At 42.5% G+C, this 69503-nt stretch overlaps 5 protein-coding genes across 12 annotated transcripts in view; 3 read left to right on the forward strand and 2 right to left on the reverse strand.

Moving 5' to 3' along the window:
- Nucleotides 1-3720: 3720 nt before the first annotated feature.
- On the forward strand, nt 3721-13481 carry ZBTB8A (zinc finger and BTB domain containing 8A). The gene is made up of 4 exons (XM_067533892.1): nt 3721-3848; nt 4925-5894; nt 10136-10305; nt 12414-13481. Exons 2-4 carry the CDS (start codon nt 4955-4957, stop codon nt 12744-12746), a joined length of 1443 nt encoding a protein of 480 aa, XP_067389993.1. The 5' UTR covers nt 3721-3848; nt 4925-4954; the 3' UTR covers nt 12747-13481.
- On the forward strand, nt 3787-31751 carry LOC137143865 (zinc finger and BTB domain-containing protein 8A-like). 4 transcript variants are annotated; one of them, XM_067533889.1, is made up of 5 exons: nt 3787-3848; nt 25482-26456; nt 29182-29348; nt 30529-30615; nt 30714-31751. In XM_067533889.1, the coding sequence occupies exons 2-5, from the start codon at nt 25508-25510 to the stop codon at nt 30813-30815; spliced, it is 1305 nt and encodes a 434-aa protein (XP_067389990.1). In that variant the 5' UTR covers nt 3787-3848; nt 25482-25507; the 3' UTR covers nt 30816-31751. The 4 variants fall into 4 exon arrangements, with proteins under 4 accessions (XP_067389990.1, XP_067389989.1, XP_067389988.1 ...); XM_067533888.1 differs by lacking the exon at nt 3787-3848 and adding an exon at nt 23974-24488 and having other exon boundaries at nt 30529-30562; XM_067533887.1 differs by lacking the exon at nt 3787-3848 and adding an exon at nt 23976-24488.
- On the reverse strand, nt 25821-44798 carry ZBTB8OS (zinc finger and BTB domain containing 8 opposite strand). Of its 4 annotated transcripts, XM_067533894.1 has the most exons (9): nt 44707-44798; nt 42772-42796; nt 41936-42057; nt 41583-41665; nt 41150-41202; nt 39456-39492; nt 38691-38753; nt 33505-33541; nt 25822-26179 (listed from the first exon to the last, which is right to left on the reverse strand). In XM_067533894.1, the coding sequence occupies exons 1-8, from the start codon at nt 44792-44794 to the stop codon at nt 33533-33535; spliced, it is 480 nt and encodes a 159-aa protein (XP_067389995.1). In that variant the 5' UTR covers nt 44795-44798; the 3' UTR covers nt 25822-26179; nt 33505-33532. The 4 variants fall into 4 exon arrangements, 3 of the variants coding, with proteins under 3 accessions (XP_067389996.1, XP_067389995.1, XP_067389994.1); XR_010917288.1 differs by lacking the exon at nt 33505-33541 and having other exon boundaries at nt 25831-26179; nt 38420-38753; XM_067533895.1 differs by lacking the exons at nt 38691-38753; nt 39456-39492 and having other exon boundaries at nt 25821-26179.
- Nucleotides 44799-48497: 3699 nt separating this feature from the next.
- Nucleotides 48498-59313, forward strand: RBBP4 (RB binding protein 4, chromatin remodeling factor). 2 transcript variants are annotated; one of them, XM_067533758.1, is made up of 12 exons: nt 48498-48628; nt 50129-50276; nt 51018-51163; nt 53591-53764; nt 54730-54845; nt 54979-55139; nt 55244-55370; nt 55493-55570; nt 56858-56934; nt 57039-57096; nt 57208-57318; nt 58239-59313. In XM_067533758.1, exons 1-12 carry the CDS (start codon nt 48613-48615, stop codon nt 58302-58304), a joined length of 1278 nt encoding a protein of 425 aa, XP_067389859.1. In that variant the 5' UTR covers nt 48498-48612; the 3' UTR covers nt 58305-59313. The 2 variants fall into 2 exon arrangements, with proteins under 2 accessions (XP_067389859.1, XP_067389861.1); XM_067533760.1 differs by having other exon boundaries at nt 48536-48628; nt 50132-50276.
- A 1065-nt stretch (nt 59314-60378) lies between these two features.
- The window catches only part of SYNC (syncoilin, intermediate filament protein), a 10582-nt gene continuing 1457 nt past the window's right edge, over nt 60379-69503 (reverse strand). The window contains 3 exon segments of the mRNA XM_067533721.1: nt 60379-60988; nt 62766-62890; nt 66578-67580. Coding sequence (XP_067389822.1) covers nt 60928-60988; nt 62766-62890; nt 66578-67580 — 1189 coding nt within the window. The 3' untranslated portion in view covers nt 60379-60927.

Here is a 69503-nt window from a genome sequence, read left to right on the forward strand (position 1 = left end):
TTCACAGGGAAGTTATCCCCAGATGATGATTATTTTTAGCATAGTTCTAAAAAAAATCAAGATATAATTTAGAAAGATGAGTAATGCTTACCTAAATTTACAGTCAAAATTAAACTGTAGAAAAATGAACTCACATTCTGCAAAAATATGATGCAGCAAATAAAAATGGTTTAAAATTTTGAATGGATAGGAATGATTCTAAAGTATTACACTACATTTAACATGTTGAGTAACCTACCTTTAACACTATCACAAAGTACCCCAGTTTATGTAGAATGAGAGAGCTTATTCTTCTTGTTATATGACATTACTTAGTTTGTGCTGCACAATACAATGGTTCTTTTGTTGCAGGTACAGTTGAGACTTATGGTCCAAGGCCCCCAATACTGCAAGCTGCTCTAAGCAATAGATCTCTAGGCCTGCACAGAGCCCCACAAAAATTAGGGGGGCTCCATGTGGGTGCAGGGGATCCACATGCACAGAACTTGCAGGATACAGGCGCAACTATGGAGAACAAGAATATAAAGGAAATGTTAGGAAAAAAACTTGTATGCCAGCTCACTAATATCTTAAAAATTAAGCGATCAATTGAACAAATATCTTATTCAAAGATATTTTCCTTAAAGGAAAATTATTTGGATTGACAGTCTCTAAATGTAACCTACCCTAACAATCAACTTTTAAGAAATTTTCTTCTTGATCTTGAAAAGTCTATCAGCTCTTTAAAACAAAGATTACAATACTGTTAAATCCTAACTTCTATACTAGAAAACCCACCCACAAGAAATCAAGGGTGTGGGCTTTTTGTGATTGCAGGCACAAGCTGTGCTATCTCCTATGTCTTCTTCTTTATCAGTAGGGTATTCGAATTTCCTCGGATCTTCTGATACCAGGTTTCATGTACCTACCATCATGCCTGTTTCACTTCTGTGGGCAGGTAAGACTGGGATGATGCTCAAAACATACCCATGTCGTGCACCAACTAAAACTAAGATAGTAAGTTTAATTTTAATAATATTTGCACATATTTATATTCCTTTTAATATTAAAGTGCTTTTAAAAGGTGGATATTATAAGCATTGATTGTTTCCATTTATACTTTATATTTTTCAATGTGAAGTATAAATAAGAATAGTCAACACTCATAATAAAGTATAAATACATAATTTTTAGTGTATGGGTAACGTCTTTAATAGGACACTATCCATTACTTTTTAGGCTTTCTATTGTTTCTATTTATTTTAGAGTTATAAAATAAGCTTTCCTTTCAATGTTAATCTTTTTTATTTGGCAAAAACAATTTTTTAACCTTTTTGGTAAAGGACTTGAAAGCTAATAAGTCTTAAATTAATTACTTTTTTTATTAAGCAATAATTGATGATACTGTCAGCACTCTTAATAGAGCTCTAGGAATACTCTAACTTTGCAGGTTTGGGTTTTTATTGGTCCTGTAATGCCTTAAAAACATTCTAACAAAGTAGTAGTGATTTATAATTTTGTCTTTCTGATATCAAAATTCATTACATATTCTCTAGCTATCTTTACTATCTAAATTTAGGATTAAACCACTTGATCATATGGGTGTAATCTTGGCCCCATTGAAATCAATGGGAGTTTTGCCATTGACTTTAGTGCAGGATTTCAGCCAATATTTTTAAGTAAAAAATAAATATACAGAAATCTTTAATTTAAAAAACAATAATTGCCAAATATGTCTATAGTCATACACTGAAGTATTGTATTTTCTAATAGCAATAAAAGCATTATTTTTAATACCATTTCTTGTCAGTGCTGTCATGGATCAAGAAATAAAAATGTCATTTTTTGTAGGGACTAAAGAGGTGAAATTGTGACCCTATTGAAGTCAATGGAAATTTTGCCCTCAACTTAAATGGTACTGGGCTTTCCACCATGGACTTTAGTACATATTTTTTCACTTGCATGTTCTATGTTAAACATAATGCAATAACTATACATATCCCAATAAATCTCTTACTATAATACAAGTGGGTCCTCCCATTCACACATGTAGGGTAACACTCCTGTAATTTTATCCAAAGTAAAATGATGGGATATTATCTTCCAGAACACTGATTATGTCCTTGCCTCACAGGAATGTCTGACTAGGACAAACATGGGCCTTGATTCTGCAAAAACGTATGCATATGCTTAATTTCAAGCACATCAGTAGACCCGTTTAACTCATATTAAGCATATGCTCAAGTCTTTGTAGAATCAGGTCTACAGTTAGAAAATAAAACAATAATTATTAATTTTGTATTAAAATTTTACAGTAAATTCATCAGATTATTGCTTAATAAAATAGATTCCTTGTTAATGTATGTTGCATTTAAGAATGCAAAATGTTGCAAGTAATGCAAAATTAAAACATGAGAAAATATTATCTATTATAAATCAGTCACATACCCATGCCATTGCCATCTGTGAACCCAAGTTCCTAGATAAAACGTGTCCCCCATGTTATTTCCACTCATTATTATATGACAGATGCCACTTCTTATTTTAGACCTAAATTTAACCATGTCCCACACTAATCTGGTATTCTTTCATTTATATTATTAAAATATTTACAGTTGCACACTACAGAATCAGGGAATTGAATTTATAGAGAACAGTACTTCTGTTAAAGCTCAGTAAACCTCCCCCCCCCCTTGAGTAAATGAGAGTTGTTTTGACTAAGGATTGTAGGATTTGACTCATAGTATGTAGTTAGCCAGTAATTCAGTTTGCAGCAGTGAAAAAACACAAAGCTTGTGAAGATGATATTAAATACTTGGTGTTAATGTACTTATTACAAAGAAAGAATTATTTCTCCTTTTGTCACCAGCTGCCCATCATTTACACATCCATATAGGGACTCACAAAGCAGTACCCCAAGGGTGGAGTCAGCAATTGCAAGTTGTGTTCTGTTAAACAGATACAGAAAGAATGTGCTCTATAGAATTAGGTATACAATTTTGTATACAGGGATTACAGGGTATGTCCAGTAAATTTAACGTATGTACAGTCTCTGTGTCTTTGCTCTGCCAAACAAACGGATATAAAATCTGGCCTTTCTGCCGGCAGCTAGTGATTTCATCTCATGTACAAAATTGTATTAAATTTGTATTGTGTTCTGTTTCTTGCGGGAGGCGAGGAACTGGGTCATCCCACCAACTCTGGGGGCTCAGCCGGAGCACCATGGAGTGTCGGGTATGGGAATGATGCAAAGTAGTGCATAGAGGGGATGGGAAAGGACGGAGCATTAAAACTCTATTGAGGAGCATGTCAAGAAGACAGAGAAATGGAACATCAGGGCCTAAATCATAAAGCTTGAGGGGGTTAAGAAATATTTGAGGCATTATGGTGCGTTGAGGGGGAACTGAGTGTGAGAAAGGTCGGGGCATTACATTCCCTCAGGGGAACCTGTGCCTGTGTGACAGATGGAGCTGGGGCATCAAAACCCCTCTGATACACAAAGGTGTGAGAAGGAAGCATCTAGGGCATCACGTTCCCTGCTGGGGAGCATGTGGGACTGTGGGTGTGAGCACAGGAAAGCGCCGCACCGCCAGGGAAGCTCAGGCAGCGGAAGCTGCTGGGTTGTGCCTGCTGCAGTCGGTGCGTTGCCCCTTTAATTGTGTCCCCAGCCCTCGGGCGTCTCTGCCCAGCGCCCACGTCAGCAAATACCTTTTGTTTCTCTCCCATTCGGGCTTCCCTGGTTTCGGGCTGCGGGCCCCGCCAGCTGCGTTCAGGCGGCGCGGAGCAGAGCCCAGCCCCGGGGCTCGGGGATCCCACACCCGCCTCCTGCTCTCCCCGGCTCGGCAGCTGCAGCCCGCGGAACCCAGCCGGTAAGTGGCGGCTCCGCAGCGGGCCGGACCGGGCGTCGGGCGCTGAAGCGGCCCCAGAGCGCACCGACCGCCAAGGACTGCGAGGAGCTGCCGCCGCCTCTGCAGAGCCGAAGGGGGGCTGGGGCCCTTCTGTGGACGCTCCCGACCCCAGCTGTTCTCCGGAGCCGAGCTCCAGCCCCGGGGAGAGCCGCGCTTTGCAGAGAGACCCCGGCGGGCGCCATTTGCAGCCCCGGGCGCGGCTGGAAGGGGGCCGGGAATGGCAACAAAGGGCTGGCCGGAGCCGGGAGCTGGGCGGCGAGTGCGGGGCTGGCGCAGGCGGAAGGCGAGGCGGGTTTAAAAGGCAGCCCCTAGGAGGCCAGCGGGGCAGGGGCTCCGCGGGCCACGCCGGGCGGCAGCTGCCGGGCGGGGGGGCCCTGCCGGAGCCGCACAAAGGGAGAGAGGCTCGTGCGCCTTGTTCTGACACAACGCGGCGGGACCGGAGCGAGCTGGGGGCGTGCAGGGGCTCGGGCGGCCCGCGCTGCTTGCTGCCGGGCTTCTGTCCGGAGAAGGCGCCCGGCGCGGTGGCCCCCTGCCGGCGGCCCCGGGCTTCGATCGGGCGCCGGCGCTCGGTCGGCTGTGGACGCCGGCACCGCCTAGCCTGGATCGAGGCGGGCTACGCGCTCGCCAGGCGCTGCTCCCGCCGCTCTTCGCTTGGCGGGCGTGTCTCTAGCGCCGCCGGGCGTCCCTGGCTCCCGAGAGGGGAAGGACCCGTTCGGACTGGACGCGCGGCTGAGTGGCGGCCTCCTCCGCCAATGGCCTGGCGTGGCAGCCTGGCCCGGCCGCCTTCGTGTCCACTGCGAGTTTTTGTGCGGCTGCCTCGCTGGTCCCCGCCGTGGGGCGGTGACCGAAGCGTTGTTCATTTTTGCTCCGCTCTTCCCTGCGCTGATGGGGGCTGTTTCTTTGGGGGAAGGGAGGAACGGTTTCAGTGTATGCTGCATTCTTTTATTTAAGGGAAAAGAGACATCTGGTTTTAAATTGGGTCCAGCCGCTCTCGTTTACACGTAGCCCGTCAAGATTGTAATTGTTCTTTATTTTAGAGCGACGCTTCCTCTTACCCTTTTTTGGGAATGGAGATTTCGTCTCATCAGTTTCATCTCCTGCAGCAACTCAATGAGCAGCGCAAGCAAGACTTATTCTGTGACTGCTGCATCCTGGTTGAGGGGAAGGTTTTCAAAGCACATCGCAATGTGCTGTTTGCCAGTAGTGGTTATTTCAAAATGCTCCTTTCCCAGAGCTCAAAGGAGACTAGTCAGCCAACGACAGCTACCTTCCAGGCATTTTCTCCTGACACATTTACAGTTATTCTGGATTTTGTGTATTCAGGCAAACTCTCTCTCACTGGCCAGAATGTCATTGAGGTCATGTCAGCTGCTAGCTATCTTCAGATGACTGATGTTATTAGTGTTTGTAAGACCTTCATTAAGTCATCACTGGACATCAGTGAGAAGGAGAAGGATAGATACTTTAGCCTATCAGACAAAGATGTAAATTCCAATGGTGTGGACCGCTCATGCTTGTATGGTGCTGATTGGAGAACAGAAAACAGTCCCCCTCATTCTCACTTAAATCCTGATCAAGGGACTTGTGTGATGAGTGGAAATGCTTGGAGCAATTTCAGCTACTATCCGGCTTCTCAGAGAAATGCACAACAGCAACTGGCAAAGCATGACCAAAGGCAGGATTCCATTAAAAAAACCAGACATCTAGGATTGCAACAATCCTCTGACATTCCACATTATAAATCAAGCAAGCTTGAAGATCGATCTTCAGAGCCTACTAGCCACATTTCTCAATCTGAGGAGCAAGTCCAGATTGACACAGAAATAGACTCTGCCCATGCTGGGTACCAGTACGGTCAAGGGTCTGATGTGATGCCAAGGAGCTTGGCTGTGTCACAGCAAGAGCATGAATCATCCCATTCTTCTAGCAAGTCAAAGTCCTCAAAAGCAGATGAGCAATATGCCAGTATGCCCTCAATTTTAGGTGTAATGGGGAGCTGGGCTGAAGGTAAGAGTTGGTCATTTGTACCTCTCCGTTTCTTTCAAAAATGTCGTTGAATCTTTACTGTATGATAGTTACATGAAAACTTTATATAACGATCTATTATATCACCGGTTCTATCAATGCGGAAATATATATGACTGTACTCAAAAGGCAGGGTGGAGGGAGTTCATTCTACTGCATTGCCTAGAAATGCAAGTTTGGAAAGTACATAGCTATGACAGGGAATGTTACAGTACCTTTCTACTTTAAATCACTAACTTTTGAATTGGTTTCTCAAGTTTTGGAAGGATTCTGAAATGGGGTGAGTTTCATAGAATTAGAGCTCTCACTTCTAGTCTTCTCCCACTTTAATTCTCCCACTTTAACCCCTGCACCCTTAGATAGACACAGAAACAAAAGTAATGCATCAAAGGTATGCAGCAAACTATTAGGAACCTTGGGACAGGTTCTTAGCTAGGCTAAATCCATAGCTCCGTTGACTTGGGCCTGGTCTACACTGGTGGCTTAATTTGAATTAAAGTCCCTTTAATTCGAATTAATTACTCCCACGTCTACACTTGCACATTGTTAATTCGAATTAAGGAGCCTTTAAAATCGAATTAATAAAACCACCTTTGCAAGTGGATTAGCGCCTGAAGCGCATCAGTTAATTCACATTAGTATGAGTGTGGATGCAATGGGACTTACTTCAAATTAATTGGCCTCCAGATTGTATTCCATGTTGCCCCATTTCAGTACCCTCCTCCAAAGCAGCCCCGGGAAGATTTAAATCTTCATTTCCTACGGTGAATAGGTTTAAAATCCAAGCTGTGATCACCCCGCGCGCACACACACAAGCTCTTTGCAGTTTGTCTCTTTAAGGGTTTGAAAGATTTCACCACCCCCCTCCCTGCCTGGTGAATGCGTTTTAACTGCCCAGCAAGCCCTTTGAAAGTTTAGCCCTTTCAAGTTTGTCCCTTTGAAAGATTTCACCACCCACCCCTTCCTGGCGTGGTGAATGCCTTGTAAATGCCGGCAGTGAGAGGAAATTCTTTGTTACATTGTTTCAATGGCCAATCATGGAAATTGATACTTTCTTAAGAGTTTATTCACTGTGCTACATGTGGATACATTATATCATGCTTTCCATCAGTGAAATGGAAACATTTGTATCCCTGTATTAATATACTAACTGAATCCTTTGTTATTTATCTTACATTCTACAGACACCTGTAGAATCAAAATCAAAGGCAAGCAATATACAGGGAGTGGTGGTGGGGAGAGCATAAAAGGCAAACAGCATACAGGTGGAGGGGTTTGTTTGGTGAAGGGAAAAATCAAAGGCAAGCAATATACAGGGGGTGGGGAGGGGGAGCTTAAAAGGCAAACAGCATGCAGTTCTAAAGTAATCCAAGATAAGGTGCGATGTATTTGTCATGGTCAAAATGAGAGCATAGTTCAGCTGGCTCCACGTGTCTGCAGCAATGGCGATTGGGGGAGTAAAAATACAGCATGAAAATCCTTTTCCTGTTTGTTTGGGGGTGGGGAAAGAGAATGGGGGAAGCAGCACTGCATCCTGGGATGATGACACTTGTCACAACAGCCTCTATGGTTAGTTGCACTGTGGGATAGCTTCCCACATTGCACTGCTTTCTAATTCGAATTAAGGCTGGCCAGTGTGGATGCAAGAAACCAGCACAAACACTGTAGTGTGGACAGTCTGCATCGCTTTCTGTAATTCAAATTAAGCTAATTCAAATTAGTGCTGCAGTGTAGACATAGCCTTGTACTCCATTTATTTCTGCTATATCTTTTTTGAGATGTGACCAGAACTGAACACAATATTCCAAGTGAGGGTGTACCACCTGATAGTATTATCTTTTTATATTGGTTTTCAATCCATTCCTTTTACTTTCTAATACTTTTGTTGTTTTACCATTGCCGCATACTGAGAAGTCATCACTGAGCTGTCCACAATGATACCCAGGTCTCTCTTTCCTGAAGTGTTACAGTTAATGTGAAGCACCATAAGGAGTATACATAGTTCCAACTCATGAACTATAAGCTATGTATGAAAGCACACGCTCAGTAGTTGTTGTTTTTAGCCAAAGTTCTCTTTTTTTTTTTTTTTTTTTTTTTTTAGTAGAAAGAATATCAGAGACTGTTTCAAGCTGGAACCAAAATGGATTTGTTTTTTTTCCTAGGAAAGGTATATAGAGTCTTAAGTTCTTATAGAAGCATTAGAAGTTTGGCAGAGACTGGCAGCTAAATCAGGCCAGCCTTTTCAGGTCTCAAACTTTTGCAATTTTTTTTTTGTAATTTATTTCTGTTGATTACAATTTCTCATACATACGTGGTGTTTCCCAAATCATCTTTTGAAATTATACTCACTTGTTTGAGTTTTTGACTTATCACCTCTTTCTTTGGTCATAGTTATTGTGCATTACTAACTGTAATGTAATGTTCTGCCAACTACTGGGCAACACAGGCAAGGTCTTCCAGAGAATACATATCTTGACAACATTCATGTTTTAGGTTGCAGACAACTGAACACTAGAGATAGTTTACCAACCAAAGATTCATGTGGAAGTGAAGGGTGTCAGAATAAAGTTTATTTTCTCCTGTTTCACATTCTGGAGAGGCACTGGTTTCTTTGCTCCTAAGATTTGTGCAACAGAGCAGAAGTAGGTTTTGGGATTCCCTCCAAGATCTTTCCCACTTGGCTTATCCAGATTAACTCATCCAGTTCTAGAAGAACACTTCATCCAGTTGTCTGGGATCCAGAAACTCAGTCGGACTTCAGCTTGTCATTCAGATTACTTTATTAGTATGTAACAGCTCTATGCCCATGCTGGCCAGGCCCAGATACAGGGGGTTTAGGTACAGGGTGAGACCAAAATTCTAAAAGTCATATCACACAGTACACAGTTTATAAACCTCCTTCCTAACTGCTAGCATCTATACTTCTTGAATCTATTTGTTTTGGGGATTGTGCAGATCATATAAGGACCAATCATATTGCAGATTGTGTAAAGACCAATTGCTTATGTTCTCACCTGATCTTTATTTCAAGCTTATCAGTTCAGGATTTTCACATTTACTAACCCAAAAACACCACCTCCAGCAAATAGCTAGTCACACCCCTTGTTTACAGTTTAACCTTGCACTCAAATCAAGCTATATGCAAGTTTACTCATGCTCAACAAGATCTGTGCCAATAATGGGGAATCTTGTTCCTCAGAATTTTTTACTGTTAATTGCACATCACCAGTCAAGGAAGGACCTCTTCCTCCAGTCCCTTAAAAAAAGTGGCAGGGAAAGTGGGGGAGGTCATGGTAATAACAATTTTATAATATGGTGGAAAGGCATAGCAATAGGAGAAAAGATACCTGTGTTCTATTTCCAGCTCTACTGCTGACTTGCTGTATGATCTTGGGCAAACCATTTAGGTCCAAATCCTGTAAATGCAGTCAATAGGACTATGCACATACTTACAGTTAAGTATATTTTTAAAAAGCCTTTTTGAAGGATTGGGGCCAAAAGCTGTTTATCTGTAAAATGGGGATGATAATGCTTATTCACTGGTGAAAACCGTTAAGCAAGTTGCTATGTAGTTTGCCATTGTTAACCTAAATATTGATAAGAAAATTAACTCCCTGATGTTTTTTGTTAATGTCACTGCTTTGGCATTCCAACTTTTTATTTTTAAGGTATCAAACAACTTTGTATATTTACGCCTTAGTTCTTCTGCCTTAATCTGCTGGCAGTGAAGCTGTACAGTATAACAAGTAGAAACATTGATCTTTCAGACACTAACACGACAAAGGTAGTAATTCTGGAAGGCTGAAATAGCTATCGTATCAAACTCCATTGTTATTATAATCAACGTGTTTGTCCACTCTGGCTTATAAACACTAACCCTTCAAAATAAACTTCAGTGACTCCCTAGTTTCTTTTTGCAAATTAGGTCAATATCCTTTATTTTTATTCTGATCCATTTTAATACAGCCAGTTGTCAAGTCCTTTTCTTTTATTCCACTGTTATGTATTTAACATGAAAAAATGATGACATCCTGTGGAACTGAAGGGTTGACTTTAAAAGATTTGTGATGTTAATTTACTCTTTCAGAATGAAAATAACATGCAATTCTGCTGCTTTTCAGTCAACGTAATTTATACATTTGAAGAAGTATCTTCTAGAATTTGTCACATTATTGGACCTGTTATGACTTTTTCAGATTTTTAATAGAATTGTTTTGTAACAGATGATCTGCCCAGGATGAGATTCAAGTGCCCATTCTGCACCCATGTGGTGAAGCGAAAAGCAGACCTAAAGCGCCACCTTCGTTGTCATACAGGAGAACGACCTTATCCATGTGAGGCATGTGGAAAAAGATTTAGCAGGCTAGACCACCTAAGTAGCCATTTTCGAACAGTATGTATTTTAGACAAAGACTGCATGGTTTCATTTAATGTGTGTACAAGTATATGTCTTGGAGTATAATATATTATGGGTGCATGTTATTTTAAGTTATTCAGTCTGCTTGGCATGAATATGCCAGTTTTCTTAAAGCAAGGTTAATATAAAACAGCACTCTAGTGATTTAAAAATAAGTATACTTGAAATTTAATCCTTTTGAAAAGAGGTGAATTTCATCCTTGTTTAGAGAGCCTGCAAAAGGGCTATGTACAATTTAAGACTTCTGAACAGGGTATAGACCTTGTGTGAGCCCTTTCGAGATGGGTGAATGTCACTCAAAAGGAGTTGAAAGTAGTTTTTGACACTACTCCTTCCCCTACCTATTTCTTTGTCTTAAGAATAATTTCTCCCTCTTCCCTGTTGCACTGTGAAAGTTCCAGACAAATGAGGAAACAATCTGAATAACCAATTTGACTATACATAAAGTAAAACTGAAAATACAGAATTTTTCTTAAGTGTTAGTACAGTAGTAGGTAGACACAAGTGCAGCTCTTAAGTTTTGGTTTTGTTCCTTTAATACCTATTTAATAGGTTCTTTTTAAAAAAAAAAAAAAAAAAAAAAAAAAAAAGTTCAGGAAGAAGGTATAAATGATGGTAGTGGGGAGATAAGCTGTAATATTTGCTGAAGGGATGCATGTCAACAGAGAAGTAGGGGAGAAATCTGGCAGGGTGGATGGAGGACCTAGAACAGCTGTAGCTGTGCCATTGGCTGAGAGGAGGAGTTGCAGCTGCATATGGTAATGGAAGGGCAAAGTAAGAATGAAGACCCAGGATCATGGGAATAGCTTAAAAAACTATCCCAGAAGAGCAAGGTCTTCAGAGAGGGATATACCATGTTGTATGTTATCCTTTGCACTATAATCCTTTGAACATTTTAAGCTATTCCTGAGCTATCATTTTAGTATTGTGTTATAATGAAAGTTCAAATCATGTACATGGTTCCTTTTCACAGTTGTCCTGTAAGCTTTTACCATGGATTAAAAAACGTATTACAGTATAAGGTGTTATTTTAATATATACACACCAAACAGTTTTTTCATTTAAAGACTGCAGCAGCTGTGTATTAGACTTTTTTTTTTTTTTTTTTTTTTTTTTACATAGTTATCCATGCTTTATATGCATATAGGTACAATGAGTACTGGCAAATCACATAAAGGTAGCACTGAGAACTAGACACCCTGATCTTCTTTCTATTCCACACCTCCTCTCCCCCCCAAAAAAGAGACTACCACTCAAACTAGAGAACTTCATTAACTATCAGTTTACCTCATTTCAGGCCCAAAGCTAACTATTTTCCTCTCACATTTGACATCTCATTTATATTGTTGAAAAGTTACATCAGAAAAAGAATAATGAAATAATAAATGAATAATTATTTTGCGTCACACATTAGGTTCATGTTTTTGGACCCTGGCAGGTTGAAAAATATGGCTGTCAGTAACATATAGATGTGTATGGTAGTAACAGAAAGATGGAATTAGATGATCTATGATAGAAAACTCTGGTATACATATGCACCAGTTTACATGCTCTCCCTCTTAATATTTTTATCTGGTAAATTTTGTATTTGAAAGTGAAATATCAAATTGCTGAATGAGCACAGTTTTGTCATACTACTTAATTAACAAATCACAATCTTCTGTTGCAGATATTTAAAATTCCCAGTTACAAAATAATAAAGCCAGAACTCAGTTTGTTGAGGTGGTTAGAATTTTTTTTTGCTACCTTGATTCTTAACATTAAAAGTTTAATTTCCCAGGCCTGTCATCAAAGACAGAATTACAAACTTTAAACTGAGAGAGAACTTTTCAAAAAAGGCAAGTGTTTTGTAGTGTTGAAATCACAACATAGGTTTTCAGCTGTCCTGTGAAATTTCCTTTTGGGCTACACAGTATGCTTATTTAAATCAGCCTAAATTAATTTTTTGCTTTATAAACCTCTAAAGCACAAAGTTGTGAAATTATATTTGACTGCATCTTAATAAAACAAAAACAAAGAACTTGTTTGGCTACCCTACTCTTATGAAGGAAAATTTCAGCTTTTATCCATTTCAATTTTCACAGATTCACCAGGCCTGTAAGCCAATCTGCAGAAAGTGTAAGCGCCATGTGACTGAACTGACAGGACAAGTGGTCCAAGAGGGGACAAGACGTTACAGACTCTGTAATGAGTGTCTGGCTGAAGCTGGCATAGACAGCATCCGCATTGACTTGGAGGCTGAACCACCACTTGAATTCCCACAAGAAGGGGATAAGGATTCCAGGTGGCACTACAGTGAAGACAACAGATCTGATGTGGAGATTGTAGAGGATGGGTCCACTGACTTGGTCATCCAACAGGTTGATGATAGTGACGATGAAGCAGAAGAACAGGAAGTAAAGCCAAATATTAGGTAGTTGTGAGTGAACTGATAATTAGTAAATCTCCCCTCTTACATTGACTTCCTGTGTCTTGACCATTAGCCCCCAACCAGGCTGTTGTTAATATACAGATCTACTATATTGGCTTCTTATGAACTTGTCTAAACTTGCATGCATTTATGGACATGCCATTGAGTCCATTTTGAATTTTTTGTTACTCAAACTACCAATTTTTTGCTTCATTAGAAATAATCCATCCTGAGATGGATGGAACAATGAAACTGAACTATTACAATAACTTTTTATAGCAGAAAATGGGTCCCTTCTCAACCTTTTTCATTGTGTAGAGGGGTAAAAAACCAACAACTTTAAAATAAATTTCACACTTCATTGTAAATTACCCTATTTTAAAACTTTTAGAGGTGTGGGAGGGAGGGGTGTATTATATCCAGTATCACCTGGTGACAGCAAAGTATAACAAGGTAGTTCAGTGTAGAACATAAACAAAACCTTCTTTAAAATCCAGAAATGAGGATACCCTTCCATGGAATTTAATAATGTCTTTATATCAAGTTTAGCGAAACCAGGCTGAGCTTTCAGAAATATTGTATATGCAATGTTTTAGATGTGATAGCATATATATATATATGCTATGGAGAAGCACTTTTTTGTAAAATTTCTTCTAATAAGAAGACCATTCATTCAGGAAAACTTTCTTTACCAGAAAATAAATAAATGGATCTAATTTCTAGCCCATGCATTACAGATCAAGTGATGGCTAAGAGAGATCATTCATTGATACTGCTAAATGTTTATTCACTCTGAAAAGTGGGAATACTCATTCTTCCCATCAAAATTCACTTAATTTTCTGGTAACCACTGAAGGAAAGCAATTTTTTTTTTTTTAAATAATGAATTTTTGTACTTCTCAAAAGTGCCAAACTGACAAGACTGATAATTGTATGCAGTGTAGTTGAAGCTGTGTCAGTCCCAGGATATTAGCGAGACAAGGTGGGTGAAGTAATATCTTTTATTAGACCAATTTCTGTTGGTGAGAGAGACAAGCTTTTGAGCCACACAGAGCTCTTCTTTAGGTCAGAGCTCTGTGTAGCTTGAAAACTTGTCTCTCTCACCAAGATAAACTGGTTCAATAAAAGATATTACCTCACCCACCATGCCTGAGAATTGTTAGTTATAAGAACAGGTCCAGGACTACCAATGGCAGTTCAAGCTTCCCAAAACTACTGTACAGGAAACACCTTTGGGGTGAAAGGGTTGTTGTATCCTTTGTGCTAGTTCCTTCCTTGTCCCCTCATGAAATTATCAACAATGTGTCACAGCCAACTAACCTATACATCTGGTAATTAGAAATTGAACTAATACTGAATATTTTGGCCCATATTGATCTGTACTCAATTTGAACTGGTGGAAGGGTCCGCCTACTTTAATATTCCCAAAACCATTCAGTCAAAAAGAGGTTAGAAAAAGATTAAAAGGTTCTTTCTCAGTTTATACCATGCGCCAATGAACAATAAGCGCTGAAAACCATACATAAAATTTATGACTTTGCCTGCAATTAGAATACAAGAAGTGATTAGTGCCAACCAGAGAATGCTGCTGAGACAAAATAAGCAACTTTTACTTTCTGATATAATGAATGAGTTAACCAGCAAACATGAAACAAACACAGGCAGCATGTGTGCTTTTCTACCATCTCATCTTGGACAGAAATAATTTGGAGTTGGATAATTTAAAGATAATTGGACATAATTATTAAAGGCTTCATCCTGCACTCATGGAAATTACTGGTGTTATCATTTACTTCAAGGGATGCAGGATTATGCCTTAAATTTCTGTTTTCCATAAGTCTTGCTTGTCTGAATTTTTCTGATAGTAAATTGGACGTTTTTTTCTTTGCATCATATCAATAAGCATGCTTGTCTGAGGTCTGGATTTAATTACAGCAACATTACAAAAGTGTACTATTGTAACCTCTCTACCCATTTACATCTTTTAAAAAAAGCACTACGTGAAATCCATTTATGTAAAGGTACATAATTTGAATTTAAGATTTGCATTACCTGAGATAGCAGCATTTTCTTTTTGAGACACTAGTGGCTAGCGGGAATGTTAAATGAAAACCTGGGCATTGTGTTCTTGGCCATCATAGTATGGGTTCTAAACTTCTCACACAGCAGAGGCTGAAAGCAGTTCAGAAGTAGCACACTTATCTTCTAGGGAGCAGATACCCTTTTTTACCTTTGTCTGCCTCAGAAGCAGTGTTAACTGCCTCTAGAGAAAGTCTTGTCCATTCGTTTTCTGATGGCAGAATGGGGTGGCCAGAGGTGGGCTTTGAGAAGAGGGAAGTGAAAGGAGATTGCTTGGGGGCTTCAACAACCAAATCTGAAATCTGCTATTCCAGATTTTCCCTTGCTATCACCTCTCTAAATTTGTTTTATGTTGCTTTTCATGCAGAAATCTACACAATAGGTTTGCACTGAAACTGCACAGAAAACTCTTGAAGTTTTCCACCTTGACAAAATTCCTTTAGTGGCTGGCAGAGGCAAGAAATCCAAGCAGAGTTCTTCCATTGCTGCCAAAACATATAATACACTATGCTCAAAAACTTGCAAAATATTCCATGACCAACCTGAACTAACTTTCAGACCTAACAAAGGAATGTGTTTAAAGAGATTAAATGGATCAGACTGCAAATTACTAAATGAACTGTTAACAGAAACCTGATTTATAGGTAAAAGGGGAAAACTCCTGTTCAAGCAGTAGTCTGCCGCAATAAACTCCAAGTAGCAGTGCCCACTGCTCCAGAATATTGAGTGATCAGAGTAAATGAGACGGAGAGGGCTTTAGGACCACTCACATAACCTGCTAGATCTGCTGAGAATGACATCTAGTTTGTAGCCCACTGCATAGATGGGGTTTTTCTTTATGGAGCATAGAAATGCTGGTCTGAGTCAGGATATTTGATTAGGTGGACATTTGTCTATCTCCAAGAGTGGTCAGTACCAGATGCTTCAGAAGCACGTACAAAACCCCTGTAATAGACAGTTCTAGAACAACCTGCCCACAACAGGGAAATTTCTTCCTAACTCTAGGCAGTTAGTAGCTGGCTATGTCCTGACGCACCAGGGTTTCTACGGTTTTATACATTTATCCTAGCTAATGTAACCAGATGTTTTTATTAGTGATGTCTAATCCATTTAAAAAAATTCCTTAAGCTATGAGACCATCTTGAGGCAGTGATTTCACAGGTGAATCATGTTTTGTATTTTAAAGAAGTTTTGGTTTTATACTTGTTGCCTTTTTAATTTGATTTATTGTTTACATATTTTTGTACTGCAAAACAGGGTAAACAGAAGTGCCTGACGCTCTATCATTCATCACTTTACATACCTTTATCATGTTCCATCTGTTCCTTTTCTAAGTGTAAATGGTCCGAATTTTTTTAAATCTCTCCTCTCATGAAAGCCTTATGCTTCTAATCACTTTCTTTGCATATTAGGTGGTAATGTCACACAACTCTTCCTCAAAAGCCCCTTTTCTTTCTGCCCAGAAAAAAACCCATTGTTCTGGTTAAGTGAATTTTAATGGAAATGGGGCTGATATTGTGCTGGTTTCATAGAACTGTTCAATACAAAAAGTAACCCACCTGGCAAAAGCTAATTGTAACTCTCTTCTTGGGACTCTGCCAGACCACAGATAAGTCATCTGACTTCCTGCACTTCTAACCACCTTGAGAAGGCTGCTTACAATTGTTGCATTGACTTTCCACTCCTAACAGTCAAGGACATCACTGGGATGTGGGCAGTCTGTCCTAATGGTCGGAGCCATAAGGGTAGCCATGCCTAGAGGTTAGAGCAGAGCCGAGCTGGAGTCAAGAATTAGGGCCACAGGACATGCAGGGGCAGAGGCGAGAGCAGAGCTCAGGCTCAGAACCAGGGATCAGAAGCCAAATACTAGAGCCTATGGGTGAGCGGGAGACTTGGTCAGGAAGTGAAGCCAGAGATGTCAAGGATGGAAAAGGGCAGGAGCAGGCACAGCTGCAAGCAGGGAATGCGCTGAGTGGTCAGTAAGCTCTAGCTGTTGCTGGGTTAAATAGTTAGCTCTATCCACCCATCAGTCAGGAAGTGCAGGCAGGCAGGCAGCCCCTGTTAGGATCAGCTATGTCCAGTGTCCTTAGGGCCCGGTCTTTCTGGGTGCTTCTGGTGAAAGGTGAGTATGAGCTTCAGAGCAGGGGCATTCCCTTCTGGTTCCCAAAATTGTTCTAGGCCATAACCCTCCCAGTCCACCAGGTAGTAAAGTTGACTCAGATTCACTTAAAATCCAGGATTTCTCAGACTGTAACCAGCCTGACCCTGAACCTCCATGGGAGGGGATGGTGGAGTGGAGTGGCCAGGAAAGGGATTTTCTGTGTAAGGCTTCAGGGGGCACATGTGAAAAACTGGGTGGGCTTTCAGGGATTTGGGCAGCTGGAGTTGTTGCTACCAGGTTGACTTGTTCAGTAATCTTGAATGGATCCAGTTCTTGATTGTCTAATTTGGCATATGGGCACTAGGATTTGAGATTTTTAGCAGACAGCCAGATTTTATCCCCCACATTGTTGGTGCAATTTGGTGGTTTTGGTCAGCATGATGCTTATGTGTTTGTTTGGCAGCTTCCAGATGCTCTGTAAGTTCCTGGTGAACTTGGTGAAAGTGGATAATGAGATCTGTTGCAGTGGGAACTTGAGTCTGCAGGAGTGACTAGATGGAGATAAGGGTGAAAATTGTAATTGGCATAAAATAGACTGAATGGGATGGAGGTATGAATGGAGTTACTGTAAGCAAATTTGGCATATGGCAGGAGAGTGCAATTAGTCCTTTTGGTGGTAGTTAAAGAAGCATTGAAGGTATTGCTCAAGGATTTGATCTGCTTGTTGGTCTGCAGTTGGTAGGCTGAGTAGGTGAAGAACTCAGTTCCAGGAGTTTACAGAATTTGTGCCAGAACCGGGAAGGGAATTGTGTGTCCTGATCACACACTATTCTAGTTGACAATCAGTGGAGCCAAAAAACATGGTTTAGGAAAAGGGTGGCTGTTTCCTGAGCGGTGGAGAGAAGTGAAAAGATCAACTGCTATCAGGATGATGGTGCAACTTTGAGAGTGAGGTTGTTCTACAATGAAGTCCAACGAGACCACATCCCAGGGCTGAGGTAGGGTTGGCAGAAACTAGAGTAGACAGAGTGGTTTAACACGTGAGCACTTGCTCTGACAGCACACGTTGAAGGAGCTGACATTTTTTTCACATCATTGCTCATCCTGGCCATCAGAAACTTTGTACCACCAAGTCCTGAGTCTTACAGCAGCCAAAATGGCCATCCACTGATATGCCCTGGCAAATTCTCAACACTTTGAGTCTGGGTTGACCTTCTCGAATGTAAAGGCACTTCTCATGATACAGTAGACCATCATGTAACGGGAAATCTGAGCTGAGCAGGGTGTCAGAGGTATCAAGTGTCTGACAGATTTTGGCCACTTGCTGGTCTGTTGAGAGTAGTGTCTGAATTCAGGACAGCAAATTCTGGGCTGTGGTTCCACAAATAAAATTAGCTTATCATAACAGTGGCCCGGGAAGCAGTGTTCAGTGCAGGAAAGGACCTCTGCTTTCTCATTTTGTGACCCAGGGTGGTAGGTAATGATGAAATCAAACCTGGTAAAGAAAAGTGGCCAACGGATCTGCCACTGATTGAGATTATGGGCCATTCAAAGTTCTTTGAATCAGGACCTGGACTTGGTACCGAACCATCTCCAAAAGATGCCTCCATTCTTCAAATGCTGTTTTGGCTGCAAGCAGCTCCTTGTCCCAGATATCATGTTTTTTCTCAGTAGCTGCTAGTTTATGGGAATAATATATACAAGGATGAAGTTGGTCCTAGGGGCCTGCGTTTTGCAAAAGTACAGCCCATTGTGAATTTTGAGATATCTGCTTCCATGGTAGAAGGTCTGGCAGAGTCTGAATGCAGAAGAACAAGTGAAACCTTTCTTTAGCTGAAGGAAGGCTGACCATCACTCTGCCAAGCAGACAAAACAATCTCATTTTTGGAGAAGTACAGTTATCCGTGCCACTGGCTGGGAGAATCCTTTCGTGAAGTGCCAACAAAAATTGGCAAATGCAAGAAACTGCTAAACTTCTTTAAATTTTTTTTTTTTTTTGCATTCCACCTATTGAGGGCAGACATTTTCCATTGTTAGGGCCCCTGGAGAAATTACATAACTGAGGAACTTCGTAGTGTTCTTGTCAAATTCACATTTCTTCAGTTTGGCATAGAAGTGATTCTGGCAAAGTCTGACAAGGACAAGGCAAACATGTTGTTCATGTAACCTCTGGATTTTGGAGAACACAAGAATATCATCTAAATAAATATCAAATTGGACCAGCAAGTCCCGGAAAATGTTGTTCACAAAATGCTGAAATGTAGCCAGTGTGTAAAACAACCCAAATGGCATAACTGAATACTCAAAATATCGGTGTTAAGCCCAGAATGCTGTCTTCCATCTGCTAAGCACTGAAATTCCACAGCAAACCTGGTGACTGGCCTATTCAACCTAGTATAGGTTCTGAAGCAGGCTCTTGGCAGAGCAGGGACAATTCAGGTTATCCAAAACAATTACCAGGGCTTGGATTAATTCCTCAAATTGCCTCAACAGGGGGGTGGAAATCTCCAGGAGGGTGGGGAATGCCCAGACCAGGATCTCCCTGGTTAACAGGGTGATAATGAGCCCTACTTGTACCTGGTCAGTGGGAAATGACAGGGGTCATAGCATGAACAGGAGCCTCCGCAGATTCAGGAAGCAGCAAAATTTCATGTGGTTACCATCAAACTGGGATAGAAGCAGAATCTTTGGTTCATGAGGGACCTGGACCTCAGAGAGCAAGATCTGTGCCTGCAAGGCCATGATCTTGGTCTGCAGCCTCTGCAAGGGTCCATCACCTCCATCAGGAAGAGGGAGGCCCTAAGGGGGTTCAAACTCAAGTCACAGACATGTCTGGTCTTTGGTCTTTCTCTCTTGATCTGCTCAAACTGCCAAAGAAAAAACTGGGACATGGGCACTCAGGCCAAATAGTCAGAGCCAAGGGGGAAGTCAGATCTGGATTTAGAATGAAGCCAAGCAAGAATCAGGGCCATGGGACACGTGGGTGCAGAGCTGAGGGTCGGAACCAGGGATCAGAAGCCAAATACCTGAGCTAATGGGTGATCTGGAGACTTGGTCAGGAAGTGGAGCCAGGGGTCAGAACCAAGGATATCAAGGATGGAGAAGGGTAGGGGCTGAACTGGGCACAAGAGCAAGTGAGGCAGGAGCAAACACAGGAAGCAGGACCAAGTGCAACTGTAGGCAGGGACTGAATTAAGCTGCCAGCTCTGGCTGTCACTGAGTTAAATAGGTAACTCTGCCCCTCCATCAGTCAGGAAATTCTATCAGTCAGGCAGCCCCCTCAGGATCAGCTGTGTCCAGTGTGTTGCTAGGAGACTGCTGCCACTGCAGCTGGCTCCCTGACACTAACTCCTACACCCACTCCAAATGGGTTTTTGTCCTTTTCACTTAAACTGCTTTCATCAATCTCTCCGTTGACCTCTTCCTGACCAACTCTCCATGATAGTATTCTTGATCTTTTCCACTCCCTGTTGATACTGTTAATCACTCCCTTCTCCTGGACTTTCTATCCTCCCCTGGTTTTGATGATACATCTTCCCCTGGTTTTCTTCCTACCTTTTTGACCTATCCTTCAGCATCTGTTTTGGCAGATCCTTTTCCTTCCCACTACTGCCATCTATGAAAGACTCCCAGGGCTTTGTCCTCCTCTTTTTCACCTATAGCTTGTCACTTGGAGACCCCATCTATCCATTTGTATGTTGATTACTCTCAGTTCTAGTGTGGAGAAATACTCATCTTCTTCTATTCAATCTCTCATCACTCACTGGCCTCATTTCATTGCCGGTGGCCTGCACTCCTTTCAAACTTCATTGCCAAACTGAATTCTAAACCTTTTCTCCACCTCCCATCTCCATTCCTGTTAGTAACACCTCAATTCTTCCTGTCACCTAACCTGCAACCTCAGGGGCACTTTTGATTTTTTGCTCTCCTCACTATCATCACAATATCTAAAATTCTGTATTTCCTATCTCAGCAGTCGAATCACTTGTCCCTGCCTTAGCATTTGAAGAAAAGACTGGAGGAAATGCCATCTGGATATGAATTATAGGAGGAACTAGAGACAGGGAGCCTCTCTCTGACTTCTTAAATGTAGACCCTACTTAAAGAGTGAGAAGTATAGAAATCAATTCAATGAATGGTGATTTAGTGGGTTAATGGACGTTTCCATATAATTCTCAGTGGAAAAAATTGGTAGATACCAAAGGTAAGACTACAAACCTGTTTTCTCACACATACCCCATTGTCCTCCCTATATCAGGGCATGCCCCAACCACTAAGTGATTAGTTAGGAAGAAGCTTCAGCTTTGAGCAATTTATTTCATAACTATTCATTTGAGTGTTTCTTGCTCCATCCTCTGAAGCATTGGGTGTTGGTGCTCACTGTCAGAGTTACTAGATGGATTATCTATTGGTTAGAAGGTGCCAATTCCTATTTTCCTGTGTCTCCTTATTTCTCCACTTCTCTCTCCTTTCTTGGCATGATCACAGCAATAGTCACAAAGAAGTACTAATTTGGAGCATCTTGCAGTATGCACTGAGTAGGATCATGCTATTCCAATTACTGCTACAGTAGCTATGGTTCATAAGCAGGTTGGATGTTAAATCCATAACATGGTCTCAACATCTGAAGATCTTCTGGTGTGCAGAACTTGGCTTCATTGTTTCCAGGACACCAATTACAAAATTATTTAAAAAGCAAATACAAAGTACAGCCTTCATAATTTTTTTCACCTTGCTCCAGAAGAGATGTTTGTACTTGATTTTTATTAACAAAAAATGCCATCATTCTAGGTAATGAATTTTGGACTAATACAGCCTTTCAGCGGAGTGTTTTAATGTGTTTCAGGGATTGTTATGTAACTAACATCATTGGGTTCCAGTCAGGTTAATAGTGCCAGAAAGGATAACTTACTTAAATTTACTTTTAAAGAGTTACAAAAAAACAAAACCACACAACCTGGCACTAACTGAATATAGTGATATGCTGAATTCCTTACATACTAAGGATAAGAGAAGCGTTCAGCCAAGTTATTTTAAATGCATCAGTAGACCTCTTTCAGGGGCCCAGAAGCTGCTTATTATTATTCTCTCTCTTCTACAATGTATTATGTCACACCTGCTACAGAAGTTCACTGAAACAGACACCTTGTTCAGACTAAGAGGAAAAAGGTGTTTTTTCAATCAAGTTAGCTCAATCAAGCAATCTTAACTCTATTGAAAACCCCACTTAATACTATTTTCCCTTTGCACTAAGCAGTTAGCCAAAATTCAGGGACTTGTAGAATTTTTGTTAGGATCAGAAATCGGTGATATGAGTCAGATACAAATATTGTTTTGCAAAAGAAGTATATAATGTCTTGTTTCCTTGAACACAGTAGAAACAACACCAGGCAGTTTCCTTTCTCAGAAATTCCCAAGTCTGCCACTCTACTGGGTGCTGTCCGCAAGAAGCCATATCCTTCTGCTCCTTTCAGGGTACCTTTTTCTCCTAGTCCAGACAAGGCCATAGTAAGCATCAGAGAAGTTAAGTGTTGGGCTGTGGATTTATTTAATATGTCTAATGAGTTTGCAGACTAAGTTAGGATACAACAAAATAAGGTAGCTAATACCATTTGGCTTCAGTCACGGATTACTGGGGTTAATGACCACACTAACACAGTGCATGATTTTATCCTACATACAGAAGGCAGCAGATTTGTGACTTCTGACCATCTGAAAAGAAATGTAAGGGCTTGTCTACACTTACCTCAGAGATTTGGCAGCAGTTGACTGGAGTTACGCAAGCTACACAAAAAACTTGCATAACTCCTGTCGACTTCTCTGCTTCTGTTCTGCATGCCGTCTTCACTGCACTGCACCAACGGGAACCACGTTCCCATCGACGCAGCGCTACGCCACTTGAGAAGGTGGTCTTAATATGTCGATTTCTGGATCAACTGAGCGGATCTTTCACTGACCACTCAGTCGATCCAGAGAAGTTGATCTGACGGCAGCAACTTTGCTGCCGTCATTGTAGACATAGCCTAAAAGTAAATTATACATCAAGTGCCAAAATAGTTTATTTTGTATGCCTTTCATTGTTTATAAACAAGTTATCTAAAAGATAGGTGTCAGTACAATACTTTAATACTTTTCAAACTATACCATGTACTATTGGGATTCCATCTGAGATGATGCATTAAAAAGGGAAACAGGTACCAATTTCTTTATGTACGTAGAATATCTCAGGAATGATGGAGGAAGATGGGCAGAAAACTACTACTACTGGAACACTACAAAGGAAGGACTACACAAACTGAGTGCCCATTTGCCTAAGCCAAAATTATGGATAGAAGGAAAACAACCTTTCTATAATTCTAGCAGGAAGTGTACAGCTGTGAATCTGAAACTTCCAAATCTCATCTACTAAATTATGTCTCAATACAATCTCTCCCCTCCTCCATGCATTGTTTCCACTAATAATTTTTAGGCTATTATTTTATATCATGTATGCATGCCAATTGTCCACAATTATGCTATGCAAAAGCAAAACCAGCTCTAATTGTTACGCTAATAAGTAGAGGCTTTTATGCCATATTACTTGTCTAAGAAATGTTTCCTATATTGTTTTTTAAAGAAAAAAAATACCCAAAATCAAACTCGAACTATCTTTTACTATGCAAATAGTGACACCTGTAATACAAAGTAAGAAGGTTTCTTATATCAAGTACTGTGTTTACTTGCTTTTAATAAAACCAGGGACAAGAGGGGGCAGAGAGCCCTTTATGAATCACGAAGAAAGCTGAAAGGATTGGTAGGACAAAGGCAGAAAGCACATAATGCCCGTCTCTCGATCCATCTTGTTGCACTAAAAATGCAAATACTGAAGGGTTGATGGCAGCCTTCCATCGCGATCTTGTTAGCTGAGGAAGAGGGCACACCCCAATGGCTTGGCTTGACGAGTAAGGCTGCAGTTGCGCCTGACCTGATGCTAAATGCTTTCGGGAGAAAGAGGGAGAAGCGCCCTTATACTGCCGCTTCTAGTCCCGCCACTGCTGGCTCCACGTGCTTTGCGTTAATGTAAAGCTTCCTCCTTTACAAACAGGAGAACTAGAAAAACCTGTACTGGACAAGTGCTATCTCCCTCGCAATCCTGGATACTTGAAATCGGGCCCGCTCCTCCAGACGATGCCTGCTTTTCGCAGACAGCGATTTTTACACTGTTAAACAGTGACCGTGCTCCACTGATTGTGGGACATAGTGAAATGGGCTCTCGGAGTGACTGCGGCGCGGGTGGGAAGAGGGAAGCAGCGCAGACCGCCAGGTACACTCGGTTTGAGGGTTGTGCCTGCTGCAGTCGGTGCGTTGCCCCTTTAATTGTGTCCCCAGCCCTCGGGCGTCTCTGCCCAGCGCCCACGTCAGCAAATACCTTTTGTTTCTCTCCCATTCGGGCTTCCCTAGTTTCGGGCTGCGGGCCCCGCCAGCTGCGTTCAGGGGGCGCGGAGCAGAGCCCAGCCCCGGGGCTCGGGGATCCCACACCCGCCTCCTGCTCTCCCCGGCTCGGCAGCTGCAGCCCGCCGAACCCAGCCGGTAAGTGGCGGCTCCGCAGCGGGCCGGACCGGGCGTCGGGCGCTGAAGCGGCCCCGAGCCGAGCGAGCCGAAGGCCGGGACCAGCGGCTGGCTCCCGCCGGCTCCAGGCCCCAAGGGGGCGGCGGCCCTTCCGCGGGCGCCGCTCCCCGCCAGCCCGGAGCCAGCCGCGCCTGCAGAGGGACCCCAGCGGGCGCCATTTGCAGCCCCGGGGCGCGGCCGGGGCCGGGGCCGGGCATGGCAACAAAGGGTCGGTCTGGGCCGGGGGCCGGGCGGCGAGTGCGGGGCTGGAGAGGCGGCGGCGAAGGGGGGAGGAGACGCGCGTGTCAAACGCGGGAGCCTCGGAGGCTGCTCGGGCCACCGGGGGCGGGAGATGCCGGGCGGGCGCCGCACAGAGCGGGGAGGCTGGTGCCGGTGGGCGGCGAGCAGTGGCGGTGGGCGGCCCCACCCAAGCCCGAGCTCCGCCCACTGAGAGGCAGCGGCTGCCGCCCGCATCGGGATGTCTCGTGTCCGCCGGGCCGAGAGCCGCCTGCGCGCTCCGAGCGGGCGTGTCTAGCGCCCGAGGGCGTCCCTGGCTCCCGCCCTTTGAAGGCCCAGTTCGGTGCGGCCGGGCACCGGCAGCCGCTGCCATGGAGGGGGAGCAGGGGCGGTAGTCGGCGTCCGCTGAGCTTTGTGCCGCTGCTGGCTTTCCTCCGCCCGGCTGCTCCTTCCGTGGAGGGGACGCGGGGCGGGTTCTTGTCTCTTACTGACTCGGTAATGGGGTGTTGAAAGCTTTCCTTGAGTTGTGCTCAACTGAGCTGCACTGTAAATGCATTGAGCTGGGACGTCTCATCTGCTGGATCAAAAGAATAGACGTAGCTTCTCTCCCCCTTCTGCTAACGCCGGCTGATCCTTTGGAAAAAGACGATCCAGTCTCATTAATAAAAGGATACACAGAGAAACTGTTTTGGAATTGTTCAGCTAGCATGGCAAGATTGTAATTATTCTTTCTTTTAGAGCACCGTTTACCTTCTTTTTTGGGAATGGAGATTTCTTCCCATCAAGTTCATCTCCTGCAGCAACTCAATGAGCAGCGCAAGCAAGACTTATTCTGTGACTGCTGCATCCTGGTTGAGGGGAAAGTCTTCAAAGCACATCGAAATGTGCTGTTTGCTAGTAGCGGTTATTTCAAAATGCTCCTTTCCCCGACCTCAAAAGAGACTAGTCAGCCAACAATAGCTACTTTTGAGGTCTTCTCTCCTGCTACCTTCACAGTTATTCTGGACTTTGTATATTCAGGCAAATTGTCTCTCACTGGTCACAATGTGATTGAAGTAATGTCAGCTGCCAGTTATCTGCAGATGACAGATATTCTTAGTGTGTGTAAGACATTCATTCAATCCTCACTGGACATTAACGAAAAAGAGAAGGATCACTCCTTCACTCTCTCGGCCAAAAGTGTCAACGGCGGATCTGACCCCCCATCTTTTTACAGATCAAGAAGGAAAGTTAAAAGAAACCCCATCCGTTCCAACTTAACTCCACATCAAAAGGCAGGCATGGTGAATGAAAATTCCTGGAGCAACCGCAGCAACCACTCATCTTCACAAATGAATGTCCAACAGCAAGAAACACAATTATCCAAAAGAGGCCAAAAGCTTGGCTCAGTGAAAAAGCACCAAAGGCATCTAGGACTGTCACTGCCTCATGATTTTCTGAAATATAAATCAAACAAATCTGATGAAGCTAGTGGAAGTTGCAGTGCTACAGAATCTAATCACATTTCTCCATCCAAAGAGCAAATTCAGCTTGATACAGAGAATAACACTGCTCATACTAGTTATCCAGGTGATCAAGAATCAAAAGTCATACCAAAGAAATGGTCTGTTGCTCAGCTAGAACAAGAACTTCCTGTGTATATGGATTTAAAAGCAGATGAAATGTATACTTCTATGCCCACAATTCTAGGTGTAATGGGTGATTGGCATGAAGGTAAGAGTAGATAAAATTTTATAAGGTATTTGTAAGAAATAATCAAACAGGTTGTCCCAGGGATGGATTGGGGAGACAGAACCCTTTATTGCCTGCTTGTTTCACCTCAATGCCGTGAGTGAGTAACAAGGGGGTTACTTTACAATTCTTTTATCCATAACAGTATGTAAATGTATACATTTTCAGCAACTCCCCATAGACCCTTATCTGGTTACACTGACACCTATAAAATTAATATTAACTACATAATATAATTATACCCACCCCTGTTTGTTGTTTACAGGATTACCATACAGAGGTCAGGCACATTACCTTAAAACCTATACATTTGTCAAACTAGCTATACACCTAGTTATGGCACAGACTGTATTTGGTCACACTGATGGTTGATCTCCTCCTGGTGGTGGATGACAACCACCTGTTAATGCTGCTATTATTAGATCTATCAGCTGCCTTCAATACAGTTGATCACAAAGTGTTGACTCTGGCAGAAGCAGCCAAGACTGCGCTTCAATGGCTTCATTCTTTCTCTCAGATCTTAACAGGTAGTTGTGGGCAACTGCTCTTCAGGAAGAGGAGCTCAAGTATGGGTTGCCACAGGGTGCTTTTCTGTCACCCCTCCTGGCCACCATGTATGTGATGCCATTAAGAAAGGTAATGAGGCATGAGGAAAGTTTTTCATTATGCTGTGACACCAACAGCATGTCTCTCCCATGTGACTTGGATGATGCAGTTCAGTGCCTCAGTGTCTAGCTGAGCTTAGGGCATGGATGAGAACGAGCTGGCTGAAGCTCAACCCCAATAAGACTGAGGTGATGGTGAATTGGGGGATGGAGTCATAAGACATAATAGAGGGAATATCTGTTCCGTGGGAGTTCATCTGCCATTAGTTAAAGTTTGAATTTAGAGGTGATTTTTAGACTCCCTGCTGCTGTTTGACAATCATATTACAGCAATAATCCAGTCAGTTTTTCACCACCTGCACCTGACTAGGGGATTGCGAGTCAGCACCTTTTCTTTTGCATGTTGACCTTGCCACTGTTATCCATGCTTTTGTTACCTCAAGCTTAAATACTACAATGCACTCTACATAGGGCTGCACCTTAAAGCCACTCAGACTTAACATGACACAGAATGCAGTGGCTCAGTAGGGCATTTCACTGAAAGCATATGACAACAGGGGTCCAGAAGCTGTACTGGCTGCCTCTTAGGTCTTCAGGTGGAGTTTAAGGTGGTGGTTATGATCTATATAATCCTAAATTGCCTGCAACTAGATCTGAGTGAATAACTTTGTTGTTGTCACTAGCAGTTCTGAAAAATCAAAACAAAATTTAGTTTGACCCAAACCAAATCTAAAAGTTACCCAAAAAAAAAATTGGTGAATTGAAAAAAATCTGTTTCAAGCTGACTTTGAGGACAACTTCCCTTATGCCTTTTATCTAAGTGGTGAGAGCACTTACCTGGGAGGTAGGAGACTACATCCAATTCCCTTTCTGGCTGACATGTAGACAGAATTTGAACTTGGATCTCCTATGCTGCAGGAGCACCTTAACCACTGAGCTCTGGGATATTCTGGCACAGATTGAGAGAAATCTCTTTTGTTTGATGTGGTTCCATTGTTCAGTAGAGTAGGGGGACTGAACCTTGAGTCTCCTACATCCTAAATTAGGGCCATAAATACCAGGCTATAGAGTTAATCTCACTTTCTTTTCTGACTCAAGTCAGTCATTGAAAGAGACAAGTGCCAGAATATCCAACAGCCAAGGGCACTTTCTTGCAATGTGGGAGATCCAAGTCCAAATGTCTTCTCCACATAAGGCAGAGGAGGGAATTGAATGTGGGTCTCCCAGATCTCATGAGTGCTCTCACTACTGGGCTAAAAGTTGTGCATTCTCTTCCCTCCCATCCTCAGACACTATTTGGGGAATTCATGTCAAATTTGTGAATAATTTCAGGTTGTCAAAAAAATGTAGTTTGTCAAACTACTCATCTGAAAAAATTCAGTCAGTTCTACCAGGTACCAGCCTACCTGTAGGACTGCCTCTCTCTCCATGTCCTACTGACACAGCTGTGGTCATCCAAGGCACTTTAGCTAGTAACTCTGCATTATAAAAGAGAAGAAAGGTGCTCTCTGGGAGGGCTCTGACTTCCCAGCCTTGGTCTTAAACAGCCTGGATTTGATGACTTGTGGGTACATTGCAAAAGACATCTGTTGAAGAGGGTTTTTGGAGATGACTGAGAACATGCTTTCTTGCTGAACAGGGGCGAGGTGGCTGGCAGTTTCTGGTGAACTGATTTTAATGATGCTGAGAGACATTATAGAAAAATATACAATTATATGTTAGGACACCTTGAGTTTTGGAATGGTGTCTTTATTTCAAATTAAACAAATAAATCTGGATTCTATATTACCTGAAGCAACAGCCCTCTATGTAAATGTCTGGACATCTATGCATGTTAAGGCACTTTCTGTATTTATGTGAATAACCTAGTTTAGGGTCAAGTCTGGCTAGGATGGAATCCACTATCTAATATCAATTCACCAGGTATTTGACTTAAGGTGGGAAAAATGCAGTGGGAGGGGGAAAGGAGGATTGTGGCTGTGTTTTGGTTTCTTGGCTTGCTTAAGTGAGAGATTACAGAAAAAACTAACTTTGCTTCTACAAAATTATGTCTAGGGAAGGGACTATTAATGTTTTACCTAATAGGATTTTCTCTGTAACAGATCTACCTATGATGAGATTCAAGTGCCCCTTCTGCACCCATACAGTGAAACGGAGAGCAGACATGAAGCGGCATCTTCGCTGTCACACAGGGGAACGACCTTACCCGTGTGAGGCATGTGGGAAAAAATTCACAAGATTAGAGCATCTACGTAGCCATTTCCAAAGAGTATGTCATTTGACTAAAGACTAAAAATGAAATTACGTTGGCAATAGCTATTTATTATCCAGAATCAGCCCCTGAGAGTCACTCATCTTACTGCTGTAAAGTGGCCTGTATAAAATAATTTAGTGGTCTCACTTGTGTCAGTTTAGGAACTGGACAAATGTTTACATCAACACAACCCATCAAATTTACCATTAAAATGAGCACCTTTGGTGGTAGCATTACCCCAAAAGCCATGGTTTCAAGAGACCTGGGAGACTGAACTTCTCTCTCAATCCTAAAATGTTAAGATGGATGAGTCTGTCACAATAAGAAACCTGTACTGCAGCTACCTGTGCTGCACTTATTCTGTACAGAAACAAGACTTCAGTCTCAAAACTTAGACTTATTCTTCAGTGAAGACAAGTGCCTTTTACATTTAAAATAATAGGATTTAGAAATAAATAGAACAATGCTATCAGCATTTTGGGAAAAAAGCTAAAGCAGTATTTAAGACCTTTATAAAAAAAAGCACAACAAAGGCTACAGTTTAGAAAAATAGTCTTCCTATGACAGATTCACTTGTGGAGGAGAAAATAGTAGCCACACATTGAAAGTAGATAAAAACTAGCTCTTAATCTATTTGAGTTTGAAAATATGAGTAAGTCAGGTTTGAAGTGCTGAAAGAATAAAGGGTGGCATTCCATTTTTTTTTTTTAAAGAAGTATCTCACCTTTACTTGTCTTGGTGCTCTGATACACTGTGCCACTGTGAATATCTGGAACCAGTTAGTAACTTGGTTTCCAGTTTAAATAAAAAGATAGTTGGACAGAATGCACTGCTTCTATGGTACAAGGTATACCTTTTGTTGCATAAACCCCTCTGACTAGAAAAAGAGTTATCCTCTTACTGTAAGCAGACACAGTATTAGTTCTAAAACTACAAAATGAAAATTAAACAGTTAACGATCCACTGTTCTTATACTATTATACTATACTTATACTTTTAAAAATAAATCAGTGCAAATCTGTTGGTTTTTGCTCTAGAAGTTTCACATTTATAATCCAGACTTCTCTGTTTTAGGGTGATCTCATGCATTTCTCAGTTTATAAAAATATTACTTTAGATGTTTTCTCAAAGAAAAAACATTCTATTAACTCTGCTTCAGGTAAAAGCTGATATTTTCTATTTTAAATCTCTACAGATACATCAAGCTGGCAAACGAATCTCCAGAAAGTGTAAGAATCATGTCACTGACCTAACAAGACAGGGTGGTTCAACAAGGAACAAGGTGCTATAGACTATGTAATGAATATCTAGCTGAAACGGGCATTGAGAACATGCATGATGATGACTTAGACCCATAACATCCTCTTCTTATCTCTATAGGAGACAAATTCTGGATGGCACTTGGATGAAGAGCACAGATCAGATGTAGAGATGGTGGAAGATGAACCTGATAAATTTGTCATCCAACAAGTTAGATGCTAGCACAGATGAGACAGAAGGAAAAAAGTGAAACCAAATCTTAGCTGTATTTACTAGTGCTCATCTCATCACTGGCTTACTACAACTTGCCAATTTTGAGCTACTTTATCATTAATAGATTCTTTTTAACAATACTTTATGGGAACAAAATAAAGCCTAGTCCAGTATGCACCTAGTTAGACATTCCTTTGTGGCCATAGGGACTTCTTTCCAACTGCATTTTTTCTTACAATGTAAAGATCCCTGAAAATTGGCTAGAAATAACTGAGTATCTGGAGAGCTGTTAGGTTTTTGATTTATCATCAAATCATTTCAAAGTTCCTGTTCAAGTGTAAGTGTGAACCATTTTCCTTCATTTCAAAGCCTTTTCTCTGTTAGAAAAGTTGTTTAAGATGGTCCAGTAATCGAAAGATTTTCTTCATGTAGTTTTAATGTTCTGCCTATTTATGTGAAAAATACATACTATAGCTGCTGTATCAAAGCAAGAGCTTCTACTGAATCAGTTGCTGTGAAAACTTAAATAGCTAACAATACATTTTTTCTGTAGATACTGTATTAATTTTTACATTTGATACTTGTAAAAGTTTAAAACTAATTAGAATGTTTACTAGAGTAGTATTCTCAAATTTTTTTTACTAGTTACAAGAAAAAGCATTTTAAAGAATATTCAGAGAGGACGTTACTGATCAGAACAGCTACAACATTTGGATGGAGTGAGTTTGCATCTTCAAATTAATAGAATTCACATGGAGCCTTTCTAATTTAGACTACTTGTAAACAGAGTTGCTTTGAAATAAAAATACTAGAAGTCCAATCTTTACAATTTTTTTTAATCACGGTAGTCAGGATTTGCATTAGACTGCTAGATAAAGGAGGTTGGTTAGGCACCATGGGGGAGATTTTCTGGTGCCTAGGACTTAGGAACATAAGTCCTACTGACTTTCAATTGGACTTCATATAAATCCTTCATGCATTTTTGGAAGTCTTTACTGATTTTAAGGCATAAGATGTCCAAAGGCCATTGGGCATTCAAAACATAAACCACAGTAAATATTAAGTAAAGGGACAAGTGAGACTCTGGGGGCTAAAATATACAATTTAACTAACTTAAATATAGATCATACTTCAAGAATTCGATTTATGACCACAAAAGGTCCATGTTAGTGGACAATTGAGCCCCAAGTCTATATTGCCTTTCACATAGTTCAGTAACTTTCCCTGTTCCTGGGCCTGTCTTTAAATCCTTAAGAAGTATTGTTGTGGAATGCTCAATCATGTTGACTCAGCAAAACATTTAGCTCCTAGAAACACTGAATTCTTACTGTGAACTGCCACAACACTTTAAAAGGGACACACAAAAAAGACAAACATTAAGCCCTGACCATGGAGAAAGGGTTAGGGGGGTGCATGCGTGGAGAATGTCAGCATCCTGAAGAGGAGCCACAGCTCTCTCCCATACCCAGTTTCTAGTCTTCTCTTTTCTGCCAACATAACTGCAGGAGAACAAATGACTTTCAGGAGTAAAAGGTAAACAAAAGGGTTTTGAACAAGCATTGAAATAGGAGGCTGTAGACTTAGAAGTATCAACAATGGCCCTGATTCTCTGCTGTATCCCAGCCTCCTTCACACTGCTCCAGTGGTATGATATGACAGCAAGTGTGACGTATACAGCCTTTAGAGAATTACACCCCACTCATCTCAGTACAGCTCAATGCCACTGTTTCCTTACAGCCCTCTCTTAAGGGGGTGTTAGGAGAGAGATGGAGTGTGGCCAGAGCATGCTTGTGGTGCAGTTATCATAAGTTGGTGAACTGCCCCTGCAGGGGATATCTATTGCAGCTGAAGACTAAGAGCACGCATGGGATTACTACATTTCGACAGGGTGGACAGGCCCTCAGTCTCAATCTAAGGGCTAGTCTACTGTGGCACAGCTACACCAATACAAGTGTAGCACATCTGGTGAAGATGCTCTATGCTGTTAGGACAGAGCTCTCCCATCAGCATAATAAAACCACCTCTGTAAGCAGCAGCTATGTTGGCAAGAGCAGCTCTCTCCCTGAAATACTGCTGTCCACACCAGCGCTTAGGTCAGTGTAACTTATGTCACTTGGGGGTGTGTGACTTATTCACATCCCTGAATGACATAAGTTATACCGACAACCTGTAGTGGTTCTCAGATCAGTGGTATGTCTACTCCTGGGGGTACACAGAGGTCTTCCAGGGGGTATGTCAGCTCATCTAGATTTTTGCCTAGTTTTACAACAGGCTACGTAAAAAGCACTAGCGAAGTCCATTACAAACAACAATTTCATACAGACAATGACTTTATACTGCTCTATATACTATTATACAGCAAGTATCACACTGAAATGTAAGGACAATATTTATATTCCACCAATGTATTTTATAATTATATGGTAAAACAGAGAAAGTGAGCCATTTTTCACTAATAGTGTGCTGTGACACTTTTTGTATTTTTATGTCTGAAGTTGTAAGCAAGTCATTTTTAAGTGAGGTGAAACTTGGGGGTATGCAAGACAAAGACTCCTGAAAGGGGTACAGTAGTCTGGAAAGCTTGAGACCCACTGGTGTAGATAAGCCCTTAATGAGTACAAGTAGAATTAAAACTCGGTTAGGGCATGTCCATCCTCCATTCATAAATGAGTATTTAAAATATAAATTGGTTTCTTACCTATCAAAGTCCAGAGTTTTACCAAGCATCACACCTCCTAAAAACAGAGCATTTTCTTGCATTATTACAATATTTTATTAACTCTCAAACCACTTTAACTGTAAAAGTTACATAAAGGAAGAGAAAAAGTAACTATTTGGTATCAACAAAAGATATACTTGCAAGAAAGAGTTGAAAATAGCTAAAAGTTGAGGTGGAAAGATGGAAGGCTGTTCTAAACACAAGGAGTTGCAAAGGTGGCTCTTATCTACATTATCAGATTTCTTATCCATTGTTCTGCAAGGGTGCAGCTGATCCTGTGCAACCAATGCATGTAAGACCAATATAGGCCACACACATATTCTTTTAAAACTAGTATATCATCTAATACCAAAGTGGCTAGATTTTTATGGAGGGGCAGACTAGACAAGTGCTAAGATAAGTGAAAAATAAAAAGGTTATGCCTTTAAATGCAATAACATGTTTTCAGAGTATAGATTTTTTCCAAAACCAGGACATGTTGGATGTGCCTAAAAATCTGACAGATTTGGGGGTTTATTGAAGATGGGGGTTCAGTCCAGTTGTTAGTGAAAATATGTCCACATTATAGGAAAATATCAGAATTGGCAACCTTGTATAAGGTTGATAGCTTCAGCAAAGAGTTTAAAGCCTGAATGGGAACAGAAGCTGAACTACTGTCTCCATTCCTTGAGATAGTCCCTGTTGAATAGGCCTGAGGCATCTTCCAGGCTTTTGGAAGAAGATTGTACCATTATTGACTGTGCTGGACTTATTTTTACAGACTGAGGATTTCACTCTCCAGGGATGTCATTCAGGAGCCCCAAAATACACTTAGCCGTTTGCAGAGAGTGCCCCTATGGCTGTGAGGGAAAGCCTTCATATTTATAGTTGCAAGCAGACCCCATTCCACAGGAAATCTATTTTAAGTTTAGCAGTGAGGTGAGCCCATACAAATGTCAGGGAGTGTCAGTTCCCTCATTCGGGGGCCAGCTGAATGATTGCAAGGGCCATCACTTTTAAGTTCCTTTTGACCTTCTCAGGACAGGGTTCCACCTACTGCCCCCATGTTAGAAAATAAATTAATACTAGACATTTCACATTTTCTCCACAGAGAAAATTATTTTCCCCTCAGGATTTAAATTTAGAACAACATGGTGACCCCCTCACTCCCTCCCATCTCTTGAGCTCCAGCACCACCCACTGCCCTGCCTTTCTCAGACAGTGCCTTTTGCCACAGGAGAAATACCCCAACCATCTCTTAGGACACTGCCTTGCCTCTTCTTACACCAACAACCCTTCCTCCTTCCCTCTCCTTAGCCCATGGCCCTACACAGGGACACTGCCCACCCTCTAGTTACAGGGCCGGTGGGCTCCCCCGCAACCAGTGGCCTACAGCGACAACCTCCCCCAATCCACATCTCTAGGCCCATTATGGGGCAGCCCTTGCCCCCTCAGGATGGTCCCTGACCTCTCCTTCTTCCTGCCTTTACTTCCCCTCACGCTGCCACTGCCCTTGTAGCTTCCCTCACGCTGGGGCCCTCACTACGCCTCTCATGCCAGAAATCGACCCAACACGCCACATCCAGCCCCACCTGACACTCCTTCAGGTGCCAACAGGAATGGAAGGAGCCCCTCTAAGGCTGCCCTCGTGACAGAATCCCAGCTCGACGCCCCATTGGCTAAACACACACCTCCCAGGCCAATGGGAAGTCGGGCTAACTGTCACCTCTTCCTTTCCCCACCGTGATAGGTCAATTAAGCAGCCTGACAACCACTTGGTCCAATAGAACTCCTTCCCGCCTAGCTGCCTTCAGTGAGCAGGACCTGGCCCGGCACTCAAACAGCTCTGAAGTAGATAAAGCACCGCAGGTTTTTTTTCGCATCAGCTCAATTCTACGGTGCTATTGGCTGAACAAGTTGGCGGACCGGTTTTAGCCAGTGGTGCATGGAGTTGCCCCGAGGGTGGGGCCAAGAGCTGGGAGGTTGTCCCGGTTCATCCCCTTAGACAGCGGCACCTTTTGGTTTCATTCTTACGCTACAAACCCTCCCGGCACAATCCGCTCTCCGGCACCGCCCACCCCAGCCAGCGTTGGCCCGGCCATGTCCTGCTGAGGGCCGGCTTCCCTCACGCCCCATGCCTGTTCCCCACCACTGACACACGCTCATCACTTCAGCTAGATCTCTCATGCGCACACACCCTTTATCTCAAAAGACTAACAGGACTTTGCCCCAATGCAGCCAGCTCTGGAGTATAGGGCTGCAGGCAGACAGCACAATGCACATCTTGCAACAGCCTTAGGAAGGGCATTTCAGCCAATATGCCCACAGCTGTGGGGGGGGTCAACTGGGGGGGGGAATGGTGGTGGTAGTAGGCCCAGCTCCACCCGCAAAAAACATACCCCACAACTCCTCCATGAGATGCCACTCTCCATAGATGGTGCAGATGTTCAAAATAAAACAATTAGGTCAATTTTATTTTGCAATATACACATGACTAAATGAAAGGGAAGAGGTTTTTAAATGGACTAGTGCACACTGAATGATTGTTGGAAAACCATTTCCTCAATTTAAGTTAGTCTTACAGGAAACATTTCACAAGAAAGCTGTGTAGAGTGGGCAGCCCTTTCTATACTTCGTAATTGTTTTCTCAAAATACAGTGGAAGAAGGGACAAGTATTGACCACAGTATTAACCTTTCCTAGTTATGGTACAATAGACTCTTCCTTTTTGAGGTACTGAGCAGTGGGGTTCAGACATGCTATACTGAGCCAAACAGAGATGTCTGCAGAAAAGATGTTACGGATACCTTTCTGCGATTTGCCTTCTCTCTCTTTTAAAGGTCACAGTCCCAATGCTGATAAAGGGGCACAGTTGAGCTGCCGTTTTCAAAGATGCTAATTGCCTTGTGTGGATTCCCATATGCAGTAATGTTCAAACAGCAAAGGACCATCACTCCCACGGTTAATTTGTACCCCACTTGGAAAGATATATATGTCCCAATGCTAGTTTACCCTAGAACCTCTTCATACTGCTCTGGCAGGTTGAAGGTGCCTTAGAGTTGCTGCAAATATAGTGTACTCACCCCTGCACTCCAAAAAAATTCCACTCACCGTAATTATTCTCTCTCCCCCACCATACCCATACCCACCCTTTGCTGGTACAGACCAACCCAAAACATCTTAGTGTTTAAAAGAAGGCAAGGGAACCTTCCACACTGCTTGCATGCAAGATCTCAGAACAAGGTAGCACAATGAAGACAGGTGAAGTTTGCACACACTTCTCTGCAGGAAAGGTGTTCAGTCAGAGTTTGCCTCCTGCATTACAATGCATTGTTCTACACTGGAGGAGCGTTCTGTATTGTTTCTACTGTCTTCTCTTTAGAAAGAAGTAGCCAGTTTACTGACAGCTATCATTGGAACAGCAGAGCAGTGCCCTTCCTATTTCAAGATCTAATTGTTCTGGACATGCAGCTCTTGGTAGACTCCCTTCTACACCAGAAGTGGTGAATGAAGCCTCTACTTGTGGGGAGGGCGAGAGGAAACATTGAATACTATGGTCACATGGACACGTGCTTCTTTGCGGTAGGATTTCACCAGTATTGTATGACAGTGGTTCCCAACCGGTGGCCAAAAGAGGCCCACTGGGACTTTCAAAGTGGCCCGCAGCTCCCCTCCCGCTGGCTGCAGAAGGGAACCGCTGCCTAAGGACCCAGGCAGAGCGTGTTGCTGTGTGGCTAGAAGACCAGTGCTGGCTTCTTGCTGCTGCCGCCAAGGGGAAGGGAGATCAGTGCTCCCCTCCCCTTGGCTGTAGCAAGGAACACGGCAAAGTGCTCTGTGTGGGTCCATAGGCGCTGGGGTCCCTTCTGGAGCCAGAGGAAGGGGAAATCAGGGCTCTCCTCCCCCCAGCTCCAGCAGAGAGCAAAGCGCTCTGCCTGGGTCCCTAGGTGCTGAGGTGTGATATCCCATCCCCCTGGCTGCAGAAGGGAGCTACTGCCTAGGGACCCAGGTGGAGTGCAGAGGGCTACAGAACACGTGCGGTTTCCCTGCTGCAATCAGGGAGACAGGAGAGCTGAACTCCTTCCGTCTGGCTGCAGTGGGGGGGAAGGGGCTGCTGGCGGAGACTGATGGTCCTTCAGGGTTGTAAAAATGATATCTGCGGCCCTCGAGCCAAAAAGGTTGGGAACCACTGTTGTATGGCGATCCAGCACCACCTAGTGGCAACTTTTCACTATGACACAGACATGTTAAAAAAAAAAAAAAAAACCACGTTAAAAAAGTAATTAGGCCAGAGTAGGAAGATTTCTACAAGAAACCTCAGCTAGCAGCAAAGATCTCAGGGTCTGTCTACACAGCAACTAGACACTCATAGCTGACCGATGCCAGCCAACTCAGGCTTGCTGGGCTGTTTCATTGCTGTGTAGACTTCCAGGCTCAGGCTGGAGCCCGGCCCCTGTGAAGTGGGAGGGTCCCAGTCTGGGCCCAAGACTGGACTACACAGCAATGAAACAACACCGCAGACTGAGCCCTGCAAGCCAGAATCGGCTGGCATGGCCCAGCCAAGGGCTTTTCTTTGCTGGGTAGACATACACTCAGAGGCTTTAAATAAAGTGAAACAGAGAAACCACTTCAGAATGAGCAAGTTAAAATCCATATCAAAGCAGTGCAAGAAAAGAGGAGAGGTAGTTTCTCTAAAATGAAGGCAAAAGTGTGCAGATCTATTACAATCTAGACTTCTCCCACTCTTGACATCTCCATAAAGATATTTTTTGGCTAATAAAAATATTTAAAAAAAAATTACCCTCTCTATTGATTTCCCCACCTACATTCAACAGGAACCCAGTACCAATGCTTGCCTTTAAAAATAAATATAAAAAGCAGTGCTACTGAGAGACTCTTACAAAGCCCTTTCTTCTCACCATGAGAGAAACCTATTTCTCCATATGCAGTTCCCAACCTGGTTCACCATCCTCAGAGTCAAATCATAGCTGGCTATTCCCTGTGATTCCTCCTTCCAATTGATGGAGCATCTTATTGGCTCCAAGTACTATCATTCATTACTTAGGCAATTGTTCCATTATTTCCAGACAGATGACAGAGTTTGTGTGGGGGACGTTTGCCAGCCAATGACAAGTATTCACTCCTCTTAGCAGCTCTCTTCTAGTTTTATATATCAATGATGACAAACACCTCTGGAGTCTCTTCTTCATAGATCTGCATGGCTGAATAAGTTATTGCCTTGACCTCAGTACCCTGGGGGGAACAGACACAGAAAAATAGAGTTTGTAAGCCATGAGCTCCAGCAGCAGCTCTGAATGAATCACAGCAAGACATGAATATTCACGGGGGCTTCCTAGGAATGTTATTCCATTAAAAGGATCCTTCCTCCAAAGCGCAGCAGTACTTCAGTTATGAGTGTGAAAGCTGGAACATCACCATGTAATAGCTTGTCTAGGTCAGTGACTGATGGGCAAGTAGCAGGACAAATATCTCCTCCAAAGTCACTTCCTACATAGTACCAACTCTCATCTCCTAGACACAATGGAACACCATAGTTTGCCTCTTAGGTTAAGGCAGCCACCACAAATTATTAGTTAAGGGCAGTGTAGGAGGGAATCAGGAAGGATTATATTAGTTTGTTACTCAGTCTCTAAAGAATTCACAAAAAAGAGCAACCAAACAGCTGTAGTGCCAGGGTAAACACCCTGACTTCAGCCTGGCTTGCATTTCATTGGCTCAACAACTTTTCATTTCTGCTCGCTCATGAGTAATCACTCAAACCGTTCCAGGAATGTTAATTGCTGCATTCACAAATAGCGGCTAGTGAGCAAGAACTTTGGCACACTGGCCTCTGATTACACAGAAAAAAAATTGTAACTGGATCTCTTAATAACTTCGGAGAAAAGCCTTTGTCACACTCATGAGACTGTAAGACACAGACCAATCGTTACATACCTGAGGATGTTTGGGTAAAGAGAACTCTTCCCCCCACCTTCAGGGACAAAAAAACAAAACAAAACAAAAAAGTATTAAGAGATTGTTGAAACTTTGGTTTAATTCAGCAACTATCATTGCTGGGTTCATTAATGCAAGCAAGACACTTAGAGGAAAGCAACTTTATGGTAAAGGTCATTGAACTCCAGCCTATCAGAGTAACTCTCCACAATAGTTACCAGGATGTGAGAACAACTGAGGTCATGTGGCAATAGTTACACCCTCAGCCATCCCAGCTAGTGAGTCATACCGTGATTGTTTAACTGCATAAAAAACCTCTGGTTCCAGGCTCTAGCTTCCTTGACACTATTACAAGCTAGTAACAAAAAAATTCAAATAATTCAGGGAACAACATACACCTTTTAACTACTAGAGACAGTGTACTGACTCCCACTGTAGGGAGAGAATGGCACACCATCACCTGAGGCGGTCTGTGTGCCCCATGAAGGGGAATTTGTCTTTTCCAACTAATTGCTAGAAAGGTCACTCTCATAGCCAGGGTTGCTAGGAGAGGTGTGGGTGGAGGAGAGGAAGCATGGGCCAGTAATTAGGCAGCAGCCCATGACATAAAAGAACTGAGGTGGAGTCCTCGCTCTACTACAGACTTTGTGTGACCTTGGGCAAGTCACTTAGCCTCTTACGGTCTCAGTTCCCCCCCCCCCCCCATCTGAAAAGGGGGATGATAGCATTTCTACATCTCACAGTGGTTTTGAGAGGATAAATACATTTTATCTGAGTGCCTCACAGGCCATAGAGAGCCAGAGAAGCACCCAAGACAGAGGACAACAAACAAAGCATTTTACTTTCATTTATGCATTAGAGATTCACCCTTCCACAGTTCTCCTATACAGTCCTATTAAAATGATTCATGTAATTCTTGCCCTTCCAAGTCTCCTCCTGCAAGTACAATATACACACGGTATATTGTCAGCTATGACACTGAAAAGCTAATCCCCCAATAAATCCACTGAGTCATCAGCCACCCCATCAGAATTTAAATGCTATGGAAGTTGTCCAGTGGAAGTGAAACTATGCATCTATGGCCTTGTCTAGACTACGGCTCCATCCACACCAGAAAACTGTATTAACAAACACATGCTAACATCCTAGTATTAATAAGGCTGCTGTAGTTCAAACACTAACTGGTCAAGATAAACCCTTGGCTCCCACACAGGCTTTAACTTGACCAGGTTAACATGTTCTGAAATACAACTGCTTTGTCTCAAGTAGAATTTTAGAAGAGGTTAGTTAGATTGATGCTAGCTCAATCTAACATCACACCTTTAAATCCTAGTCTAGAGAAGACCTCCAAAACAGGGAGAAGGAAGTGGAGGGATGTTGATTTGCCTACAGTATTACAGAGCTACAATGTATTAAGTAATTCCCTGAAGTTCTGGGCTCAGAGCATTTTTATTTCACACCTGCTTCCACATCTTTGATAGTGACTGGTTGAAATGCCTCAGAATAATAAGTAGTATTTACACAGTTTACCAGACATTAGCTGACTAATCCCCATGATAGCATGCATAGTAGATATTTAAATTTTATATTCAGGACAACAGACAGACTTAGAAGGACTTGCTCAAGATCCACGCATTGTCTTTATTCCCTCGCTGTCAGAATTTGCTTTTAATGAGGTAGTGTTGATTACCTACCCAATGGACCTTATTTTGTACCTCATTCGGTCAATGTAAAGCACTTTCACCTCCTGCAGGGAAAGAAAGAGGGAAAAAAAGTTGCCCTAAAGAGGACTTCTCATACTGGTTTATACTGCCTTCTGAGAAGACTCCCAGTGAGTATGCCCCCATACAAAGCCAATATTCACATCATCAGAACCTAAAGCCAGAGTTTGAGCAGCCTCAGAGACAAACATGGGTGTTCAGGATTCAGATGTACATAGAACAGTTATGTTTACATAGCAAACAACAGTATATTGCTTGCCTCTCCCTATCCTTATGTCTACAATATCCCATGTGTTGGTAGGTCTAAGTGGTTTGTTGGTTCCACCTTCTCTGCCCCAGATACTACTGTACTTAGGGCAGGTGTTGGCAGAGAATATTCCTGTCCTGTAAGGTGAGAGAGACTTACCCTGGGTACGAAGAACTGGTCAGCACTGAATTTATATAGCCACTCATTCAAGAAGTTATAGAGAAGAGAGTGCATGTCATGTCCTGCAGAATAGAAGCAGAAAGAGAAAGTGACTCAACTGGAAGCTCTGTCAATAACTTCCCAAACATTCTTTTAGTTCATATCAAAGGGGCAGTTTCCTCATCACAATGTACTAGAAAATTCCAATTACCTTAGAATAAATCTGGATTTAATAAATTGGTACCAGTACCACATCTAAGGAGCCAGCTGAGATTCTGACCTTTTTATTTCAATGCATTTCTCTTTCAAGGAGTTCATATAATAACCAGTAATAGGGCCCCCTGTCTTCTTACCTTCTGCCTCCACTTCTATAGTATCCAAGGGCTCGACAGTCTCTGTATCCGTCATGTAACCAAACATGGCCATAGCACACTGCTCAAATGTCTCTTCCAAGGTATCGCCCCAGGCATGTAACCTACAGACAGATCAACATAACTCCATCATAAAAACAAATCATAACAAAGGAAGTGGGGGAATACAAATGAAAGATTGGGGTGCTCATATAAGCAGGAAAGGAAGTGAATACAGAGAAGTGCAGACCTGCCATTACCTAGAGAGAGGGACATTTGGGAAGAAGGTTAGAGAACCACTGTTGAAATATTGCAAGAGGAAAGGGGCTTATTTTTGGAGGAACAGCACGGGAAAGTGGTACATATCTGACTAAAAGTAGTAATGTCCTTCCTAAATACAGACAGTTGGCGTGCATGAAATGGACCACTTAAAAATAAGAGGTAGCATAAAAGTTTGTCTCTTCTCTTCAAACCCAAAGAGCTCAAGAATTAAAACACCTCCATCTTGCTCCTGAAATTCTAAGATTCTAAGAATTCTAAGATCTCTAGGAATATCTTGTCAAAAGGGAATGGATGATATCCCCCCACCCATGCCGTCCCAAGAGAAGCCACATCATTGAAATGAAAAAAAAAAAATATCTAACGTCCCAGCATGCTTAGGTATGGCATTCCACAAACTCAAAGGGGATATATTTGGCCAGATTCTCCTCTCACGTCAGTTTACCTAGCTGCAACTCCACTGACTTCACACTTACTCTCGATTTACATCAAATGTAAGTAAGAGAAGACTCAATCTCGTAGTGAGATTACACTTTGAAATCACTGCTGTAAATACTCACTGCACATCAGCTGTGTGATCCAGATCTGAGGGGGTAGAAGAAAAATAATTATGAGATCATCATGGTTGTTTAAAAATAAACAATAATATGGAAGAAAAAGTCAGGTCCTGTTAAGATCATTTTTTGTACTTGTTTGACACTGAAGCTCTAGCTATCTTGTTAATCTGTTTGTAAAGTGTTTAATCTGTTTGTAATCTGTTAATCTGTTTGTTAGGTGACTGGTTCGTATTTCCAAACCTGTGCACTGAAAGCAGAGGCATGAACAGTCATAACCATGGTCATCAACCACAAACTGATCTCCAAAAAAGTGTATTCAGTGGACTGTACAATCCATCCCAGGTAGATATCTCTGTACAGACATGTTAAGAGTAGTTCAGTAAAAGGGCTAACTAACACATCCTGTTCTCTACACTTACAGTGCAAGATGCAGACATTAGCCCAATCCTACAAACACTGCCCCGTCAGCACTCAGAATTGGAAATAGCTGCTGAGTGAAAAGCACTCTTGAAAATCTGACCAGTAATGCTTACCAGTTTTAATAGCCCCATTGTTGATTTTTGCCTAGCATTAAGTGTTTGCATGATCAGACCCATGATTGTACATCTTCTCCAATTAATTTTACTATTTCTAATAGAGCATGCGCCAAATCCTGATCATCACCCTTTAATTCCGAGACATCAATTTTAAGCAAAACCTCTCATTCATAAAAGGCTTTTAAAGCTAAGTTTGGGGATTTGTGTGTCAATAAAGCTTTTAAGAGAGGATAGTGCACTTAAGTAAAAAGTATGATGACCCCAAGTGACAAAACCTAATTGAAAGTGATTAGTCAGCTAGTGATTGAGTGAAAATGACAACTGTTAAAATCATTAGGGAAAACCTAGAAATGGTGTATCCGTGTTGTTGCATTGTCAAACAACAAATAACTTATAAAACGGACTTTTAAAGCAAAAATTAACACCAACTGTACCTCCTATCTCTAGCTAAAAGAGATCTCTGCCAGCTCTTATGAGAGATTAAAGGTGTTCACTGCAAACAAGTTATGACAACTAGGGTGTCTGGGACAGTTTCCTCTTTTCCCTCAAGGCAGAGAGGTGTCATGTGTCTGCAACATCCTACAGGCTCAGTGCAGAAGCCTTTTTTGTTCATCCATAGCTTTTAAGCTGCCAACACCCTAATATGGGACACTGGCTTTTAAACTGTTAAAAAGGATTACAAAAGAAGGCGAGGGACCCACAATATAAAATTAATCTTTAAATTATGTAATATTAATTTCTCTAGCATATATGAACTTTTATACAACCAGTTTAGGGATCTAGCATTTAAGTCAACTCACAGTAATAAAATATGTGAAATAACCACAGAGACATATCTAAACTGAGGTCTAAAATAAGTAGAATACCATGGATCATTACAGCTGAAAAACATCCTCTTGGTTGCATAATAATTTATCTGCTTTGTGAATAGTTTCCCTACCAACTGTCTCTTAACAACAACAGAGTCTAATTTCAGCCAGAGAATAAAAACCTTCTCTGATTACAGAAGGAAGATTGTTCCACCAGTCAAATGGAAACATGCTGCTGTATTTAGGGCTTTATTAGCCTTAAAATCGGAACAAGTCCTGAAATATACATTAATGAAATGACAGACTGCTCTGCCAGGTGGGCACAGCTCAAATAAAACTGCAGTTAGAGCAGGCTGCCCTTCCTGTAAGTGCCTTGAGCTATTACATTCCAGGGGACGGAGGGGGGAAAAACCTGGGCAAAAAAGCAGGTTAAAGTACATAATACAAGACCAAAACAGACAGAAAAACGTATAGAGAAGATGGAAAAATATATTCTTCAGCTACGATCCTGAACATTTGTGTAGACCCAAGAAACACAGAGCTCAGGAGAGTTTCCCTGGCTGCTTTTTATTAATAAGTCATTGTATACTCACACTCATACTTCTTATTGAGAGGAGGGTACTTGGTTTTAATGGCCTTCTGGTCCTCTGTCAGGTTATAGTCCCTGTAGTTGTCTGCCATGATCACTTTGATGTGTCTGCACGCCTCACTTCCTGCTTTATAAAAATGGCCACTCCCCATGCTCTCTTCTGCCAGGGAAGTTTCCCCACGTGATGCTGGTGCTTAAAGACAGAGCTCTCTTTTCATCAGGCCAATCTCTGAGGGCCTTAGAATCAATAGCAATTTAGGAGGAGATCTTTTATGGTACGAAACGTAAGCACCACAATGTACAAGGCTATGGAACTGTGATATTTTAAATGTGCCTCTCAGAATTCCCATGCCACCAAATCCTTCATTCATGATGAGGGAAATTTAGGCCTTGATTCAGCAAAGATTTTACATGAGTGTTTAACTTTATCCACTATGAATACTGCAAGTTAAAGCATGTCTGTAAATCTTGGCAGGTTTGGGGCCACAAATTATCTTTGAGGCAGGAATCATGCCTTCCTTATGTTCTTTAAATTCCCCCAAAGTTAATGGCATTTGATGGTATTCAGCACCTTCCAAACCTGTGTCCACTGTGCATATGATAATATAAACACAGGCAGGTTACAAACCAAGCTCACATACCGCCTACTAAAACCACAGCAGCTGGCACAAATGCAGGCTATACCTCTCAAGCAGATAAAAGTCAAATCTGTTCTTTAGGGCAGTGACTGTTTTTTAGGTCCCAATCTGTCAAACACACGCACATACTTAACGTTACTACCATTTAAGTCAATGGGACTTTGCATACGATCTGGCCCCTAGTGAACAAGGGTGTCAGATCCCACAGAAGAGTAAAATTCCCTAAAATCAGCCTCCTTGTAGTTCCTTAGACTTTCATGCCAGGTTTTAATTTGAATGATTAAAGGAAATAAACTTTAGGACCAGAAAACCACTACCAACTGCAGGTTCTATAATCAAATATTTATCCCCCAACTGAATCTCCCCAGATCTTCCTCATCCCTACAGAGTAGCCATCCTTGTTCTTTCCTTTTTAAGTAAATTTCTAGCCCTCATAGCTGCAGAGAAAAGCTTGAAAATGTGAAGCAAGTGATCCCTACAGAGCTAAAAGGCAAGAAAAAAACCCCCAACATTTAGATTTCAAAAAAAAAAAATCTCATGATTTTGAAAACAATCTCTTAATTTTTATGGGCCAAATTAATTATTTTTTATCAATGTTTGGGGCTGGCAATGCAAGACCAACAAGAGCATTCTGAATGAAAACATAAGAGGGGAAATCTATAAATAAGGGCATATGTGAAGTAAAATAAGGGTATAACTTTTTATTTTCAGTAGAAGGGAAGAGCTTTTTGGAAGGACTAAGTACCTCTTGTAGTGCTTTTTATCAGGAGATTTGAAAGGAGGTCAGTGTTATTATCTTCATTTTACAAATGAGGAAATTAAGGCTCAGAGATGTGCAAGTGATTTATCTAAAGTCTCCTAGTAGACTGCTATTAGAGTCAGAAATAGAACTCACATCTCCTGAGGCCTAGTCCAGTGTGCTAGCCTCTAAACCACATGCATTTAGCAGCAGCCAGTCTGCTTTTTTAAATTGGGATTAAGGGCATATATCCAATGGAGTGTTTTCCATAATGTCCATCTCTGTAGCATTTAAGTAGTATTTACAGAAAGGGGAAAGTATTGAGTAGGGTTGAATATAGTCCATTGATGTCTTGCTGCCATGGAGAGAACTGAGAGAATAATCAGAAGAGACAGGAAACATCCAAGATTTTCCCCTATACAGGGCACATAATCTAAGAAACCCTTAATTTTGTCGGTTATATTTAGACTCTTTGGTGGGGAAAAGCAGTAACAAACTATCTAGGAAGTGGATTAAAGGTTGAATTTGAACCTTGTTTCTCCAGTTCCTTAATTGTCTCATTTTAGGGTGTTCCTTAATATTATCTGGTAATAGATTGCAGTGATTTGTAGACAAAAACTTATTCCTAGGAATATTATTTCCCTCAGATGTAGTATAAAGGGACACACAAACTTTATAAAAACAGAGACTTATGGGCAATCTAACTTGCATCAAGTGGAGCAACTAACAGTTTTTTCTGCTCTCTCCTAGATGGAGTATGGAGACCTCAAATGTCTGATGCTGCACCTCATTAAAGAGCTGCTTGAAATCACCTTCGGAGCACCACATGGTGGGGCCTCTAGTATCTGTGGCAGATATAGTGCTGCATTATTTAAAAACTGCGTGGACCAAGATGCAACACTGCATGCAGGGACCTGACATACGAATGTGAACCATCTGCCTGTATTATTGATAAGACTGGCTATTGCATATTTCTACTTGCTGCATCATAGCCAAAACATGAAACAATATTACTCCATGTCATGGATCCACAGAATCAGTGCTACACTCCCAGCTTTGGAACAGTGTCTTGGAGGAATCCCTTTGATGTGACAGATCCCAAGAGGTCTCATTCTTCTTCCAGGGTACACCATGCAGCCTCACCACCTCCTGAGACTGAATTTCTGTGGCTTCTGTTTCACACTTTGAGCTCTGTACAGCAAGTCCAAATGAGACAGGATCCTGACAGACACTTGTACACTCTTCAGGGATTCGAGCACTTTACCAAGTAGTGACACTGACTGAAACACAATGTAGGAAGTCTTTAGGTTAGAAGTCTTTAGGTTAGTATAGAGACATTAAAGGTAAAGTATAGTCCATTCTGGTCAGTCCAAAGCACCAGCCAAGCTGTAGTGAATCCCCATTTTCAGGCTCTCTGTCTCTGACTTCCTTAGTTCCCAGGTGATAGAGCTCTAAGCTTCTTCCAGAAGCCAACTCATCTCCCCACCTCACACTTCCCAACCCTTTGTTCTCAAGTTCGAGTCTCTGCTCAGCTTCCCTGTTGAGAGGCAGGGAAATCCTCTTCACCCTGGGTTATTGGTTTCTAGGTGCCAATGTCCTGGTCTGTGGACTTTCCATTGTCTCCTGGTATTTTCCATTTTCAGCCAGTCCTTTTTAAAGACCCATTCAGTCCACTCAGGTGACACACATACAGACACACCTATTTCTTAGCCTTTCCTGAGAGCAAATGTAGTCCAACTGGCTAGCCATGCAAACTATAAGGGAAACTGAGTTATACATATGATTAATAAAAATTACGCAAAATTCCCACTTTGTCACACTTCTCATTATAGTTGCAGTGTTGCTGATTGTTGACTGGCGGGAATTACATGTGGTCTTTACCCATCGGTTACTTGGAACTCAGGTGACCCCAATAGTGCTGGCAGATGGGGGCATGCCTGTGCGATGGGATGGGACCACCACGGCCACTGGGGATGCAGACAATACACGTCATGCAGTGTCAGGCTGTAGGGCTGGATGGCAGTCCCTTTGGAAGTGGTTTTGGTGGGTGGGCTGTTCATGGCCTCCGCAGTGTCACCTGCGGGATGGGGTGCAATTACTGATTCCGCCACACACACTGGTCTCAACTAATGCACGCACAAGGGGCTAGAAGCTGACACCCTTGGTGTCTGTATGCAAGTGGCCGCTGACTGGCCCTTTAAGAAGGCCTGGTCGAGGGGCAAGGTCCATGTCTCCCCTCCCCCCATGCTGCCCTACGTTGGAAAATGGCGGCTCCCAGGGGAACTTCAGCAGCACCTTCCTCTCCCACGTGATCGGAGAGCGCGCTCGCCGCCCTCTGGGCCCGCCCACCCGAGCTCGCCTCGGCGCTATGATTGGCAGCGGGGACCCGGCCGCGGGCTGTGATTGGCGGCTGTTGGCGCGAAGGGCGCGCGGCGCTGGAGCCGCACGCAGGGGGCAGGAAACAATAGAGTGGCGGCTGGCGGGGACGGAGGGAGGCGAGGCGCCGGCTGGCCGCACCGCCTGCACCGAAGCCATGGCGGACAAGGAGGGTACGCGAGAGTACGCGGCGCTGACGCCTGGGTTCCCTCCCCCCTCTCTCTGTGGGGGGGGGGGGGAGGTCGCTCGGTCTGTGGAGAGCCTAGCCCGGGGGAGGGGCCGCCTCAGTGTGGGGGGAGGGGCCCTGCGCCGGGTAGATGGGGCGCTGCTCTCAGCCCCCTCGCTCCCCTCCGGTATCTTCCACGGATACGGTCCCCTGGTGACTGGGGGGAGCTCAGGCGGCCCTCCCCGGAAGGGTGGGGCCCGGCTCCGGGGCTGGCTGTTGTGGAGGCGGCCCCTGGGTGTGAGTGTGGCGGGGTCTGGTCCATCCCATCCCAGCCCCCTCACGTCTCCGGGCTGGGAGGCTGCGGGCTCTTTGCCGCGTATCGCGGGGTGCGGGGCGGGGTGCGGGGCCCCTGCGTCTAGGAGCACGAGCGGGCGCTTGCGCCTCTGGGTCAGCTGTTGGGTGCTCTCCGCCCCAGGAGGCACCCCTGGTCTGGGATGTCAAATGCGGGGAGTCCCTAGGAGGTGCCCTTTTCGGGTTCCCCACCACCCAGTTAAGGTCACTATTGAGTTCCTCTCCCCTGGAGCCCTGAATGTCAGGACGGACCTTTCGCATCACCTGCAGGATGGTGCGAGCTGTCCTCAGTCCCGTTGCTTCCCTGGGGCTGGGGTTGTGTCGGGCTGTGCTTTGCTCGGCAGCCCCAGCTTCTGTGGGGATGCCAATTTCTTGGATAGCCTCTTGCTGCTCTTTCTGCCTCTGGAAGGTGATTCTCTGGGGCATGTTTGTTCAGTGAATAACTTCTTCCTACCATTTGCTTACATAGGATTGATTATTACTTGTGATTCCCTAACTCTCCCTTACCGACTAGTTTAATTTTCAGAGGCCCCAAATACTCCAGTTCTTCACAAATGGAAATATCTTTGCTCAGTCTGGATTCCTACCCCATCTTTACTGTTGCTTTTCTTTGCAGGACTCCTCGGTGGCTCAAACCTATATAGTATTAAAGGAGGGCTTTTTTTTTTTTTTTTTTAATGTTCAGTGAAAACATTTTACAGAAAAATGTCACTTTATGTTGTGGAAGGCTTTGTGCATGAGCTTTAAAGCAAGTTTGAGTGAAGGGTGAGTTGGTAGGTCTAGCTTCAACTCACCTGTCACACAAGGAGATGCTCAGGAATGTTCGCTGCTGGGGATATTTCTAGTACAAACTGAGCCCTTGCTCTGCTCCCTTGTATTCCAGGAGGATTTAATTTTTATTGCTTCCTACATCTGTGTGATGATGAATCTTTATGTATTGGTTCTGGATTATCCTTCTTTATCTAAAGAGAGAGGTTGATTGCATGTGTTGCAGGGGATTTTTAATCCAATTATCATCTTTTTGGTTGCTGATACACCATACTTCTATGTGGCAGCGTAAGGCAGACAGCTAGTTGTTAAATGCAACTCATTTTCTTGTTGCTATCTTCTAAATGTACTTGTCAATATTAATTTTGTGCATTTAAAATTTTTTTAGCAGCCTTTGATGATGCTGTGGAAGAGCGTGTGATCAATGAGGAATATAAAATTTGGAAGAAGAACACTCCTTTCCTGTATGATCTGGTAATGACCCATGCTCTGGAGTGGCCCAGCTTGACTGCTCAGTGGCTTCCTGATGTAACAAGGTAAATTGAGCCTCTTATTTAGAAAGGAGGGAGAAGGGGACAGAAGAACAAATTCACTATTGCATCTCATATTGCAGTGAGTCTCTGTAATTGCTGTCTGTTGTGATCAGCTGTTTGTGTCCTTGTCTTATCAATAGCGAGAACAGGACTGTTATGGCGCACAGAATGTTAGCTAATACCTCTGATCCTCCTTTTTGATTCAGAAACAAGCTTCTGTTTGGCAGAATTTTTTTACCTATATTAAAAATATCCAGTTGTTCTCTTCCTCCTCCAGGCTATATCAGAGAACAGCTTCAAAGAGTGAAAGTAACAGTTTACATATGTCCATTGCATGCCTCCTTGTCTGCACACAATCCTGTCATCCCCTAAGTTTACTGAACCAATTTATTTTCCATCTGCTTCTTGTAGAAAGTACTAATGAGCCTCAAAGTTTTACTCCTAGGAGAGCCACTGGAAACCCCTGGGATTGTATCAGGGACAGTATAGACAAGCAAAGAATACAAGTAGGCTCAGGTGTGCGAGAACTCCAGTATGAAATCTGGCAGCAATTTTGTTTGGAGTGAGGGGATTTCCTATCTGAGTAGGGGGCCAAGACCAATGCTAAAATGTATGGGTGAGTGGGTGGTGGTTTGGGGTTTTTTTTGTAAGGGATAACTTCCAGGCACTGGCACATTCTGATGTGAGCTGGTTACAACTGGATATATCTCCCCTGGTTCCTCATGTAATCTCATTTTATTGTAGACCCGAAGGCAAAGATTTCAGCATTCACCGACTAGTACTGGGGACCCACACTTCAGATGAACAAAACCATCTTGTGATAGCCAGTGTGCAGCTGCCCAATGATGATGCACAGTTTGATGCTTCACACTATGATAGTGAGAAAGGAGGTAAGATACTAAGGAGATGAACAAAGTGGAATGCTAACTTTTTTTCTCACTAGATCTTGGCCTTTTCTTAGCTTTGGGTACATAAAGTACAGATATCAAAACTAAAAACTCTTAAACAATGAAATAATCGGAAAAGGATTCAGCTTCTCTCTAATGGATTTTTACAGAGTACCTCTGTAATCCATATACTACACTGAATGAAACTTCATTTTCATTTAGTAAAATGTAATCTTTTTTCTTGTAACAGTAATGAAAAGAAGGGGGGAAAAGGTTTATTGCAAGATGGTGGAATACGACTCTGTATCCATTATGAGATGGCAGTGAATTCTACAGGTTTACTTTTACATTGCATAAAGTATTCCTTTGTAGTGGCTGTTTTCTTAACCTGGTGAAAAGGTCCTTTTTCCCCTACCCTAGAGGGGGTGTAAAGTTTCAGATGTTCTCTTTAGTTTTGAATTCTGCTGACGTTATTTGTGCCAGCCCCTGCAGAATAAAAAGGATTATTGTATTTTGTCTAGTCAAATACTTTGGGCTTTGATCCCATGTTTTCTGCAGCCTTATTTGACTGCCAGGGTTCCTACTTCTTAGCCATTCCTCATATTTTAGTCAGTTTAATCAATTGTTCCACATGACATGGATCATTTCCAATTCAGTTGTTTCCTGTGCATTTTCTCGCTAGAAGTCAGGATTGTGCAATTGACATTTTGATTTTAGGAATTCTCAGTATTGTTCATGAACAGGATTCTGTCTAATAAAATACTTCATTTTAGTATTTCTATTTTTCAGAAATATCAAATCGTAGTAATGCTGCTTCTTTTCCATTTGGTATCTTAATCCATTTTGGTTTTTAGACTGGGTATTGAATCACAATATTTGAATATTTATTGCAATTTTAATTAAGATGAGAAATCTGTAGACTCTCTTCACCTCAACACTTTTAATCGTAGTCCTAAAATGGTTTTAGTTTTGATTTAATGACTTGCAAGTTAGAGCCTCTTTCAAGGAATATACCAGCTGATACTTGCTCTCAATTTCATATTCAGATACGAAACACAACTTCAAAGAGGCTATTAAAAGAATGTTTTGGTCATCTGACTTTTTCTGTAACCCTGATATACTTGTCCTTGCTCTTCCACATGAGGCAGTATGGCCTATTGAACTGAGCACTAGATTAGATGCCAAGAACACTTGACCTAATCCTAGCTGTGCCACTAATAAATGCCTTGTCTAAATGCTCAAGGCAAGGCCTCATACTGTGGCCTTGGGCAAGTTGCTTAATGTAACCTTTCTATCTCGGTTTCTCTCTGTAAAACAGAAATCTGTTTTCTATTATTGTCCATTTATCTTCTTCAAGCATATTTTTATTAGTTGTAAATGAGAAGAGCATAAACAAGAATTTTATTTAATTTTTAACAAGGAATGTGAACTTTGTTTGTTACACAGCTATTTGTTTAATGCCTCGGTACTGTAAAGTATTCTTCATCACAAAAGAAAACCTTGCCATTTTACTGAGTTGAGTTGACAAGATTTAGTGAATTGATTAGTTTTCTATCTAAAAATTTAAAAATTCGCTCTGAAAGTCTCATTTCTTGCATTCATGGGCCAGATTCCAATGTGGTTTCATTATCATTCAGAAAAGGAAGAGAAATCTACTGTGAATCCGCTCATAGGAGTAGGTAGATTGATGTCAACACTGTGGAAGAGAGGTCAGGAACTCTGTCCAGGGATTCTGTCACTCTGACACCTTTCTCATCTTGGGTCCCCTGCTGCCAGATCAATGGTGGTAGGTCCTATTCTCTTTCCTAGACTTGGGGTTGCCTGCCAGAATTTTCCTACAAGGTCCTGTATCTTCCTCATGTAGTCTTGGGGGTAGACTGAAGGCTGTATTGGTTCAATTCTGTCTTGGCTGCAGAGGCAGGCCGAACTGTTTAACAGAACTGTGTTGTACCTTAAAGGACAGTATGATGCTTTGTTAAAGTTTGGTACCATCTAACTGGGCAAGACTTGAACTATGTGTTCTGTTTAGGAACAGATGTTTTGTCATAGCTTTCCCAACATATGCCACCTATTTGTAGATCAGATTAGCAGCTGTAAGAGAGCCTATCTTGCACCTTCACCAGTAATAAATTTGTCCTGAGTTTCTTACCTGAAATAGTTAGCAGAAGCTTCTAGTAACAAACTGTCTTGGGGTGGTTTGGGAACTAGTTAAGGTCCTGATGTGTTGATGTAACAACTGCAAATATATTTTAAAATATGAAATACTTGAAAATCAGCTTCTCCTGGCTTATTTTCTGTGAATATTGCTTCAGAACAGTGTACTGTCCAATAATCCATGTGACTACTTCTCTGGTCTTGTTGATTTCTCATATTCTGATTTGAATGACATGCTCAGCTCACCAATAACAGCTATCTGTTCCTTATTTTCAGAGTTTGGAGGCTTTGGCTCCGTTAGTGGAAAAATTGAAATTGAAATCAAGATCAACCATGAAGGAGAAGTGAACAGAGCACGCTACATGCCTCAAAATCCATGCATTATTGCCACAAAGACTCCATCCAGCGATGTCCTGGTCTTTGACTACACCAAACACCCCTCTAAACCAGGTGTCTGTAGCTCTGTCACTTACCATACTCCAAAGTTGAGCATAAACGCTAATGGATAGGCCTTTTCAATCTTTTTATGGGGGGGCGGAGGGGAGCAGGAAGGGTGGAACAGCCCAATAGAAACTTAAGGGTTTTTATGGGATACATCTTGTTTTTAATTTTTAGAATTAAAACTGACTTGTTTCTTATATAGACTTCTTCAAGGAGCTAGTTGATGTGTCATCAGTGGTTGTCTCACTGCATGTTCTGTCTTGTTTAGAATCTAATTTTTAAATATTATCTGGGTGGGGCTCCACTAGCAGTTCCTCACTGAGGCAGTGTTGGGAGTTCCACTTTTTGGTAGTGGAGGATGCTCAGTGGCCAGTTGGAAGCTGTTTAGTGGGTGAGCTGCTGTTCTGACTAGCAGGGATGTAAAATCATCAGCAAACAGCCTAGGTAAAGTGGAGAGGGGTAGCCTTAAAAACTAGTTTTGGCCTCTTTTGGGAGAAGCAGAGATTGGAGGTTTTGGGAACTTAATTGGAAACAGTTCTTAGTGCATTAGTAGGGTCTATTGGAATACTAACTCAGGGTTGCACTATCCAACCTGACCAGTTACTATAGACTGTAGCAGGGAGCAAGGAATATCTATGTTTCAGCCCCTAGCATAATGAAACCCTGATCCAGAATGGAGCTCCTCAGAACGATTATAATGTTTGAAATACAATTCCTCCTTTTATCGGTTAAAAATATTAGCTCTGACATTTTGCTTTAGCTTTGTAGATTGACTTGGAGCATTCTACTGCTTTTCTTAAAAATGAGATGGTTCTACTGATGTGAAAATATTTCAGAGACTAAAATGGGAATTCTGTTTAAAATGTGCTTACACAAGCTTTGCTTTTACTTGAGAATTTTTGCTCTGGTGCTCCATGGTGGGCTTGCATTAGTGGAATTTTAGGAACTGAAGTTTTCTGACACTGCTGTTGCAGATCCTTCTGGAGAATGTAACCCTGATCTGCGTCTTCGTGGACACCAAAAGGAAGGCTATGGACTGTCATGGAACCCAAATCTGAGTGGGCATTTGCTAAGTGCTTCTGATGATCACGTGAGTATTGTAAATATACATAGGATGCGGCTGTGCTTTAGTTAAAATAATTGATTAACTGTTGCTTTTTTGGGGGTGGGTGGGGGGAGGTGAGGAGAGTTCCTCTATCTTAAAGATACACTTTTTCTTTAAGACCATCTGCTTGTGGGATATTAGCACTGTTCCGAAGGAAGGTAAAGTGGTGGATGCAAAGACCATCTTTACAGGGCATACCGCAGTAGTGGAAGATGTATCTTGGCACCTGCTCCACGAATCTCTTTTTGGATCCGTTGCTGATGATCAGAAGCTCATGATGTAAGTGGGGTAGTATTTTATTTGTAAAGTTGGGAATGTTCCCCCTTTTCTCGTGACATTGGAAAGGAAAAGTTTATATCACATCACATTTCCTCTCTTTGTAGCTGGGACACCCGGTCAAACAACACCTCCAAGCCCAGCCACTCTGTGGATGCTCACACAGCTGAAGTGAACTGCCTCTCTTTCAATCCCTATAGTGAGTTTATTCTGGCTACAGGATCAGCAGATAAGGTATGATCTGTCTTGAATGTGGACAGATGACACCCATTAAACTCATGTTCACATATCTATATATTGGTAACTGGTAAAAGTATCTCTTGCTTTAATTTTATTTTTTCCATCTTCCTGAATAGACTGTTGCTTTATGGGATTTGAGAAACCTGAAACTGAAGCTTCACTCCTTTGAATCACATAAAGATGAAATATTTCAGGTACAGTAAAATGTTTTATTTTTATGGAGTTACTTTGATTTTGTTTCCTGCAGTTGAGAGGCCTCCAAGCTGCTTACAGCCTGCACAACCTTAAAATATATCAATTAAAAATTAGTCCATTTAGTTTCTTTCCTTCCACCGTTAAGGATATTTGCATTTAAAAATTTTGACTCTCCCCACAGCAACTAGTAGCAGTGAGGAGCTGCAGCAGACAGTGAGACCTCTAGATGTGGGAGAGTACCAAACACTTAAGGGAGTTAATAAAATGGCTGGGAGAATGGAACAGGGTAGATGAGAGGGAGCTTTAATGACCATTCCTCATTTATTGCTAAAAGAGTGAAATGCTAGCAGCAAAGACTAAACCGAAATTATTCATGTCAGTAGAGAGAAACAAGGCAGTGTGCTGAAATGGCTGCAGCATGGTCATTGTCTGGATTTGGCCCTCAAGGAAAGCTGCACCTTCATAGAGTGCAAACTGGTGACCAATAATAGGGATTTTCAGAGCCAGCTAGAGACAGCAATTGGGAAAGCAGGATACCTTTTGTAGACAGGCTAGCATCAGAAGAGATGGCAGGTGAAGACAATTGTCCAAAAGCAGCAGAATGGAAGACTGATTGGAAAGAAAAGAATATCCCAGGGTTTCTTGGGTAAGATGATCATTATCTTTGAGAACTATAACTGCTTCTAAATAGAACACTTGATGGCTTTTACGTGCAGCGTTAGAAGATCTGTGCTTAGAACCCCAGACTCTTCCCTTGACCTTTAGCCCATCTGCCCAATTAAGTAGTATTCCCAGGAATATTTTTTTTCCCAGGTGGAGGCAGTAACTCTAGTGTTTTGGGCTAGTATAAGCAGGGTTGTGGGATTTCTTCCTTTTCCCTCCGTTCTGATTATTTTTGTGCTCCATGTAATCTTGCCTCCCATTTCACACGAGTGCATGGTTTATGTAAGTGTAGTCCTCATTGCAGATGGGAGGGCAAGCAGCCTCCTTGGAGGATACAGTGCTAGTCAGTAAGCATCCCATGTGAGGAGGAAGACCTGCATGTTGCAGCTCCCTGGAGTCTGAGCACATCACCTCATTCATGCATTAGGCATGCAATCATAAGTGTTCACGAGCCTTTTTTCCTTTAGAAACATTATCAATGGAAAATTCATATTTTTGATGCATTTCCAACTTGAAACTGAAAAATTGCGTTCATGAGACAGTGGAATGATGTCTTCTTTAAACTGTCTCATGCATGGCTTCTTCAGATTTATCACTTTTCTGATGTGGTCTTACTTATGCAGGTTCAGTGGTCTCCCCATAACGAAACTATTTTGGCCTCTAGTGGTACTGATCGCAGGCTAAATGTCTGGGACTTGAGGTAAGCCCTAAGCTGACCATGCTATCTGCTATTGTCTTTCCTAAATCAATTGCCATGTGTCCTATGAAAACTCTGTTTATGTTTTGTTCTTGTTTCTACTGTAGTAAAATTGGAGAAGAGCAGTCCCCTGAAGATGCAGAGGATGGCCCACCAGAGCTGTTGGTAAGTTTCTCAAATTGTAACATTGGATCAGATAAACTCTCCATCTCTGCACTGCAGACCTGAATGCCCTGTTCTGTTTTTTTGTTTTTGTTTTTTGTTTCCCAATACTAGTTTATTCATGGTGGTCACACTGCAAAGATATCAGATTTCTCCTGGAATCCCAATGAACCCTGGGTAATTTGTTCTGTATCAGAAGATAATATTATGCAAGTCTGGCAAATGGTAAGTAAGTTTCTGTGTGGTGTGGGTTTTTTTTGTTTAACTATGTGGAAAGTGATCCTGTCTCAGATCTATTGAGCAAATTGGAATTCCCAGCTCTGATACTGACTTCCTCTGCAGCCTTGAAGTTGATTTTTGTTTGCAAAACAAAACAAAACCTAAAAGAAACTACTTCATGTGTCTCTTAATTCAAAAAATGTGGGTTTTTTGGGGGGAGGGTGTAAACATTCCCTTCCAGTATTTGGAAACCAAACTTTTATATTAGTGTGTGAAAGCCAACAGAGAAGTTGACTGATTAGTTTTCATTGTCCAAAGTGAGTGAAATGCTTACAAATGGTAAATAGAATAAATTGGGGAAGAGGAAGATTTTTATATAACCCCCGTTGTTAAAAGCATAGGAAAGGAAACTAGTGTTTTTAAGTGACTTATAACCTTACAGAGTCTCCTTTTACCTCCTGCTCATCTGTCCATAAAATGGGTAGAATACCCACTTTGCAGGGGGTTAGGTGTGCTTGAGATCTTCTGAAAGGCACTGAGAGTAGTTTGTATTAAATATATAGAAAAGATATTTTTGTATTGCCTTTAAAATACAGTCAGATTCTCACAGTGATCTTCATTTATAGTTAAGGAGACAAGTCCCGAATTGTTTGTGTATTATGTATAAACTACAGTCTTGTTTATAATGAGCCTTTTGTTTAAGGGAATATTGTGGAAAACATGACCATTATGAGGTTGTCATATTTATAGTAACACTTCTGTAAATGCTAAATGGCCTTGAGGGATCTAGGGAGAGAACTCAATATCTGGAGATGAGCAACTGCTAGAACTGCAGTCCTTGGGAGCTCTCTGATTGAATCCCTTTAACTTGGATTAATGTCATTAAGTCCTTCTCCAATTCCCCATCCCCTATATCTATCTTGCAGGCTGAGAACATATATAATGATGAAGACCCTGAAGGAAGTGTGGATCCAGAAGGTCAAGGGTCCTAGATGCCTGACCTCTTACTGTTTTTAATCCTTTTTCCCTCTCTTCTCTCGCAACCCTAATATTGATTTAACACTGATTTTGAGACACACATAGACTCTGTGTTCAGCCATCCTTATGTAGATACCATCAACAGTGCTTTTAACTCCAACAGTGAGTACTCTAATTTAAGGGCTTAGCCCAAATGAGCTGGTACTGTGCTATAGCTCCTTGTTTAAATTTCCTACAGCAGCTTATTGTGTATAAAGCTGGCCTAAGATATTGTCGTGAAGTGGAAAAAACACATTTTTTTTTTCTGTTTAAATGCTACAGCTGCAGGTTTTCTGGCTAACTTTAACCAAGGTTTGAGGGGTAGAGCCACCTATGTGTGTGCCTGAGATGATGCAGTTCAGATGTTGCAAGGGGTGTTAATTTGTGGGCAGTTGATGAGTGGAGTGTCTTGTCCTCTTTTTGGTAAAACTCAGAATATTGGGATCTTTTTAGTCTGTATGCCAGTATTTTCAGATGCAGATTCGGACTTCAAACAGAACTAGAATTCTTTCCTTAATTCTGGGTTTTCACTTTTTCCTCCCTTTCTCTTCCCCCTCCTTCCCCTTCTGGTGGTAACACAGAATTTTGGATACTGTAGCTATACCTGCAGATCATTGTTCACCTTCCATATAGTTTGCGCTATTGTGTGTTCTTGAGCTGTGTTTTCATATTATATTTCTTTCCTTTCTGTGAAATGGTTTTTAAAACTTGGGACCACCAAGTTGTAAAGTTGTATGTTTTTACCTGACTGACATACCACGGATGGCATGCCCAGTAATCTGAAAACACCATTGGTAGCTGGTGTGTATGTAAAGCAAAACAATAACTAAATGTGGATGAGCTACTCTTTTTAGGAGTTAGTCCTTGACCGCTAGCTTCTGCACATCTCCCATTATGGTGACCTGTTCCACCAGTACGCTGTTATTCTCCATGACTAATTATGTGTATGTGCTTCAGATGGAATAAATTGTTTTTCTACATAAATAGTGTGCTGCTTTGATTTTTTGTGAAGAAGTTTATCTTCTGGAATAAGTATATTCTCAAGGCTAATTTGAGCAGTAGTGTATGGAGGAATTATACCTTCTAGGATGTGCTTAAAAACTGTGACCAGCAAATGCTGATGTGTAGGAGGCAGGACTATGGCTGCTCCTCCTCCTCCATCTCTGGGGCTATTAGCATTGGCAGCAGTACCATGTGGCTTCTGTGCCCCAGCAGCCAAAAACATGGCTGTCTCCTGTGGGTGATGGGGAATAGGGAAGAAATGAAGGGGGCTCTCTGCCCACTCTCTCTAGAGTACATGTACTGGGCTACTCATACTTTATCCTTCAGAAAGTTATTCTGTTCACACCCCCTCAAGGGTAAAGTTCTAATGGCTTGGTAGCCTTGGGAAAGTCTAAAACCTTCATATCCGTGAGGTCAAAATATAAAATTCAACGTTTTTTAGCATGCATGGGCTAACTTTTATGTAAGGTTACCAGCTTTGTGGGTCTGATTCATTCTACATTGAGGGTAGAGCTTGGTCTTTAAGAAGTCATGAGCTGCCTGAAGTGTAAATCTGAAAAGGGGCTGCTGCAGAGTCTGAATTTCCCCAGGTACTTTGAAAAGGGCTGTGTTTACACCACAGATGCTATGGTGCTGGAGCTGTGCTGCTGTAGTGCCGTGGTATAGCCACTTGCTACAATGATGGAAGGGGGTTTTCTATCACTCTAGTTGATTCATCCTTCCAACAAGCAGTAGCTAGATAGGTCAACAGAATAATTCTGTCAAACACGGGGGCTTAGGTTGGCTTTACTACACTTCTTGGGAGTGAATGTTTTTACATCACTGAATGACCTAGTTAGGTTGACTTAAGTTTTAGGTGTAGACCAGGCCTTGGTCTTAAACCCCCTACCAATTGTTGTTAAGCTGTTCAGTCTACATAATATGATGATCATTAAAGTGTGAAAAAATTGACAGCCATTTTGATTTGATCATGTGAGTATGTTGCACTGTCCATGAGGCAGAGCATGCTTTGGGATATAAAAGCAGCCTGAAACCTTGAATCCTTATTTTCAAGATGAGATTTTTATATAAAGTGGAAACCATTTATACAGGAACTCATTTTATGGACTTTACAGAAACAAGCCACAATAAAGCAGTCATCCTTTGAGCTACAAAAGAAACAATCCTGTTTATAATGCAACAAGAGTAGTTCTTTTAAGTGGCATTTTTTTTAACAAAAAAAAAAACATTGGCTTCCTAGATGACCCTTTCTGTGCAGGCTTATCCACTTATTCTTTCCAAAAACACAGCAAAACATACATCTATCTTTCTCTTTATATGTTCATTGTTTAGTGCAAGTATAGTTTTCTGTGCTCTCCTGGAGGACAGCAGCTTCACTCTTTTCTACCATGCTAGAAGATGAACAGAGCAGCACCTTAAGAAATCTAAACAAGCAAAATGCTTGTCTAGTATTCCTGATTTTAGGTGGGTGCTATGCATTATTTAAGAGGAGGTGAGCAGCAAGAGAGAAATGTAAGTGTCCACTGCAGATACCTCAGTCCGTCACAGTGAGCATCTCTGCATTTATTTTCTGATAAAATAAGGAAAGTCCACGGGTCAGTCTTGGTCTACTTTTTCTTCTGAGTTGCAAAGCTGGCCATAGATTTCTAAGCAGCTCCTATAAGGGAAGAAAGTAAATTTAGGCCACCAGTTCTATGAAATAATGGTCTGGAGAAGTTATGGGAGAAGGACTTTATTTCTGAAGAACATTTCTTGTGCTACAAGGTGTGCAAGAATAGCATCGTATAGCAACCAGCTTGGCTGACTAAGCATGCAGAACTGTGAGGTTTGCATCCAGAATGTGGATCAACTTATCCTTAGCACAAGAGCTTGACAAACAAGGAGCTATTGCCATGGCAGAGAGAGGAATGGAGTTGACTGCAAGCCACAGGCCAAAGACCCAAATTTTTAAACTTGGGCCCTGTCTACACTTACCTGTGAGATTTGGCAGCAGTCGACGGGAGTTACGCAAAGTATGCAAAAACTTGTGTAACTCCTATTGACTGCTGAGCTTCTCTTCTGTGCTTGGTCTGCACTGTGCTGCGCCGACGGGAACTTGTGTAGCTGGTCTTACTACGTCGATTTCTGGATCAACTGAGTGGGTCTGCACTGACCGCTCCCTCGATCCAGAGAAATGGATCTGACGGCGTCAGGTTTGCCACTGTCAGTGTAGCCGTACCTTAGGTGCCCAATTTTAGATTTCTTATGTAGCTGTCTCAATCCATATTGGTCTAACTTTTAGAGGTGGTTAACACCTGCAGCTTCTGTTGATTTCCTTGATGTCCGTATATCTAGGGCTTCTGAGAATTGGGCAACTTTTATTTAGGTGCAGATACGGATTTAAGAGCCTAAGATTGCCATTCACATTTGAAAATGTTGGCCTTTGAAACCTGTGATTTAGGACCCTACAGATGTAGTTCAAATTATTCTGAAGTCTTTTCTATCTGATACCTGTTAAGAAGGGTGAATATAACTAACTCTTTCTTTGGCAGTCTGGGAGAGGGACTAGAGATGAAATGGACTAGGAGATTGAATTTCTCCCTCTTGAGGAAGGGGCGATTCCCTACTGATTGTTTTGAGGAAGCATGATGTATCCCTCTGGAGTGAGGGAATATTTTCTGACACTTTTGACACATTTCTCACACAATGCTGTGATTTTTAGTTGGCCTGTACAAAAGGCAAATGTGTGAGGAAATGAATGCTACAATAAAAAGAAACTACTAACACCCTCCAGAGCCTGCACAGCCTAAGGAAGGCCTAACATGTCCTACAGCGCTAACTTTAAGAAGTGAAATGGATGATTGTACTCCTGCCAAATCTATATATTTTTGTTTGAAATTCTTGGAGTAATGCAGCATTCCCATAACATGACAAGGAGTCCTGAGGAAAATTATCAGTAGGGTAACTTGGCTAGAAGGGGAATTTCTCCCCTTGTTCATGGTGATGGAGAATATCCACAGCTGTATTTCCAAAACTGGGGTGGCCTTTAGGAAAATTGTGCTCCCATTCAATCCTTCTGCAGTGCTAAAGATCTGTCAATTTTAACTTATATCTGCCTCGTCCTGCTCTCTGGTAAATACTTATCAGTTCCAATCCCTCCCCTTTCTGACTGACACTAATGGTATTGTGCATAGTTTGTATACTAAGTGCTTTCCCTCAAAGTAATACTGCTCTAGGAATGAAAGATCTGCAAGTTCTACTGTGCTACTGTCTGGCCCCTTGCTTGTATGGCACTTAGGAGCCTAAGGTTCCTACTCAATCAGTGTCTAAGGCTGCCCTTGAAAACGACTTAAATAAGTCATTCAGAGTTTGAGTTAAGGTTCAGCATGCTCCTCTTATCAACCTTCCTCCTTTTCCTGCTGGATGGCTTTATCAATAAAGAGAAATAAACTGACTTGTAAATAGATAGCTCCTGGTGCAGGCTGGTCCTCAGCTCTTCTAATTCTTGGTTCTTACGCTGCTGAAGTTGGACTTCATTTTTCAGCTCCCTCAGTCTCTCTTCCATCTCTTCCATCTGTTCCTGTGGACAAAGAAAATGCCTCGTGTGTAACCCTGAAACACAGTGCCTGGCAGATAAAGATTAATCAGCTGTTCACCAGTTCTTACCGTCCTCTACGTGGGGGCGGGAGGAAGGGAGAAGAATTGCTCTGCTTACTGCCATCAGTGTAGCAAGTCTGCCTCTCTACCTTAGGGGTTTGCATGGTTGTTGCTATAGTGATGGCTAGCCACTTACTGATTGATTTCCTCAATCAAGTTAAGAGCCCTAGTCTGCCTAGGGAGAAAGTTATGCTCTTGGCTGAATGTGCTAATGCATGTTCAATAGGCTCATCCGTACATGTTGGATGTTTCTCAGCTTATAGGGCCTCAAGAATTGATAAATGAAGCATAATACAAACAGACAATTTGTGTGGGTTTTCCAGAGATCTAATCCCTATTTTTATCTTAAAATAAAATTGCCGAGAGGAACAGAGGAAATTAATGTGGAGAGTACGGTCCAAATTCTTGTGTGGTGTGGAAATAGAGAGGCAATCATCTGAGTCAATTTCAGCAAGCCTTGTCCTTTTGGAATGCTGAATGGGGAAAAATATCTAAAAATGAATAGCTGATGTAAGGCTGTAAGCTGCTGTGGACATAGATGGCTTGATCACTTCACACAGAGCTTGCAGCATCTGTTACCTTCATGCAGAGGAAGCTCCCAAAAGCTTTTCAACAGCATAGATAAGAAAGGGTCGAGGGGTTGAAATCCAAGTCCAGTTTGAGAAGCCACTGACTATCTTGGCTTCCTTTAACTTAGCTGAAAAGGGCTAGAGTGCTGTGAAATGAGGATAAATGAATTGTGGAGCATCTTCACCTAAATGTATTCTGTAGGTATTTAATTGCTTTTCCTCTCCCTACAAAATGGGGGAGAAATGCTTAACATTGGACATTTCTCTTGTAATGTTTATAAATAACCTCTGGCAAGGGAGGCAGCCCAGCCCTGTGGCAGTGACTGCTGCAGGAAGGTCTGTGCTGCTCATGAAGTATGTGAGACTGTTTCTGTTAATGCAGGAGGAAGTCAGCCGGGCACAGCTTTCACAGGGACCCAATATGTTAGGGAAACAGTTGCATCAGGCCATTCAGACAGATTTTTATTTTTAAAGGCACACCACCTTCATTTCATAGCTGGCATAGATCCTGACTATTAATAGCTGTGTTAAGAAAAGCAGAGAGAACAACTGACAATATTTTGCCATTATGGGCATTGACAGTATATTCTCCCCTTTTGAATTGTGGGTTCAGGTTTGGTCTCAGAAAGCATATTCTAGAAATAGGAAAAACTAGGGAAAGTGTTTAAAGACAGGGAAAGAACTTCTATGGGAGGAGAGATAAGAGTTGGACTGTTATGTTTAGATAGGAGATAAATGTGATAGAGGTATAGGAAAAAGTCAGCTAGGGGGTTTCTGTTTATCCTCTGTCATAATACAAGAATAAGATAAATTAAATGAAGGCAGCAGGTTTTAAAATGGAAAAGGAAACGTACACAACTCCTCATTGAACTGTGGAATGCATTGCTAAAAGAGAATGTGGCCAGGAGTTTAGTAAGATTCAGAGAAAGATAGTCGTTTATATGGATAATATCTGCCATTACACCAGCTGGGATAAAAAAAATGTAGAAGAGGCATAAACCTTCATGTTCCAGGGCATACACCAACCACTACCTGCATTTGCTTAGAAAGAAATTCCCTCTTCTTTCCATCCCCCTGAGCAGGTTATTGCATAAACAGCCATAATAGAGGTTTAAATCTGTCTCTGAAGCTTCTCATGTTGGCCACTGTAGGATATATATCAGAGTGGATGGACCATTGGTCTGATCCAATATGGCACTTGGCAGGAAAATCATTTCTCCCTCTGAGTGGGAAATAGTCATAGTAGAAACAGTAGAGGGGAGCCTATAGCTCTTCCTATCAGTGTTAGTAGTTTAGTATTAACAGCATATTTGCTTTAGGCATTTATAATGGAGCCCAACATCTTCGCAACTGGTGCTTGGTGTTACTCAACCGGCTGCTACTAAAGGCTTAAATTTTCAAGATAATAGTTGACCTCCACTCACTGCTTTGCAAATGATGGACCAGTGAGGGCAATTCTAACAAGTCTTACACTGTTGCCTGAAGCTCTCCAAGTTAGCAACCCATTGTCCTGCCAACAAGGTGACAGGGAGAGGGGCTAGATCCTATCTTCAATAAAAGGCCTAAAACACTTAGGCTTTATAAACTAACCAGCACCTGGAACTAACCCCAGAAGCAGACTGGGTGCTTGGAACACTAGTGTCCTCGTAGAAACTCACTCGATATAAGAGGAGCTGCCATGTTCAGCACTACATAAAGCTAGTAGGTGCTTCTCAGGGGTAGCCCCCCAAGCAGAAATTTGACATGGTGTCCTGCAAGTTGGACTCTATATCGCCCCCCCCCCCCCCCCTTTATGATGTACTTATCTCTGTGGTATCTAAGCATGCATGTCTCTAAGGCAGAAAAATCTGCAGGTGTGTGTATTCCATACCTATAAGCTAGTGTGTCTATATATTGGATATGCCATGGTGGTGCAGTCGTATTGGTCCCAGGATGTTAGAGGGACAAGGTGGGGGGAGGTAATATCTCTTATTGGACCAATTCCTGTTGAGAGACAAGCTTTTGTGCTTACACAGAGCTTTTCCTCAGGGCCAGTGTAAACTCAAAAGCTTGTCTCTCTCACCAACAGAAGTTGGTCCAACAAAGGATCTCACCCACCTTATGTCTGTGTATCCAATATACAGAGTCATCTTCTCCTAGGACAAATCTAAATAGAGATAGGGCTAGATCCTTAGATGGCGTTAATTGGTGTCCCTTCATTGAAGTCAATGGAGTTTCACTGAATTATACAGAGGATCTGTTTCACTGTGTCTAATAGGTCATTCAAAGCTTGGAGGCTTGTTGAAAAAACAAACCTTTCGCAGGACTTGGTCATACATCTTTCTGAGGTTCAAGTATCTTTGTATTTGACACTGATTCAAATGAAAATTTGTAAGACAACTTCTGCAAGTATAAAATTCAGCAACTTTGGCACTACACTGCTTAAATGAACACTTTGACAATGAATGTGCATGCTATAAGATCATGGTGCTGTGCCTTTAATCAAGATTAGCTTTGTTACTCTGAAAGCAAATGTTATTTCTGCTACACTGTTTCTCACATAGTGCTAGCTGGGGACTAGGTGCCTCATCTTTGAAGAAGAGATCAGTAACAGTTGGTAAACTAAGAGAATATTTTCTTTTGACTCTCCATGGTGGTGAATCCCTAGCAATATCACCCAATGACCCCTTTATTTCTAATCTCTCTTTTTTCTGCCTACCCAGCAGCTAGCATTACTTTGCCTTGCTTCCATCAGAAGAGGGGACATCTGTCTTTTCTGGACTACTACATGTATCAGCAAATAGAGGATGTCTGACTCTCTCTTACCCGTTAATCCCTGCTATTTTTTCCTTTGGTTCTGAGTGCAGTGTCTTTTCTATATCCTAGTTTCCATTGGTTTCAGAGTAGAATTCCCAACTCTGTGTGTAAGGTATTTGTATAACATCAATCACTGAAATATGTAGTTGCTGAATCAAGGAGCCAGATCACCTACATGGAAGCAGCACAAACTAGGCCTAGACTAGAATGGTGTTTAAACTTTGTGATAGGCCCATAAAGCATACCTTGTACTGGTGAACTTCTTCATCCCGTTTTTGCTTAATGAACCTGATCTGTTCTTCCCGACTTCTGTTCTGCAGCTGCAGCCTGCTGGCCTCTCCCTGCAGTGGTCTCAGTGCCTCCTTCAGCTCCTGAATCTCTCCCTGTATTTGTTGCAAAGCTTTAGCACTGGCTTCTCTCTTTTCCAAGAGGCACACAAGATGCGGCTCATATTGTTTCTCCAGACCCCGGCGTCTCTCTGCCACAAAGCTCTCAAACTCCATGGAAAGCCTTCGACTCTCCTGCAAGTAATGGCTGTCCCCCCGGCACTGGGGCATCTCCAGACGCTGCCTGAACTGTTCCTTCTGCTTTTCACAAGTCTCTCTCAGCTGGGATATTTCCTCTGAGAGCTGACTGACCCTGGTTTCCAGTTCATCCCGATAGACAGCATACTGGGCCATGTCATGCCGTTTAGTTTCCAGCTGGTACTGGCAAGCCACACACTCTCTGGTCACCTTGAATAACTTCTGCTTGACTTGTCGGATCTCATTCCTCAGACTGTCCCGCTCCAGCTTCACCTTGGCGAGCAGTCTGTAGGCTGCCAGTATCTCCTCGTGCGCTTGTCTGATTTCTTGAAGGGCAGGCTCCCGGAGCAGTGTGAGTTCCTGGATGAGGCTATCCCTCTCCTTCTCCAGCTGCTCCACTGCTTCAATGCACTCCTGGAAATGCTCACCCAGCTCCTCAAAGCTCAAAGTCTGGGGTTCTGCAACATCTAGGTCCAAGGGAGTGTCTGCTACATTCACATGCGGCTCCAAGGGTGCATCTGAGATATTCAGCTCCAAGGGGGTATCTGCGACATCCATATTCAGCTCCAAGGGGGTATCTGCGACATCCATATTCAGCTCCAAGGGGCCATGCGCAACTTCAGGTTCCAACAAGGCATCTGTAACATCTCCTTCTAGCTCCAGGGATGTACCTGCATCATCCACATGCAGCTCCAAAGGGGGTTCTGAATCTGCCATCAAGTCCCTGGAAATGAGAGATGAAGTGTGAATCAGAACAACATTCACTGTGAGATTCAACTTTCCCAGTCTTTCTCTGAACTCTTAAGGAATGGTTCCCTTGAACTAGGAATGCTAATGGTGCACAAAGCTAAGCGCCTGCTTCTGTTACTGAGCCCCATCTCTGCTGCTCTTTACAGAGGGAAGACACCCTTCCTGGCCTTTACAAGAGACCATGCTCTCTGAAGCGGCTTGTGAGTTTAGCATGAAGGCTACAATATTGTCTGGCATTGATGCATTGTGCATGGTCTTACAAGTTTGCCTTTAATAATCAGAGATGTTTGGTTTGACAAATAAAATAAAAAGTTACATTGATGCAGATGGACAGGGAGGAAGAGATTTGCAGTTATAATTTAAAAACCAGCTGCAACTCCAGGGGTACCCCGCCTCTCAGAACTGGAGAGCCCCTTCTTCCTCCAGTGGAATTGCAGGGAGTTAATAGAATAAGCAGCCCCTAGTGAAGATAGCACACTGCAACGTTGCACTGCCCTGACGGGTCAGGTAGTAACACTTCACTAATGATGCAAACCATTACCCCATGGCAGGATGAGACCAGTGAGTGACTCTGCTGAAACGCTGGCACATAGACACTACGGTGATCGTTGTGTAACTTCAGTGCCCTCATGGCCAAGATGGAGTCTGCTCTGCTGGCAGCTCAGGCCAAGAAAAGGTGCGCACAGGAACACCCCAGGGAAAGGCCGTTCCACCCCAGGCCCCCCCCTGTTCCAAACCCCCAAGAATGAACACCCACACCGGAAGAGTACAGTGAATATAGGAAAGGGAAATATTTATTTACAGAGGGATGAATGGAGAAACACTCCTGGCTCCTGTCCTGGGGTGTCCCTGATCGGTCACTCTGTCCCAGCCAGGCTTCGGGCAGGTTCCGCTGCTTCACAAGACAGAAGGGCTAGAGCTCTAGACACCCACAAACCCGGTTGTTAGCCCTCTCTCTCCACTCCCCTGCCCAAAACAGCACTTCCTCTTCCTGGAACAATCAGCACTTCCCTCCTCAGGGCAAAGATTTAAAGGGGCCATGCTTGCTAAACCCCAAAGGGGTTACAGTTGCATTGTAAAGACCAGGGTAGATGTATCCTTTCACTTTCTGGCTGCTGGTAGTAAGATAGTGTTTCTAATCCCTCCTTGTTGCCTTGTGGGGAATAGACCAAATGGTCCTGATCCATTTACTCATTTGTTTCTTCACGCTGCCTTGCACCACAAGCAGAGAGGATCCTACTGGAATGTCTATGTCTGGCCATATGTACCTCTAGACCAACTCTCAGCTAAACTTTTTTTTGTTTCACTGAAGGTGTTTGCTGCTAGAGCTTGGGTGTGGGAATACATTTGTTTTTCTTTGGTACTTGGTACATGAGCTGGTAGCTAGGTACTGTAGGGATGGGTGCATTAGACATGCCTAGATTCATATTACTGCTTGTCAGACTGTATCCGTCTGTCCTGTCTTTTAGAATGGAAGCTCTTTGAGGCAGGGACTGTCTTCTGTTCTCTGTTTGCACAGTGCCTAGCACAGTGCCCAGCCTTGGTTAGGATGCTGAGGTGCTACAGCAATACAAAATAATATTAATAACTGTGTCTTCCGGCCCCTCCCCCCACATGCTGTGGCTGGAATATATGTGCTAAGTCTGTGTCTCTTTTATTTGTAGGAAAGGATTTACTACTCTGAATGAGAGAGAGTCCAGTGAAAGGCTTTTAGTAGATGCAGTTGCACCGAGAGCTTGTATACAAAATGTCAGGCAGAGAGAAATTTATACTGCTAAGTTATGGATTTCCAGTAAATCCTGCCTGGTTTTCAGCCTTGCTGACACAGCCTCTGAGGGAGAGAATGTGCTGTTAAATTATGTGCAGGCTCTTCAAGATGGCTGAGGATGGAATACAA

Source organism: Emydura macquarii, unplaced genomic scaffold (assembly GCF_026122565.2).
Source record: "Emydura macquarii macquarii isolate MOO-44397 ecotype Brisbane River unplaced genomic scaffold, CSIRO-AGI_Emac_v2 contig_3348, whole genome shotgun sequence".
Taxonomy (NCBI): domain Eukaryota; kingdom Metazoa; phylum Chordata; order Testudines; family Chelidae; genus Emydura; species Emydura macquarii.

What these genes read in the sequence shown, in the direction of transcription:
- RBBP4 (XM_067533758.1), top strand. An exon ending in TGGCTTCCTGATGTAACAAG is followed by an intron (nt 50,277 to 51,017) that starts GTAAATTGAGCC and finishes ATTTTATTGTAG; the next exon opens with ACCCGAAGGCAAAGATTTCA. An exon ending in CTACAGGATCAGCAGATAAG is followed by an intron (nt 55,371 to 55,492) that starts GTATGATCTGTC and finishes CTTCCTGAATAG; the next exon opens with ACTGTTGCTTTATGGGATTT.
- LOC137143865 (XM_067533887.1), top strand. Translation starts at nt 24,164, where the DNA reads ATGGGCTCTCGGAGTGACTGCGGCGCGGGTGGGAAGAGGGAAGCAGCG. An exon ending in CAGCCCGCCGAACCCAGCCG is followed by an intron (nt 24,489 to 25,481) that starts GTAAGTGGCGGC and finishes TCTTTCTTTTAG; the next exon opens with AGCACCGTTTACCTTCTTTT. An exon ending in GTGGTTCAACAAGGAACAAG is followed by an intron (nt 30,616 to 30,713) that starts GTGCTATAGACT and finishes TTATCTCTATAG; the next exon opens with GAGACAAATTCTGGATGGCA.
- ZBTB8OS (XM_067533893.1), bottom strand. Translation starts at nt 44,794, where the DNA reads ATGGCAGACAACTACAGGGACTATAACCTGACAGAGGACCAGAAGGCC. An exon ending in TATAGAAGTGGAGGCAGAAG is followed by an intron (nt 41,666 to 41,935) that starts GTAAGAAGACAG and finishes TCTATTCTGCAG; the next exon opens with GACATGACATGCACTCTCTT. An exon ending in CTTTACCCAAACATCCTCAG is followed by an intron (nt 38,754 to 39,455) that starts GTATGTAACGAT and finishes TGTTCCCCCCAG; the next exon opens with GGTACTGAGGTCAAGGCAAT.
- ZBTB8A (XM_067533892.1), top strand. Translation starts at nt 4,955, where the DNA reads ATGGAGATTTCGTCTCATCAGTTTCATCTCCTGCAGCAACTCAATGAG. An exon ending in AATGGGGAGCTGGGCTGAAG is followed by an intron (nt 5,895 to 10,135) that starts GTAAGAGTTGGT and finishes GTTTTGTAACAG; the next exon opens with ATGATCTGCCCAGGATGAGA. An exon ending in TAAGTAGCCATTTTCGAACA is followed by an intron (nt 10,306 to 12,413) that starts GTATGTATTTTA and finishes CAATTTTCACAG; the next exon opens with ATTCACCAGGCCTGTAAGCC.